This window comes from Camellia sinensis, chromosome 11, assembly GCF_055761805.1.
Source record: "Camellia sinensis isolate YWXY chromosome 11, ASM5576180v1, whole genome shotgun sequence".
NCBI classification, from domain to species: Eukaryota; Viridiplantae; Streptophyta; class Magnoliopsida; order Ericales; family Theaceae; genus Camellia; species Camellia sinensis.
In genome coordinates, this window is record NC_138971.1 from 47,978,080 (window position 1) to 48,050,168 (window position 72,089).

Consider the following 72,089-nt stretch of genomic DNA (forward strand, 5'->3'; position numbering starts at 1 on the left):
ATCACATGTATAACGGTAAGTCATGACACATTCGTCGTCGACATAATACCGTAAGGCAATTGTTGTCAAACGGAATAATCTCAATAGATTATATAAAATCTAAAGAGAATATTGCAAATCCGTTAACAAAAGGTTTGACAAAAGAGCTAGTGTATAGTTCATCGAAGGGGATGGGATTAAAGCCTATTACATAAGAGTCGTCATAATGGTAACCCTACTTATATGACTGGAGATCCCAAGAACTAAGTTCAAAGGGACAACTAAGTTATGTATGGCTCACCAGAAATCACCAAGGGATTAAAAATTCCCTACCCATTCCTATGGTGAGAGTGATATCTGCAACATATGTTGTATGCAGGGGTATAAGGATAAGCTTTGCTTTTAATGATTACTTATATCTTGATTAAGGTACAAAATCAAGACGAGTATAAGGAGATACTCACAATAAGAATCACCTATATGAGTGTTGAACTGGGGCCGGTTCTATGAGAATGAAAAGGCTAAATTCTCTAGAAACACTTATGAAAACCAGGCGCGTTCAAGGCCAAAATGAACACAACAGTGAGAACCACGATGTGTCAGAAGATATTTTGTGTGAAATCTATTGTCTTGGCTTACACAAACGGCTGAACAATTCAAGGTATCGCGTCCATTGGTTAGCCAGTAAGTCCAATAGATTATCACTATGGAAGGTTCAAGGCCGAAAACTACCTATCCTGATGCAAGATATTTTTGACTTATACTCTTTCGTTAAAGTCTGCATATTGTTGCATTTCCGTTGTCATCAAATTCCATTCATGTGGGGGATTGTTGGAAATGGTAGAAAAATTCTGGGTAAAACCAGAATTTTTTCTCAAGTTTGGTCTATTTTTTAGGTGGGCCCCGAGCGTCAATTTACTTGGGTCAAAGTGGTAACGCGTTCTATGCCGCGTTGTGATTCACGTGGTATATTTGGTTGCTCAAAATCATTACCGAGTGAATGGGAAATTGAAGCCAAAGTGTGCTCCATGGAAATGGAGTTTTGGTGGAAATTCCTTAAGGTTGTAATTTGGCTTGTCCCACATTGATTTGGTAGGAAGTTTTGAAAGGGTTTATAAGGCTTGGGTTAGATACTTGGGGTGTGCCCCAAGGGGTACCCAAGTGTTTTAAAGGGAGAGGTTATGGGCAAAATGGGCTAGACCCATTGGACCCAAAAATCACCACACACGCGCGCGCCGCCGCCGCCGTCCGTCCATCCGGTCGGGCGGGCTGGGCTGGGCTTGGCTTGGGCGCGGGTGTGTGGTTGGGTTGGGCTTCTAATCTTTTTGGGCCAAAAACATTTGAATTTAATTTTATTTTTTATTAAAATAAAATTCAGAATTCAAATTAAACTGGTTTGGATTTATTGTTCATCCAAACAGGGCCCTTCCCGTTTTCAAACAGAATTAAACTGGTTTGGATTTATAGCTCATCTAAACAGAGCCCTTCCCCTTTTTATCTGTTTGAATAATTAACCCAACAGATTCAAATCTGTTTAAATTTGAAACTAACAGGTTTCATACCTGTTCAATTCAAAACCAAGAGCCACCTTTACATCTATAAATAGACTAGACTCCCATTTGGATTTCACTCCAATTTTCGTACTCCATCCTCTGCTTTAAATCTCTGCATTTTGCTGCATTTTATTTCTAAGAGAAAGAGTGTAAACACTTAGTGTGTTCGTAAGGCAAACAATTTGTAGTGCTGCTATTGTTTATGGTAAGATCATTTCATCCTGGGAGATAGACGTCCAAATTCTGAAAGCACCGTGGAGAGGACGAATCTGTCTTAAGGACACAGTGTTAAACACTGGACTTGATCAGAAAAGTTATTCAAATAAATTAACCAAGTAAATTGTTTAATTTTATTCTGTTTTTTATTTGTTTACTTAATCAGATTTTATTTTTATTTTTGTAACAAAATAAAATCTGTGGTTTTATTTATTTATTTTTATTTCGAGTTTGATTTTTGTAATCAAACAAATTCTCTTCTTTTCTTTATTTCTTTATATTCTTGTTGTTGTTTTGTACATAACAGAATTTAATCTTTTTAAATACAGTGAAGATTGTCTAACAGTCATCGCCATCGTCCCTGCCTTCATTGCCTTCTGATACATCGATTAGCGCTGGAAATTGGAGTTAAAAACAAAAAAACGTCCACAGCAGTAAAAAAGAAGAATTAAAACGAGACCATTCTAGATGTTGAAAACTTAACAATTTATCCTAAAAATTTAGGGAGAAGCTGTTAAACCCGCTGCTGCTGATCAGCTTGGGTTAGTAAATACAATTGTATGGACCAAAAATGTTTCTTTGAAGAGCTGTTGAAATGTCGTTATCAAAGTTGAAGTCATGAATTTATTTCGGGGTGGCCGCGTGAGCCTCATGCTGGATGTCAAAATTAAAATCATGAATTGATGTTGGGGTGGCCGCGTGAGCCTGGTGCTAGTCGACAATATGGGTTTCATATTTTATAAATATTTTATCTTTTATTTATATGCGAGCAACACTTGTTGACCAGACCGCTGGTTATATTTTAGAATAAATTATACTGACACTTCCTGAAATTTATATTTATTATAATTTTTTTTTTATATTTAAAAAGTTATATTGATTCTTTTGTTAATTTAATTTTATGTATAATGATCATTACGGTGAAGAAAAACTGTTATGAAACTTTAAATCTCATGAAATAATTTGTAATGAAACTTTAAACTTCAAAAAAAATATATAATTTTTAAAAAATGAGTGAGAAAATTATAGTAAATATAAACCACAGGCGTGTCAATGTAATTTACCCTATATTTTATAGCTTGATGTTGTGTTTGGTTGAGGAATTTGGAAAGGGAAATGAAAAAACGCCTAAATTTCACATAGTTTCACACACCTTTTCCCTTTCCCTTTCCAAATCCCTCCCCAAATCCTCAACCAAACACACCATGAGTGCTTTGCTATTGAGAATTTGGGATCGATCAAGTGTCATTGCTGCTTCTCTCTCTCTCTCTCTCTCTCTCTCTCGATGGATTCTAAAGATGGTAAAGTAGAAATGTTCTTCTTGCCATGTATAACAGCCAGAGGGCACCTAATTCCAATGATGGACGCAGCGAGAGTGTTTGCAGCTCACGGAGCTAAAGTCACCATAATAATAACACCATATTACGCAAAACTCTACCAGAAAAGCATCGAGCAAGACCAATCATTAGGCCATGAAATCGACTTCCATACCTTCGAATTACCCACATCCGAGTTCGGCTTGCCGGAGGGATGTGAGAATCAACTCTCCATCTCCTTCGAAATGAGCCTAAAGCTTTTCAAGGCTATCGAGAAGCTCCAAGAACCTATCGAGCAACTCCTTCGAGAACGCTGCGCCGATTGCATCGTCAGCGACATGTTCTTCCCCTGGACTGCCATCTCCGCCGCTCGACTCGGCATTCCCAGGCTCCTGTTCCATGTCACAGGTTTTTATTTTTTATTTTTTCCCCAAGTTGAAATGTCAAATAAGACATAAAAATACAACACTTACTGTTGGTCTTATTAGGTAAATCTATTATCAAATAAGTCTTATAATAATTAATAATATTTTCATCAAATATTATTAAAACTATCATTAATTATTAATTTTCAACAATAATTTAAAAATTATTACAAAAAATATCACTAATTATAAATTTTAGTGATAATTTAAAAAAATCGTCACAAAAAGTCACTAATTTTTAATTTTCAGTGACAGTTTAAAATTTTCATTACTAAAAAATGTCATTAATTGATTTGTTTTGTGTTTCATTTATGCGCATTTCGTATGGTTGTTTGTATGTGTGAGAAGTCAAAATCTTTTTCTTAGACCTTTATTTGTAATAATGACAATTTAATTTATTTTATTTCATAAGTTTTTTAAAGATAAATTACATAATTGAATGAAGACAAAATAATTTTTTTTTTTTTTTTTTTGAAAGTATTGTCAAAGTAACATGTTATTGTAAACCAGAGTAACATATTACTGTAAGACAGAGTAATATGTTACTGTCACACAGAATAACATGCTATTATTACTGTTTACATCAATTTCGGCAGTAATAATAATTTTTTTTATTAAGAATTTCATAGTCAATATGGATTTTATTTGATAGATCTTCATGAGAAAATTCTAAAAATATTAATTTTATTAAAAACCGACATCTACATCAAAGTTATATAATTTTAAAGTTTAATAATTTTAAAATAGTGATATGTGTTTGACTTTTCAAGAAATTTTTTTTTCTGTGCTTGTCCTAATGCATTAAAATTTTATGGGTAAATTACACTCACCCCCCTAAGGTTTCTGACAAATACAGAGACCTCTCATGTGATTTCAATAATTACAGTTACCTCCCATACTTTACCTGACATTCTCCAAATTTTCCCATTCTGTCAAATTAGAATAAACGATGTTACTTGCATATAATAAATAACCTTATTACCCTTCATTTTGTTATTGTTTGGCTAATTAATTGTTTATACCATCTTACTGTAAATTGAAATTTTGATTGAAGTAATACTATAAAATAAGTAAATAAGAATAAATTTTAATAGGTGTGGATAACCTACATGTTGTTATGTTTTCAAATAAAAGGTTACAATTGTGAAAGGAAAAAAAAAATAGCACTGTTCCAGACGTTCGGTTGAGCATCTGGGTAGATGACCGACCAACATTTGATATTGGTATATATAGATGGGTTGAGAGCACTTGAGGACATTATGAGTATTTTAGTTCATGGCTTTGATGACATCAACAGGTTTTGTGAAGCAAGTAAATGGAAGTCAAAAAATAAAAGAATCTGGAGAATGTCAGGTAAAATAGGAGGAGTTACTGTAATTATTTAAATCACAAGGGAGGTTCATGTATTTGTCAAAAATATCAAGGGAAGTAAGTGTAATTTACCCAAATTTTATTATGAGAGAGTTTTGATAAAATCTCTCTATACGTGTTTGTACAAAACTCATGTACAGAAAAATACTAGAAAAAATAGTGTATGGTTCAAATTTTGTGTGGCTCACATTTACCGTTTGGGTTGAAGTTTTTTTTGGATAAAAAATAAATAAATTAATTAATTAATTAAAATACCTAATCATATTATTTTCTCTATTTTTTAACATATTCCTCTATAAAAAAAATATTTTAAAAAAAATGATTAGAATAGTCAACTCTCACACCACCTCAACCCCACAATGAATTTTGTGAATGTATTGATGTGCCCAAATTTTCTGTTACTATTTATGAGCGGAAGACACCAAGTTGATCATTTCGTTGCTACTGACCTTTTTATTTCTTTATTATTATTATTATTATTATTATTATTATTATTAAGTGATTTTTTTTTTCATTATTTTTTTAACAAAGACAAAGGAAAATGAGAAGAGTTTACTATAGATTAAAAGTTGCAAAAATAGTCTATAATTTTTCGAATACTTAACAATTAAAAAAACAAATCAAACAAGAGTAAAGTCTGATGCAGGTTTTTTTTTCAAACCATGGTTCCATGTTACAGGTTTGTTTCCACTTTGTTGTGACGATAGCCTTAAACGCCATGCACCGCATGAGAAGGTAAATTCTGATACAGAGACCTTTGTTTTGCCAGGTCTCCCCGACGACAACATCAAATTTTCGAAGCGTCAGCTCCCATTCTGGTATACAGCCAAAGCTGATTTGGAACATCTTCAGGACAACATGCAAGAGGTCGAGTCAAAGACCTATGGGGTTATAGTCAACAGCTTTTACGACTTGGAGCCAGCTTATGCCAAGTATTTCAAGAATGAAGTGGGCAAAAAGTTATGGCTCGCAGGACCTGTGTGTCTCTTTAACAAAGGAAATGAACAAAAGACCGAGAGGGGCAAAAAGAATTCCATTGATGGAGGTACAGTTTTGAACTGGCTCAACTCTAAAGAACCCAAGTTAGTACTTTATGTTAGTTTCGGGAGCCAAGTTCGTATGGCTCCCGAACAATTCCTCGAGATTGCTCACGGTCTCGAGATTTCTGGCGGCCCGTTCATTTGGGTGGCCAGAGATATGTTAGAATATGGGGATGATGAAAAAAATAACGAAGGGAGAGAGGGTCGCGGAGGTAAGAAGCTTCCGGATGGATTTGAGGAGAGGATGATGAAGTCTGGGAAAGGTTTGATTGTAAGGAGTTGGGCTCCACAATTGCTAATCTTAGAACATCAAGCCATTGGAGGGTTTTTGACTCATTGTGGATGGAACTCGGCCATCGAGGGGATAGGAGCGGGTGTTCCAATGATCACATGGCCAATCACAGCAGAGCATTTCTTCGTTGAAAGCCTTGTCACAGATGTGTTGAAAACTGGGATTCGAGTGGGGAACGAGGAGTGGATGTGGTTGTTTTGGGAACCAAAGGTGACAGTGACAAGAGATAAAGTGGAGGAGGCGGTAAAATGGCTAATGGGTGGTGGTGGTGGTGATGAAGCGGAGAAGATGAGAATCCGAGCAGAAGAGTTTGGAGAGAAGGCCAAGAAAGCTGTAGACTATGGTGGCTCATCTCATGCCGATGTCATTGCTTTGATCAATGACCTTAAATCTCGTCGGAGTGCTTGATTCTTGACTCATCACTCATCACCGCCGTTATAACTATTGTACGCCCCTTGTTATGTGTGACCTTAGTAGATGTATGATTCAATTCTTGAATGGTGAGCCTACATTCAAAATAAATCTCAACCTTCCATTGAATATTTTGGGTTTCTAGTACTCTTCATGCTAAGTAGGGCCGCAAATGAACCAAGCTGTTCATGAACAAGCTTGGCTCGGCTCGACTCGTTTAGTAAACGAGCCGAGCTCGAGCTCGCATAAGCTCGACTCATTTATCTTTATTTAAATTAATAAATATATTATTTATATATTAAATAATATATAAATACATTTTTTATATATTAAATAATATAAATAATATTAAAAAAATTATCGAGCCGAGCTCAAGCTCAATAAACGAGCTCAATAAGTAAACGAGCCAAGCTCAGCTCGAGCTCGGCTCGGTTCTTTTGCAGTTCTAATGCTAAGTGTTTGCTATTTATTTATTTATTTTCTTTCCCTAGTAATCTACTTGGATTTGCGTGACTAACCTTAGTAATATTATTGATAAAAAAAATAGAAAATAAAATGGTATTTACTTGAAATATTTAGCTCGAAATTGAGACGAAATGTGTAGTTTCGAAATTTTTATAATGTGAGTCAAATCCACCATATTGGTAGATGTATTGTTTTGTGTAATCCATTTGTCTCAAAATAATGGTTCTTTTTCGAGAATTCAATTTTTTTTTGGAAGTACAATTATTGCACTTTAAAAAAAATATTGATTTTTTAAAATTTTCCTTTGATAATACATTTTTTTGAGGAATATCAATGTCATAATTGTACTTTTTATGTTGTTAATGAATTTAAAAGAAGGGCATAATAGGAAATTTATATTATTTTTGTACTTAATTTTGAAAATAGACTAATATTTTGGAATAATGAAAAATGAAATAAAAGACTAATATATTGAGACGAGAGAGTCGTATTATTGAAATCCTTCGATAACAATTCTACCGAATTTTTTATTGTTGCCTTATCTTTATATATATATATATATATATTTGACTACATGCGTGCCAAAAAAAAATAGATTGATTTGATAATCATAACAATTTTATTTTATTATATCTATGTTTTGGGAGACAAACACAATAAAATAAAATTGTTACGATTATCGGAACAATCTATTTTTTTCAAGAACTTTACAAAAGAAAAGATTTGAATTATCGAAACGCAACTCATGGTGAGCCCCATGATCCCCTCAAATTCTCATGGTTGTCTGAATAACTTCAGTAATATTATTGCTGATCAAAAATAAAATGAAAAATGCTATTTACATGGAATATTTATTTGAAAAATTATTCCGAAAGTAAAGTATACATTCGAAATTTTTATGATGTAGACCAAACTATCATAAGAGTTAGGTGTATGGAATTAATGTTCTAGAGGAGTCTTTATCTAGTTTTGCATCAAAACTACACCGCAATTTCAAGGCATTTCCTCTAAAGTACATGGGTATGCCTTTGGAGGCTAATCCAAATAACAAGTCAACTTGGAAACCAGTTCTTGATAAAGTCATAAACAGACTAGCATGATGGAAAAGGAAGTTGCTTTCATTCTCAGGGAGACTCACTCTACTAAAGTCTGTAACCTCTGCCTTACCGTTGTTCTATTTATCTCTATTCAAAATGCCTGCAGGGGTATCAAAGGAATATGAGAAGCTGCAGGCTGCTTTTCTTTGGGGTGGGTCACAATCAAGAAAACCAATTCACCTGGTTAAATAGGATGACTTAGCAAAGAGTGTGAAGCAGGGAGGCCTAGGCCTTAGGAGAATCAGGTTGGTCAATGATTGTATGTTATTAAAATGGTGGTGGAGGTTTGGCAAAGAGAAAGATGCTTTGTAGAGAAAGATCATTTGCAGCAAGTACAATCTGGATGTTAAAAGATTGTGTCCCTCTTCTACTTCAAGCAATAGGCAGTCTTGTGTGTGGAAAGGCATAATCTCCATACTAGAAAGAAATAACAATCTGTCGATGTTCTATTATAACAATGTTCATATCAAGCTAGGGGATGGTATAAGAATCAACTTCTGGAAAGACTATTGGTGCAGCAATCACTGCTTCAAAGTTGAATTTCCTATTCTTTATAGATTGGCTCTAGATAAGGAGAAATCCCTGAGATCATTGTATGACAGAAGTGTTGCTTCAGGGAATTGGAACTTTCAACTTAAAAGAAGGTTGTACGAGTGGGAATGGAGGGATGTTAGCAGACTCAAAGTGCTTTTGCCATTTGTTTCTGGTTTATGTGATGATCTGGAAGACAAACTAGTCTGGTTGGCAGCAGATTCTGGTCTGTTTTCTGTCTCCTCTGCCTATAGAAGTGAAGTTGTCTCCCTTGGTCTGCCCCTTATTACTTGTAAGTTAATCTGGAATAGATTTGCACCTCTAAAAGTTCAATTTTTATGTTGGTTAGCCTGGAAAAATAGAGTCAAGTTAGCAAAATTTCTTTAGAAAATTGGAGTGATTCAAGCTAATGCTCCAGCACTCTGTGTTTTCTGTTAAATAGAGATTGAATCGATCTGTCATGTGCTGCTACATTGCCATTTTTAATGGAAGGAATGGGCTGCAATGTTGAATTGGTAGGAGATGCAAGGAGCTCTTCTAGATTCTATAGAAGCTGTACTTCAGTGGTGGGATTGTGATCAATTGAACAGAAAAGAAAAATTAATTTGGAAGGTTATCCACTTGGCAGTCTTGTGGTCATTGTGGAAACTTAGAAATAAGTGCATTTTTGAGTCTGCTACACCTAAGTTGGTGGAAGTTTGTGACTTGATTATGATTAGAGTTCCAATGTGGCTTAATCAAAGATTTAAGGATTATCACTTCACTATTCTGGACTTCTTGACCAATTTGAGCCAAATTAGATGCAGCTTGGGGAGTAAAATTGTTTTGGGCTGCTGATATAGTTCTCCCTTGTGCTTTGAGTTAGTGTCTTACCAACTTTGGGTGGGTGGTGATTTTTATTTCTTTGTTTGTTTCTCGGTGCCAACTTAGTTGGGCTCGAGCTTTCTTTTTATTGATAATTGTCTATGTATTTGCTTGATCATTATCAATAAATTTTCCTTTTCGCTGTTTCAAAAAAAAAAAATCTAGAATATCGATTGATATACTTTTCTATATGGAGTATTATTAAAATCCTTAAATAGTAGCTTTACTGAAAATTTTTGTGTAACTAAAATTCTTTTATCCCCGTAGGCCATCGGAATTTCTTTTCGGCATGCAAGTAAATCGTTTTTTGTGTATCGAGGCACACACTTAGGCTATATTATATGTTCTAAACCTCACGGGCAATTGGTCAAAGGAGGGACAGGAAGGGGGAGGGATGAATCAAAGCGACACAGGATTGAATCTCAGTGGATCGTGTCGGCAAGGCCACTCTACCACTTACAATACCCCGTCATGTATTAAAGTTATCTGTAAAGGATTCTACCCGCTACTCGAGATAGGAATTGTACTTTAAGGGGGCCTGCATAACTCATCTGCTCCACCAGCTTTACCAACAACACGTGCCTTTAGGGACGGACGACCCCTATTGTGAGTCGGCAAGTGGGCGGCGGGCACAAGCGTCGCTTTTAGCCCGAATTCTAACTTAAAGGCATTCAGTCATAATCCATCGCACGGTAGCTTCACGCCACTAGCTTTTTAACCAATCGCGATGACTAATTATGTGAATCAACAGTTCCTTTCGTACTAGGTTGAATTACTATTACGACGCTGCCATTAGTAGGGTAAAACAAACCTGTCTCATGATGGTCTAAACCCAACTCACATTTCCTATTAGTGGGTGAACAATCCAACACTTGGTGAATTCTGCTTAACAATGATAGGAAAAGCCGACATCGAAGGATCAAAAAGCAACATCACTATGAACGCTTGGTTACCACAAGCCAGTTATCTAACTTCAAATTCTGAAGGTCTAAAGGATCGTTAGGCCACGCTTTCAGGGTTTCATATTCGTACTGGAAATCAAAATCAAACGAGCTTTTACCCTTCTGTTCTACTCGAGATTTCTATTCTCGTTGAGCTTATCTCAGGACACCCGCCTTATCTTTTAATAGATGCACCGCCCCCAGCCAAACTCTCCACCTGACAATGTCGTCCCCCCATGGCGGGACTTGGGTCCAAAAAAAGGAGCAGTGCCCTCCCTCCGATTCATGGAATAAGTAAAATAATGTTAAAAGTAATGGTATTTCACTTTTTCCATTTCTAGCTCCCACTTATCCTACACCTCGCAAGTCATTTCACAAAGTCGGACTAGATTCAAACAAAGGCTCCCCGAGGTGTTTCAACCTTAGTTTCTCCGTTAATCAACTTAGTTCAATTAGTTTAACTCCATTATATGCAAGTATAATTCAAATCTACCATATAATGAGTTTGAGTTATTCGTCATGTTTCATTCAAAAGCATCGCCAAGTTAGTTCAACTCTATTATATGCAAGTATAATTCAACTCTGCCATATGATAAGTCTAAGTTATTCGTCATGTTTCATTCGAAAGCATTACCAACTTAGTTCAACTCTATTATATGCAAGTATAATTCAACTCTTCCATATAATAAGTCTAAGTTATTTGTCACGTTTCATTCAAAAACATCGCCGCAGGACTGGTTAGTCCTATCACACAAATTTAAAATTCATAAAAATCAAACTAAAATTTTATTATTACTTCGGCTAATGACATAAACTTCGAAAAACAAAAAATTTAATGATAGAAAAACTTCAAGTTGCAAGTGTTCTAGGGTCTTGGCAACTCTTTGCCATCACTGTTCTCAAACCGATATGCTCCATTGCTGGTGACCGAGATGATTCTATAAGGCCCCTCCCAATTTAGGCCTAGCTTGCCCTCCCTAAGATCCTTCTTGTTGTCGACTACTTTTCTCAGCACAAGGTCCCCAACTTTGAACTCTCTTGGGTTGACCTTCTTGTTGTAAGCCCTAACAAGTTGTTGCTGGTATGCCCCCAGCTGAATTGTTGCTCTCTCTCTGTTTTCTCCTCCAGTAGGTCTAGATCTCAGGCTAAAAATGCCTCATTAGTACCATTTTCCACTCCCTGCATTCTGATCCCTAGAATGCCGACTTCTAGTGGGATAACTGCTTCAGTGCCATAAGCCATGGCAAATAGAGACTCCCCAGTTAATCTTCTCGGCATAGTCCGATATGCCCAGAGTACATTGGGCAACTCTTCCACCCATTTTCCCTTTGATGCTTCTAGCCTCTTTTTGATCACATCCAAGATAGCCTTATTGGATGCTTCTGCCTGACCATTACTCTGAGGGAAACTTGGAGTAGAGTAGTAGCTCTTGATTTTGTACTTTGTACAAAAGCTTTTTATTAACTTACTGTCAAACTATGTGTCATTGTCTACTATTATTGCCCTTGGAATCCCAAACCTGGTGATGATATTCTTCCATATGAAGTTCTTATATCAATATCTCGAATCTTCGCAAGCGATTCAACTTCTACCCACTTTGTGAAGTAATCAGTTGCTACTAGCATAAACTACCTTTGCCCAGTTGCTTCGGGCAGTTGTCCAACAAGATCCATGCCCCACTAGGCAAATGACCAAGGGCTGGACACTGGGTTCAAGTCTGCTGCTGGTTGATGTATTAAAGGTGCAAACCTCTAACACTTTTCGCACTTTCTGACATAGGCTTCAGCATCCTTCTACATGTAGGGCCACCAGTACGCCTGAGTAATGGCCCTATGAGGAAGTGATCTGCCCCGAGCATGACTGCCACATACCCTTTCATGTATTTTATACAAGAAATCTTCAACTTGGGAGCGATGCACACACCTCAAAAGGGGACTAGTAAAAGACCTTCTGTAGAGATGTCCTTCTGTTGTTAGGCTAAACCTTGCCGACTTCAGTCTGGTTTTATGCGCCACTTTGTGATCATCAGGTAGCTTGTCGTCCCTAAGAAACATCACTATTGCTTCCATCCAACTTGGACCTATTTCCACACACATTGCTTCATACTCTGTGCTTAGTGGTTCCACACTTGGGCCTGACAAATAATCAACCATTATTGTCCTTGCCTCCCTTGACTTCATTACACTAGCCAGGTTAACCAACGCATCGGCATGGTTGTTGTCATCTCGGCTAACGTGTTGTAGTCGGCAATCCTGAAACAAGGCTAGCAGTCCAACAACTTCCTTGACATAGGCTATCATTCTTTCATCTCAGGTTGCATACTCGCCTGTTGTCTGGTTCACAATAAGTTGGGAGTCATAGAAGACTACCACCTCATCGGCTTCTATTGCTGCTGCTAACTTTAACCCTGCGATTAGTGCCTTATGTTCTACTTCATTGTTTGAGGCTTTGAACCCCAAACGGATAGACTTTTCCAGCATTCGCCCATCTGGTGATACCAACACTATTCCTGCCCCCGCTCCTTGACGATTTGAACTCCAATCAACAAACAGACGGAAGGAGTCACCGATGTAGATATCACAGGGCTTGGGTTTTTCTTCTTTCTTCTGCTCTGCTATGGGGCTTTTCATTCCCAGCTGGGTCTCCTCTTGCCCTTTGTTCCCTTTTCTCTTCTCTGATTATCACTGCCCTCACTGCGTGCTCTAAAATGGCCAAGTATAAGAATAGCTCCTTTTCAAGTACTGGATTTGACAGAATTGGAGCTATTGTCAGGTACTTTTTTAAGTCGGCCAAGGTGACTACGCATTCCTCTATCCACAAGAAATCTATGGCCTTTTTCAACAAACTGAAAAATGGTTTATACTTATCTAAACTCCTGCTTAAAAATTTGTTCAAGGCTGCGGCCCTTCCAGTCAACATTTGCACCTGTTTTGCCAATGTTGGGCTTTTCAAGTACAGGATAGCCTTGATTTGATTTAGGTTTGCCTCAATACCCCTTCTGGTAACCAAGTATCCCAGGAACTTACCAGACCCAACTCCAAATGCGCATTTCAAAGTATTGAGTCGGAGCCGATATGTTCTAAGGATATCAAAAACTGCTTTTAAGTTGGCCAAGTGATTCTCGGGTTCTTTTGTCTTCACGACCATGTCATCAATGTACACTTTCACTATTTTGCCAATCAGATGTCTGAACATCTTGGTTACTAATCTCTGGTAGGTTGCTCCTGCATTTTTCAACCCGAAAGACATCACTCTGTAACAATGCAGCCCTTTTGGGGTGATAAATGCAGTCTTCTTCTCGTCGGGCAGATACATTGCTATCTAATGGTACCCCTTGTAAGCATCAAGGAAGCTCATCCTTCCATGCCCTGAAGGAGTAGCCACTAATTGATCGATCTTGGGGAGTGGGAAACTGTCTTTGGGACAAACCTCATTCAGGCTGGTAGAGTCCACGCAGACCCTCCATTTCCCATTCTTCTTTTTCACAACAACTATGTTTGATAACCAAGTTGGGTAGTTTACCTCCCGAATGGCTTTGGCCTCCAACAATTTGTCCACTTCCTCCTCTACTACCTCCACATGAACCAATGTCGGCCTCTGTAACATGCCTGGGAGATACCCGTGCGCGTTAAACAATTCGGACGCTCAGTCTCTTTGATCTACTCTCATTAGTGCAATGTGAAACATAGATGAGAATCCATATTTGGCAACTTTTAGAAAATCCATTTTATTGCAAAACATTTTGCTAGAAATGGACTGCGTCATCAGATCTCAGAGTCGCCACCTAATATTTTTGGAAAATTAGGAAACCCATGACTCGTGCCATGGCCACTGTTCGCCATAACCAAAGGTCTCTCAGTTCGGAACCTTAGGTATGATAGGAGAAGGTCATTAATTGAGCACCCCCACTCATCCGATCAAAAGATTGGCCTTTACTAAACCATGATATGAATTTTATTTATTTTATATGTTCATATTTCGATTATTTAATAAATCTTAAAAATTATTATCTGAAGCATACAAGTATAGACCATGTCATTTATTTTGAAATAATTTGATTTCATGCAGTTTTGAAAAAGTTTTGGAGATTTACAACCCAAATAAATTGAGTTTACAAACATGAAAATCAACACTATTCCAAATTAAGGGACACAACCTCCATCCACTGGCATTCATACAGTTATATCAAGTAAACAAGTAGCCACATGGTAGGATGCTTAAACATAATAACAAAAACGCACACAAACGGGATACTAAAGCACAAAAATTTACATATTTATCGACGTCCTTCAAACAGTTACAAAACAAAGTTAGTAAAACATGCATGATCTTATATACAAAATCCTAATGCCATTCACTTATGAGATGCAACTAAAGATTCGGCTTTTAAGATATGACATGTGAATCATCTCAAGAACATGAGATAGTGCACATAATCACATAGGAATTGATTAAATTCACAAATGCAAACTTAGCCAAATCAAGATGCATGGAACATAGATGCAAAACATGGATATAACGACAAAAAATAAAATAAAATAAACGTGATGCATATTCACAAATAAGAAAAGCAAGTAAAAGAACAAGATAGAATGAAGTGGGGCGGAAAATTATAACAACATTTTGAATAAATTATTACAAACCAAATTAGAGGGAGTGAGGAAAATATTACAACAAAATAAAAACCTCACAATACACTCGAAATAAAATAAACAAAATAAAAAAAAAGTTTTATATGCCTTGGAAACCACCGGAAGTTGGTTAATATCGAAAGACAACGCCGTCTTGTTCAAAATAAGATAATTGGCTGGCCAAATAGGCCGGCTGGCCAACTAGGCCTAGCAAAACCTATCGTATTGCAAAACCAAGAAAAAGAACAAACAAGAAATATGTAAGTGGCTCAACTAACCACTACCGATTAGATTAAACACAAGAAAATAAATATAAAATGAAAAAAAAATGCAAACTTACAACAAAACTAACATGAATCTAAAATAAGAAAACAAATATAAGGTAGATCATGTAAGATTACAACAAAATTAATATGAGACAAATACAAGAAAAATATAAGTTAAGAAATGCAAGATTATAACATAATTACTATAAAACTAAAACAAGAAAACAAATATAAGATAGAACATGCAAGATTACAACAAAACTAACATGAACCTAAAATAAAAAAAGTAAATATGAGGTAGAACATGCAAGATTACAACAAAACTAATATGAGAATAATACAAGAAAAATATAAGCTAGGAAATGCAAAATTATAACACAATTACTATGAAACTAAAACAAGAAAGAAAATATAAGATAGAACATGCAAGATTACAACATGAACTTAAAACAAGAAAGCAAATACGAGGTAGAACATGCAAGATTACAACAAAACTAATATGAAATTAAAGTAAGTGAATAAAAATAAATAAATAAATAATTATGAGTTAAACAAACCACTTAGATTACAACAACACATTATGAAATATAAAGTAAGAAAACAAATATGAGATATACAAACCACTTGGATTATAACAAAACACTATGAAATAAGAAGTAAGAAAATAAATATGAGATATAAAATATAAAAAAAAAATGAAAGACTAGAAATTCACCTCCAAAAAAAGATTGAACTTCTTGATTCCCAAACTTCCTCATGATCACCCTCAAGTTTAGGAAGTGTGTTCTCAATCCTCAATTTGAAACTAGAATGGAACTTTGGATATGTATGGTAGAAAAGTGGCTAACTCTCTTATTTTTTCTCACTTTCAACAACACTCACTCTTTCCTTTGATCAATCACTACTGAAATTTAGCTATTTCAAAATTTCTGAAGGAGTTTTGGGTGTAGGAAAAATGGAATTTCAGTTTGTATGGAAGATATGGGGTGTATATGGAAGATAGGAGTTTTTTTTTTTGCTCAAAAACTCAAATTTTCTCTCTTTTTTCACCCTTTTCTCCCTCTTTTCTCTTCAATTTCGTGGTCCTCTCTCTTTCTTACATTATGATCATTCTATATAGGCAATGAGGGAGAGTAAAGGTCAAAAAGAAGGTGGGAGACAAGAATGTGATACGAGGACAAATTTTCAAGGTGGTTGCATGGGATACTCCTTTTATGGATGCAAACAAAACCTCTTTTTGGCAATAGGGGATGATTAGGTATAATGAGGGGTGTACTTGAATGGATCAGAAAATAGGTAAATGGGGTGTCCCAACCAAATCAAAACCAAGAAAAACAGGGCTACTGCTATTTAGGGTCGAGTCAAAAAAATTTGCTATTAAGCCCAACGTCAAACGGGTATATCTCCCTTATCTAGACTTGGGTTTAGGTGCTTCTTGGGTCTAAATTGAAGCCCGAAAGTCTACTTTTCAATGGTGGTGGCCTCAAATTAAAATTCCAAATGTACAAAGAGATATGCCTACTTTAGTGAACACTGTTTATTTCCTTCTTAACAATTTGATGCTCATCTTTTCTCTAAACCAGTTTTCTTCCATCCCTTTCTGTTTCTTTCAAATCCAAACCTATCCAAACCTATAAAGAAGATTTTTTTTAAAGAGTTCACATTCCTTCCACTTATCTCTATTTTGTCCTTACTCAATTTACTAAAAAGTGCAATATTTTAATTAAAATGGGAGCCTCGGAACATCGTAGAAACATTTGAAAAAATATTTTGAAAAGAGTGTTTTAAGGTTTAAAATAGTTTGGCCAAAAATGTGTGAAGGTTGGGATTAAATCTCAAATTCCATTTTTCTTGTTGAGGACTACTAGGGAACACATTCTAATTGTCATCATTGGGTTATCAATAGAAAGCGCCTAAGTTTTAGGGCTGGTCAAAATGGGGTGTCTACAGCCTCCTTGCTCGCTGAATGACAGGTTTAGTCGACCTGTCTACATTTAGTCTATGGCAAGTGACCTCGGGATCAATGCCAAGCATCTCGTATGGCGTCTAGGCAAACACCTCTATGTTTGCTTGCACGAATGACTCTAACTCCTTCTCCTCCTCCACAGCCAATCCTGAGCCAAGAAGGAAGAAGCGATCTTCATCCCCTTGTTGGACCAGGATCTTCTTTAAGGCTTTCTCACTTTTGTCGACTGACTCTTTGCCGACGTCATCTAGGACCTCCATATCCTCGTCCTCAATCTCTACTGTTTCTAGCACATTGCAGGTGAATTTCATTATTCCTATGGAGCAATTTTTTGCCTGCACCTGATTCCCCCTAACTTCCTCAATTCCATGCTCCGTTAGGAACCACAATAGCTGGTGTAGTGTTGAGGGAATAGCCCTTACTACGTGCAACTATGGCCTTCCTAAGATAACGTTGTAAGGGGAGGGGGTGTCAATTATTGTGAACTCTGTGTTTACCGTCTTGGTGTCTGCTTGCACCTCCAAATTTATTACTTCCAGGGGCCATGTCGGCGTTCTATTGAACTCGACCATTGGGTTGTTGGACTGCTCAAAATCATCTCGATGAAGGGCGAGCTCCTTGTAACATATGACATACATGATGTCACAAGATCTTCCTTGGTCAATCAGAATGCGCCTTACTTCGCATTTTCTAATCCGGAGGGATACTACTAGAGCATCGTTGTGTAGATGCTGCACCATGTCTAGGTTGGCTTTAGTAAAGGACACCATTAGTCCCTGGTACTCGTCTGTCCTAGGCCTCTTTTGCTGGAACTGATACACATGTTGTAAGTGCTTCACCCTCTGAGTCTCCCCACGTATCTCGTTCTCATTGACCCTCGAGTGAATCACGTTGATCACTCGAGCTTCGTCTACTTGCGGTTGTGGTGCTGGTGAAGGTGGTCCTGCTGGTGCCTGGGACAGCCTTGCCTGCTCTTCCCTCGTTCGGGACTCATTTACTAGGTCTTTTAAGTGATCTTATCTGACCAGATCTTCCAAATGCACCTTTAGGGCTCTACAACCCTGCGTCAGGTGTCCATCGTCATTGTGGTAGGCACAGTGCTTCCCCAGACTTCTCCCCATAAATTCGCCAGGGATCCTCTTTGGCGCTCGGTAATACGACTAGTTCCTGATCCTTTCTAAAACATTATAAACCGGGATCCGGAACACAGCGGTGACTGCCTGTGCAGGCCTCAGTCCTATTTCTGGCCTGTTATATCTAATATTACCTCGGCCTCACTTTGGCGAACCGTTTCTCTTCTCCTACTTTGTTTGTTCCTGGTGTATCCTCTTCTGCTCTGGCATATTTCTCAATCCTTACCATGAGCTCCTCCATGCTTTTTGGCAGAGTCTTTGCAGTAACTTCCGAAGCATGCAATCATCCTCTAGGCCGTTCTTAAAAAGATATGAACGCCAACTCCTGGTTGCATCCTGGTATTCGGTTGAACACCTCATAATATCTTTTGGCATAAGCCCTAAGGCTTTCACCCTCGCCAATTTTCAAAGCCATCAAGGAGTCTACCCTCAACGGCTTCAATTTGTTTATAATAACCTGGCCACAAACATCTCGGCCAAGCCTTCCCAACTTTTCAAAGTTCCTTTCGGCAACTTGTGAAACCAATCTGATAAGATTTCCCCAAAAGATAGGAGGAACACCTTGCAGAGCAGCAGTTCGTTCTCGGTATATAGTGCCATTGAATTCAAATATAGGCCGACATGAAAGTTTGAATCAGACTTACCGTCATATATTTGGAACCTTGGCATATGAAACCTTTTTGGGGCCTCAAACTTATCCAACTCTGCTGAGAAAAGTGTTCCCGGCTTGACTGGGGATGTAACCTCGACATTCTGCCGCTTCCTCTGGAGGTAGTCCCTCAAATCCTTCTTAGTCCGACCAGGAGCTCAGCGGTCAATGGATTTCAGCCTTTTTGGTGCGTTGCTCCCAGTGTTGTTATGAGTCCTTTTGGACTTCTCTTCATTCACCATATCAAAACAAAGTTCATTCTCTTGAACATGCCAATGTTCCTTGACATACGTTCCTTTTGTATGAAACGTCCTCTGAGACTCTCCCCTCATTGACTCTGCTCGCTTGGCATCCCGTGAAGGACAATGTGAGCGTTCCTTTACCTTGTCATGCTGAGGGACTGCTAGGATGGCTTTCTGCTCTGTTTTCTGGGCATTGTTCTTGGTCAACTGAATCAACGTGTCCTTTAATAGAAACGGTGGCTGCATGACGTTGTTCTACATCATGAAGTTGAGAATCGATTGTAGGTCTGCCAACTTGTTTGTCATTCCCTTCATCTCGCCGTCACTCCTCAAGCATCTGTCTTTCCATACCTGGAAGTCGTTTTCGTTGTAATACTCATCTCGGCCTGCTTTCTTCAGTGGGTCTCCCCCTTGGCCAACGTCCTTCTCCCCTGCATTCTGATCCCGAGGTTCTTCATTACAGTTTTCCTTCTCTACATTAGCATCGACATGCTTACTACTCCCGCTAGGGATGTCATCCTCGACATTTTCTTTCTGTCCATTGCTGGCTATTTATTCTCCTTACGTTCCCACAGACGGCGCCAAATTGTGTGTGTTGATTTTTGACCACAGAGCCCAACAAGAAAACTCAGTAGGAGAGCACCGACATAATAGATTAAGTCCGAACAATCTGTCACAGAAAGATAAGAATTCGGTGGTGGTTCGTCCACCCAGGGGAACCCCGACAATCAAGTTAGTAATTGTCTCTCAAAGATAGCCAATTGTGCTTAACTCACAAGAAAGAACTTACAGCTTCCAATATATCACCCATAAAACCATACCTTAGACCCACGAGAATCTCACTTTTATAATGATCAGTGTCCAGCTTCCCCTAAAAGTTTTACTTCATGGGACTCTATCCTTTATAAGGATAACATCTATCACAACTCACACTATTCAGATTAAGATAAAATTCCTCAAGAGTCTCATCTCTATCCAAATAGGTAGCTTGATGTCATCTAAGACTCTTGTCCTTTATCCGTTCATCCCGGATTCCGATATCTCCACAGATAACCTCGGCCTAGCCGAGATCACCTCAACGTCAGAACTAGACCACGTGGTATCTCAGCTGACACTCCGGCGTCACCTTGGCCATGTGTTATCCCTAAAAAAATACGTCCTCACAAATGTCACGTGTATATATGAGACCTACCATATTAAAAAAAAAATGATAGAACTCATCATGCCACATAAGAAGTTACATGAAAAGTGAAAAGTTTTGATAAAATATTTAAGTAATATATAAAAATCCTATTAAATTTGATATTAATTATTTATAACTTCTTTGATTTGGTTAGTAAGAGTAATTTTTTCAGAAAAAAATATAATTTTTTTAGAAAAATTATAAAGTAATTATATTAAAATAAAAATTAACATCATAAAAACTACTAAAAAGAAAAATAAGAGCAAATTCCCAACGGGCCAAACAAGAACCCCTACTCAAACTAGAAACAACAATCTATAAAATTTGTTAAAAAATCAATTGCGATCTAGAAAAACTTCAAATTTCTCATTAAAAAAAAAACTACACAAAAATAAAATCCAACTCCGCCGTTGTCGTTGTCATCGCCATCGTCCCTGCCTTCATTGCCTTCTGATACATTGATTAGCGCTGGAAATTGGAGTTAAAAGAAAAAAAACGTCCACAGCAGTAAAAAAGAAGAATTATAAAGAGACCATTCTAGATGTTGAAAACTCAACAATTTATCCTAAAAATTTAGGGAGAAGTTGTTAAACCCGCTGCTGTTGATCAGCTTGGGTTAGTAAATACAATTGTATGGACCACAAATGTTTCTTTGAAGAGCTGTTGAAATGTCGTTATCAAAATTGAAGTCATGAATTTATTTCGGGGTGGCCGCGTGAGCCTCATGCTGGATGTCAAAATTAAAATCATGAATTGATGTTGGGGTGGCCGCGTGAGCCTCATGCTAGTCGACAATATGGGTTTCATATTTTATAAATATTTTATCTTTTATTTATATGCGAGCAACACTTGTTGACCAGGCCGCTGGTTATATTTTAGAATAAATTACACTTACACTTTCTGAAATTTATATTTATTATAGTTTTTTTTTCATATTTAAAAAATTATATTGATTCTTCTATTAATTTAATTTTATATATAATGATCATTGCGGTGAAAGGAAACTATTATGAAACTTTAAATCTCATGAGATAATTTATAATGAAACTTTAAATTTCAAAAAAAAAATATAATTTTTAAAAGATGAGTGAGAAAATTATAATAAATATAAACCTCAGGCATGTCAATGTAATTTACCCTATATTTTATAGCTTGAGTACTTTGCTATTGAGAATTTGGGATCGATCAAGTGTCATTGCTGCTTCTCTCTCTCTCTCTCTCTCTCTCTCGATGGATTCTAAAGATGGTAAAGTAGAAATGTTCTTCTTGCCATGTATAACAGCCAGAGGGCACCTAATTCCAATGATGGACGCAGCGAGAGTGTTTGCAGCTCACAGAGCTAAAGTCACCATAATAATAACACCATATTACGCAAAACTCTACCAGAAAAGCTAATGAAAGAATTAGCGGCCTAAGCTAATTAGTTCCAAGAACCAAATGGAAAAGGATGGAGAAGGACGGAGAAAAAGAGAAACATTTTGCTTTAGAGCTAGAAGAGAAAGTTGGAGAAAAGAAAGGGATTTTAGAAAGATAATCAAAGGGCATTCAAATTCATCGTTTTGGACTTGAGAATTGAACACTTCAGTGATTTTGAAAACCTTAAATGAGGTGCCTAAGTTAAACTAATATCGTTATGCTACAATTACTCAGAAAATTCTCTTTCTTAGAGGCTAAGCAAGGTTAATTTGAGTTAACACATGGCCACTAAAGCTAATGAAACAATTAGTGACCTATGCTAATTAGTTCGTAGAATAAAACAGAAAAGATGAGGAAGCACGGAGAAACTTAGGGAGAAACGTTCTTCTTGAGATGTTGAAGAGAAAGTTAGAGAAAAGGAAGAGAAATATAGGAAGAAAATCGAAGAGAAAGCAAATCCATCCATTTGGACTTGAGAATTGAACACGTAGGAGACTTAGAAAACCTTAAATAGGGTGCTTAAATTAAACTAATATGGTTAAGCTACAATTACTCATAAAATTCTCTTTCTTAGACGACATGCATGGTTAGTTTGAGTGAAACCTGGCCACTTAAGCTAATGAAACAATTGTTGGCCAAAGCTAATTAATTCGTAGGACAAAATCGAGAAGGATGGAGAAAGTTTTGGAGAAACATTCTTCTTGACAGGTAGATGAGAAGTTGGAGAAAAGAAAGAGAAATAGGAAGAAAATCAAAGGGATTTTAAAATTGCGAATTGAACACGTAGGTAATTTGGAAATCCTTAAATGAGGTTCTTAACTTAAACTAACATCGTTAAACTAAAATTACTTAGAAAATTCTTTTTCTTATAAGCTAAGCAAGGATAGTTTCAGTTAAACCTGGCCGCTTAAGCTAATGAAACAATTAGTGGGCTAAGCTAATTAGTTCGTAGAACAAAACAGAGGAAGACGGAGAAAGACGGAGAAAAAAATATAAAGTAATTATATTAAAATAAAAATTAACATCATACAAACTACTAAAAAGAAAAATAATAACAAATTCCCAACGGGCCAAACAAGAACCCCTACTCAAACTAGAAACAACAATCTATAAAATTTGTTAAAAAATCAATTGCGATCTAGAAAAACTTCAAATTTCTCATTAAAAAAAAAAACTACACAAAAATAAAATCCAACTCCGCCGTTGTCGTTGTCATCGCCATCGTCCCTGCCTTCAATGCCTCTGATACATCGATTAGCGCTGGAAATTGGAGTTAAAAGAAAAAAAACGTCCACAGCAGTAAAAAAGAAGAATTAAAACGAGACCATTCTAGATGTTGAAAACTCAACAATTTATCCTAAAAATTTAGGGAGAAGCTGTTAAACCCGCTGCTGCTTATCAGCTTGGGTTAGTAAATACAATTGTATGAACCACAAATGTTTCTTTGAAGAGCTGTTGAAATGTCGTTATCAAAATTGAAGTCATGAATTTATTTCGGGATGGCCGCGTGAGCCTCATGCTGGATGTCAAAATTAAAATCATGAATTTATGTTGGGGTGGCCTAAGGGTTTCATATTTTATAGCTTGACTGCTTTGCTATTGAGAATTTGGGATCGATCAAGTGTCATTGCTGCTTCTCTCTCTCTCTCTCTCTCTCTCGATGGATTCTAAAGATGGTAAAGTAGAAATGTTCTTCTTGCCATGTATAACAGCCAGAGGGCTCCTAATTCCAATGATGGACGCAGCGAGAGTGTTTGCAGCTCACGGAGCTAAAGTCACCATAATAATAACACCATATTACGCAAAACTCTACCAGAAAAGCATCGAGCAAGACCAATCATTAGGTCATGAAATCGACTTCCATACCTTCGAATTACCCACATCCGAGTTCGGCTTGCCGGAGGGATGTGAGAATCAACTCTCCATCTCCTTCGAAATGAGCCTAAAGCTTTTCAAGGCTATCGAGAAGCTCCAAGAACCTATCGAGCAACTCCTTCGAGAACGATGCGCCGATTGCATCGTCAGCGACATGTTCTTCCCCTGGACTGCCATCTCCGCCGCTCGACTCGGCATTCCCAGTCTCCTGTTCCATGTCACAGGTTTTTATTTTTTATTTTTTCCCCAAGTTGAAATGTCAAATAAAACATAAAAATACAACACATACTGTTGGTCTTATTGGGTAAATCTATTATCAAATAAGCCTTATAATAATTAATAATATTTTCATCAAATATTATTAAAACTATCATTAATTATTAATTTTCAACAATAATTTAAAAATTATTACAAAAAATATCACTAATTATAAATTTTAGTGATAATTTAAAAAAATCGTCACAAAAACTCACTAATTTTTAATTTTCAGTGACAGTTTAAAATTCTCATTACTAAAAAATGTCATTAATTGTAAGTTTTCGCGACAATTTATAAAATCGTGACAAAAAAAATCATTAATTGTTAATTTCTAGCGACGTATGTACAAAAATGTCACAAAAAATTATTTTTAGCGACAATTTTCATAAGCCTTATGTTTAATAGAATTTGATAAAAAAATTAATTTCAAATATTATAACCTATTGATAGTTTATTCATAAAAAATGTAATGAGGTTGAAGTTTATCACAACCCTGGTGTGGATTGTACTTAAAAAAAAAATCCCAATCACGCAATTAATTAATTAATTCATTTGTTTTGTGTTTCATTTATGTGCATTTCGTATGGTTGTTTGTATGTATGAGAAGGCAAAATCTTTTTCTTAGACCTTCATTTGTAATAATGACAATTTAATTTATTTTATTTCATAAGTTTTTTAAAGATAAATTACATAATTGAATAAAGACAAAATAAATTTTTTTTTTTTTTATAGTATTGTCAAAGTAACATGTTATTGTAAACCAGAGTAACATATTACTGTAAGACAGAGTAATATGTTACTGTCACACAGAATAACATGCTATTATTACTGTTTACATCAATTTCGGCAGTAATAATAATTTTTTTTTATTAAGAATTTCATAGTCAATATGGATTTTATTTGATAGATCTTCATGAGAAAATTCTAAAAATATTAATTTTATTAAAAACCCACATCTACATCAAAGTTATATAATTTTAAAGTTTAATAATTTTAAAATAGTGATATGTGTTTGACTTTTCAAGAAATTTTTTTTCCTGTGCTTGTCCTTAATGCATTAAAATTTTATGGGTAAATTACACTCACCTCCCTAAGGTTTCTGACAAATACAGAGAGCTCTCATGTGATTTCAATAATTACAGTTACCTCCCATACTTTACCTGACATTCTCCAAATTCTCCCATTCTGTCAAATTAGAATAAACGATGTTACTTGCATATAATAAATAACCTTATTACCCTTCATTTTGTTATTGTTTGGCTAATTAATTGTTTATACCATCTTACTGTAAATTGAAATTTTGATTGAAGTAATACTATAAAATAAGTAAATAAGAATAAATTTTAATAGGTGTGGATAACCTACATGTTCTTATGTTTTCAAATAAAAGGTTGCAATTGTGAAAGGAAAAAAAAAAAAAAGCACTGTTCCAGATGTTCGGTTGAACATCTTGGTGGATGACCGACCAACATTTGATATTGGTATATATAGATGGGTTGAGAGCACTTGAGGACATTATGAGTATTTTAGTTCATGGCTTTGATGACATCAACAGGTTTTGTGAAGCAAGTAAATGGAAGTCAAAAAATAAAAGAATCCGGAGAATGTCAGGTAAAATAGGAGAGGTTACTGTAATTATTTAAATCACAAGGGAGGTTCCTGTATTTGTCAAACTCTACTATTAGAACCTATTGATAGTTTATCCATTAAAAAATGTAATTTGGTTGAAATTTATCCCAACCCTGGTGTGGATTGTACTTAAAAAAAAAAAAATCCCAATCACGCAATTAATTAATTAATTCATTTGTTTTGTGTTTCATTTATGTGCATTTCGTATGGTTGTTTGTATGTATGAGAAGTCAAAATCTTTTTCTTAGACCTTTATTTGTAATAATGACAATTTAATTTATTTTATGTCATAAGTTTTTTAAAGATAAAATACATAATTGAATACAGATAAAATAAATTTTTTTTTTTTTGGATAGTATTGTCAAAGTAACATGTTATTGTAAACCAGAGTAACATATTACTGTAAGACAGAGTAATATGTTACTGTCACACAGAATAACATGTTATTATTACTGTTTACATCAATTTCGGCAGTAATAATAATTTTTTTTATTAAGAATTTCATAGTCAATATGGTTTTTATTTGATAGATCTTTATGAGAAAATTCTAAAAATATTAATTTTATTAAAAACCGACATCTACATCCAAGTTATATAATTTTAAAGTTTAATATTTTTAAAATAGTGATATGTGTTTGACTTTTTAAGAAATTTTTTTTTCTGTACTTGTGCTTAATGCATTAAAATTTTATGGGTAAATTACACTCATCTCCCCTAAGGTTTCTGACAAATACAGAGACCTCTCATGTGATTTCAATAATTACAGTTACCTCCCATACTTTACCTGACATTCTCCAAATTCTCCCATTCTGTCAAATTAGAATAAACGATGTTACTTGTATATAATAAATAACCTTATTACCCTTCATTTTGAGCACAAAAAGATGATACTACCCTTGTCCACTATGTTGACGTCATACAGTAATCAACTCAAACACGGCCTACCAACTAATCAAACACAACGTATGATTTTTTTATTTTTATTTTTTTGGATTTATTTTTTAAAAATATTAAAAAAATGTTTAATTTTTTATTTTGAATATATAATTTTTATTTAAATATTCATAAATATTTTATTTTATTTTGTAAATATTTTAATTTTTTAATTTTAATATTTTAAATTCAAAACACAGCTCCATACTCAAATCCTAACCAAACACATAACTGAAAACTGAATTCAAAAATTATTTTCAAACCTTATAAACAAACAAATAACTTAAAACTCTACACTATTTTCAAAACTCTATACCCAAATCGTAATTAAACACATAATAAAAAAATTAAAATATTTCAAAATATATATATATAAAATAAAATATTTAAAATAAAAATATATATTTATATATTTTAAATTTTTTAATATTTCACAAATATATTTAAAATATTTAAAAACATACAGTACATAAATGTATGAAACGTAGTGTACATTAAAATAAATAAATAAATATTTAAAATATAAAATATTTACCCTAAAAAATTAAATCCAAAAAATTTCAAAATACAACTCAAAACTTTTTTTCGAAACTTATAATCAAATAAATTTTTTCTTTTGAAAACTCAATTCAAAACTCATAAGTCAAAATACGACTCTATACTTAAATAATGATTCTAAAAATAATTTTAAAAAATAAAATAAAAAAAAAAATTTAAATTTTTTTTTCTTTTAAAATAGATTTTTGAAAAAAGTTTGGTTTTGAGTTTTGAAAAAAGTTTGCTTTTGAGTTTTAAAAAGAGTTTTGAATTGAGTTTTGAGTTGCGCATTTGGTTATGAGTTTTGAAATTTTTTTTGAAAATTTCTAATTGGAATTGTGATTTTAAAAGAGAACCAAATATGTTTTTTTTGTTATTGTTTGGCTAATTAATTGTTTATACCATCTTACTGTAAATTGAAATTTTGATTGAAGTAATACTATAAAATAAGTAAATAAGAATAAATTTTAATAGGTGTGGATAACCTACATGTTATGTTTTTAAATAAAAGGTTGCAATTGTGAAAGGAAAAAAAAAAAAAAAAGCACTGTTCGAGACGTTCGGTTGAACATCTTGGTGGATGACCGACCAACATTTGATATTGGTATATATAGATGGGTTGAGAGCACTTGAGGACATTATGGGTATTTTAGTTCATGGCTTTGATGACATCAACAGGTTTTGTGAAGCAAGTAAATGGAAGTCAAAAAATAAAAGAATCTGGAGAATGTCAGGTAAAATAGGAGGGGTAACTGTAATTATTTAAATCACAATGGAGGTTCCTGTATTTGTCAAAAATATCAAGGGAAGTAAGTGTAATTTACCCAAATTTTATTATGAGGGAGTTTCGACAAAATCTCTCTATACGTGTTTGTACAGAACTCATGTACAGAAAAATACTAGAAAAAATAGTGTATGGTTCAAATTTTGTGTGGCTCACATTTACCGTTTGGGTTGAAGTTTTTTTTGGATAAAAAATTAATTAATTAATTAATTAATTAAAATACCTAATCATATTATTTTCTCTATTTTTTAACATATTCCTCTATAAAAAAATATTTAAAAAAAAATGATTAGAATAGTCAACTCTCACACCACCTCAACCCCACAATGAATTTTGTGAATGTATTGATGTGCCCAAATTTTCTGTTACTATTTATGAACGGAAGACACCAAGTTGATCATTTCGTTGCTACTGACCTTTTTATTTCTTTATTATTATTAATAGCAGTATTATTATTATTATTATTATTATTATTATTATTATTATTATTATTAAGTGATTTTTTTTTTTTTCATTATTTTTTTAACAAAGACAAAGGAAAATGAGAAGAGTTTACTATAGATTAAAAGTTGCAAAAATAGTCTATAATTTTTCGAAAACTTAACAATTAAAAAAACAAATCAAACAAGAGTAAAGTCTGATACAGGTTTTTTTTTCAAACCATGGTTCCATGTTACAGGTTTGTTTCCACTTTGTTGTGACGATAGCCTCAAACGCCATGCACCGCATGAGAAGGTAAATTCTGATACAGAGACCTTTGTTTTGCCGGGTCTCCCCGACGACAACATCAAATTTTCGAAGCGTCAGCTCCCATTCTGGTATACAGCCAAAGCTAATTTGGAACATCTTCAGGACAACATGCAAGAGGCCGAGTCAAAGACCTATGGGGTTATAGTCAACAGCTTTTACGACTTGGAGCCAGCTTATGCCAAGTATTTCAAGAATGAAGTGGGCAAAAAGTTATGGCTCGCAGGACCTGTGTGTCTCTTTAACAAAGGAAATGAACAAAAGACCGAGAGGGGCGAAAAGAATTCCATTGATGGAGGTACAGTTTTGAACTGGCTCAACTCTAAAGAACCCAAGTCAGTACTTTATGTTAGTTTCGGGAGCCAAGTTCGTATGGCTCCCGAACAATTCCTCGAGATTGCTCACGGTCTCGAGATTTCTGGCTGCCCGTTCATTTGGGTGGCCAGAGATATGTTAGAATATGGGGATGATGAAAAAAATAACGAAGGGAGAGAGGGTCGCGGAGGTAAGAAGCTTCCGGATGGATTTGAGGAGAGGATGATGAAGTCCGGGAAAGGTTTGATTGTAAGGAGTTGGGCTCCACAATTGCTAATCTTAGAACATCAAGCCATTGGAGGGTTTTTGACTCATTGTGGATGGAACTCGGCCATCGAGGGGATAGGAGCGGGTGTTCCGATGATCACATGGCCAATCACAGCAGAGCATTTCTTCGTTGAAAGCCTTGTCACAGATGTGTTGAAAACTGGGATTCGAGTGGGGAACGAGGAGTGGATGTGGTTGTTTTGGGAACCAAAGGTGACAGTGACAAGAGATAAAGTGGAGGAGGCGGTAAAATGGCTAATGGGTGGTGGTGGTGGTGATGAAGCGGAGAAGATGAGAATCCGAGCAAAAGAGTTTGGAGAGAAGGCCAAGAAAGCTGTAGACTATGGTGGCTCATCTCATGCCGATGTCATTGCTTTGATCAATGACCTTAAATCTCGTCGGAGTGCTTGATTCTTGACTCATCACTCATCACCGCCGTTATAACTATTGTAAGCCCCTTGTTATGTGTGACCTTAGTAGATGTATGATTCAATTCTTGAATGGTGAGCCTATATTCAAAATAAATCTCAACCTTCCATTGAATATTTTGGGTTTCTAGTACTCTTCATGCTAAGTAGGGCCGCAAATGAACTGAGCTGTTCATGAACAAGCTTGGCTCGGCTCGATTCGTTTAGTAAACGAGCCGAGCTCGAGCTCGCATAAGCTCGACTCGTTTATCTTTATTTAAATTAATAAATATATTATTTATATATTAAATAATATATAAATATATATAAATACATTTTTTATATGTTAAATAATATAAATAATATTAAAAAAATTATCGAGCCGAGCTCGAGCTCAATAAACGAGCTCAATAAGTAAACGAGCCAAGCTCAGCTCGAGCTCGGCTTGGTTCTTTTGCAGCCCTAATGCTAAGTGTTTGCTATTTATTTATTTATTTTCTTTCCCCAGTAATCTACTTGGATTTGCCTGACTAACCTTAGTAATATTATTGATTAAAAAAAAATAGAAAATAAAATGTATTTACTTGAAATATTTAGCTCGAAATTGAGACGAGGTGTGTAGTTTCAAAATTTTTATAATGTGAGTCAAATCCACCATATTGGTAGATGTATTGTTTTGTGTAATCCATTTGTCTCAAAATAATGGTTCTTTTTGGAGAATTCAATTTTTTTTTGGAAGTACAATTATTGCACTTTAAAAAAAATTGATTTTTTAAAATTTTCCTTTGATAATACATTTTTTTGGGGAATATCAATGTCATAATTGTACTTTTTATGTTGTTAATGAATTTAAAAGAAGGGCATAATAGGAAATTTATATTATTTTTGTACTTAATTTTAAAAATAGGCTAATATTTTGAGATAATGAAAAATGAAATAAAAGACTAATATATTGAGACGAGAGAGTAGTATTATTGAAATCCTTCGATAACAATTCTACCGAATTTTTTATTGTTGCCTTATCTTTATATATATATATATATATATATATATATATATTTGACTACATGCGTGCCACAAGCCAAAATGGATAAGCACATAGAAATTAAACAAAAAAAATAAATATATTGAGAGAACTTGAGTGGTATGTGGAGGTCACAACGTATCTCGTTTTGATCTAAAAAAATAGATTGATTTGATAATCATAACAATTTTATTTTATTATATCTATGTTTTGGGAGACAAACACAATAAAATAAAATGGTTACGATTATCGGAACAATCTATTTTTTTCAAGAACTTTACAAAAGAAAAGATTTTAATTATCGAAACGCAACTCATGGTGAGCCCCATGATCCCCTCAAATTCTCATGGTTGTCTGAATAACTTCAGTAATATTATTGCTGATCAAAAATAAAATGAAAAATGCTATTTACATGGAATATTTATTTGAAAAATTATTCCGAAAGTAAAGTATACATTCGAAATTTGTATGATGTAGACCAAACTATCATAAGAGTCAGGTGTATGGAATTAATGTTCTAGAGGAGTCTTTATCCAGTTTTGCATCAAAACTACACTGCAATTTCAAGGCATTTCCTCTAAAGTACATGGGTATGCCTTTGGTGGCTAATCCAAATAACAAGTCAACTTGGAAACCAGTTCTTGATAAAGTCATAAACAGACTAGCATGATGGAAAAGGAAGTTTCTTTCATTCTCAAGGAGACTCACTCTACTAAAGTCTGTAACCTCTGCCTTATCGTTGTTCTATTTATCTCTATTCAAAATGCCTGCAGGGGTATCAAAGGAATATGAGAAGCTGCAGGCTGCTTTTCTTTGGGGTGGGTCACAATCAAGAAAACCAATTCACCTGGTTAAATGGGATGACTTAGCAAAGAGTGTGAAGCAGGGAGGCCTAGGCATTAGGAGAATCAGGTTGGTCAATGATTGTATGTTATTAAAATGGTGGTGGAGGTTTGGCAAAGAGAAAGATGCTTTGTAGAGAAAGATCATATGCAGCAAGTACAATCTGGATGTCAAAAGATTGTGTCCCTCTTCTACTTCAAGCAGTAGGCAGTCTTGTGTGTGGAAAGTCATAATCTCCATACTAGAAAGAAATAACAATCTGTCGATGTTCTATTATAACAATGTTCATATCAAGCTAGGGGATGGTATAAGAACCAACTTCTGGAAAGACTATTGGTGCAGCAATCACTACTTCAAATTTGAATTTCCTATTCTTTATAGATTGGTGCTAGATAAGGAGAAATCCCTAAGATCATTGTATGACAGAAGTGTTGCTTCAGGGAATTGGAACTTTCAATTTAGAAGAAGGTTGTGCGAGTGGGAAGAGAGGGAAATTAGCAGACTCAAAGTGCTTCTGCCATTTGTTTCGGGTTTATGTGATGATCTGGAAGACAAACTAGTCTGGTTGGCAGCAGATTCTGGTCTGTTTTCTGTCTCCTCTGCCTATAGAAGTGAAGTTGTCTCCCTTGGTCTGCCCCTTAATACTTGTAAGTTAATCTGGAATAGATTTGCACCTCTAAAAGTTCAATTTTTATGTTGGTTAGCCTGGAAAAACAGAGTCAAGTTAGCAAAATTTCTTTAGAAAATTGGAGTGATTCAAGCTAATGCTCCAGCACTCTGTGTTTTCTCTAAAATAGAGATTGAATCGATCTGTCATGTGCTGCTGCATTGCCATTTTTCATGGAAGGAATGGGCTGCAATGTTGAATTGGTGGGAGATGCAAGGAGCTCTTCCAGATTCTATAGAAGTTGTGCTTCAGTGGTGGGATTGTGATCAATTGAACAGAAAAGAAAAATTAATTTGGAAGGTCATCCACTTGGCAGTCTTGTGGTCATTGTGGAAACTTAGAAATAAGTGCATTTTTGAGTCTACTACACCTAAGTTGGTGGAAGTTTGTGATTTGATTAAGATTAGAGTTCCAATGTCGCTTAATCAAAGATTTAAGGATTATCACTTCACTATTCTGGACTTCTTGACCAATCTGAGCCAAATCAGATGCAGCTTGGGGAGTAAAATTGTTTTGGGCTGCTGATATAGTTCTCCCTTGTGCTTTGAGTTAGTGTCTTACCAACTTTGGGTGGGTGGTGATTTTTATTTCTTTGTTTGTTTCTCGGTGCCAACTTAGTTGGGCTCGGACTTTCTTTTTATTGATAATTGTCTATGTATTTGCTTGATCATTATCAATAAATTTTCCTTTTGGCTGTTTCAAAAAAAAAAAAAAAAAAATCTAGAATATTGATTAATATACTTTTCTATATGGAGTATTATTGAAATCCTTAAATAGTAGCTTTACTGAAAATTTTTGTGTAACTAACATTCTTTTAAACCTTTGAATACATGAATGCCACAAGCCGCACATAGAAATCAAACACATAAATGTATATAGAATTTACATGGACAATTAATTTCTCTAAATGCAGTTTCCACTAACAAAACCATGTAAAGTTTTGTTCAACTATTTGAATTATATGTCTAGTTTTTTATATCACTATAAGAAATTTCACTTTTGGCGATTAAAATTTAGTCGCCAACTACTTTTGGCGACTAATATATTTGGTCGCTAGTTTGGTTGCCAATAGTTCGTCGGGGAAGATAATCGGTGACTAAAATTTTTTTCGTAGCCAAAAGTGACCTATCGGCGACTAAAATTTTAGTCGCCATATATTTTTTAAATATAATTAAATATATATATTTTTTGCTTATAGCGACTAAATTAATTAGTAGCCAATTGAGCATGTATGTTTGGCGACTAACTATTTGGTAGGCAAAAGTTTCACTTTTTTAGAATTGGCAACTAAAAATTTAGTACCCAAAAGTTTCTTTTTTACAATTGGCGACTAAAATTTTAGTAGCCAAAAGGTTCACTTTTTGACAATTGGTGACTAAAATTTTAGTAGCCAAAAGCCAACCTGTGATATTTGTTTAGTCGCCAATAAGTCTCATTTAGTTTTTATAATTTGTTCTGTAATATTTTTTACGCCACCTGTAACCTGTGCATATACAAAATTATTTATCCATCCATTCATCCATTCAATTCTCAACCATTCAATAACCAAATTCAAGCCTACCCAAAGAATAAGATACCAGAATACTGCATTTGAGAAATTATTAGGAATAATAGGGACAACGTGCTGCTTTTGGCACAAGAAATCGTAGTCTTTAATATTTTTGCACGTAACATAGAAAAATAACTATTTGTAGCTCAAACCCACAAGCTGAATTTGTTGGAGATCTATCCAGGTTGTATAGGGTATGTATCTGTATAAAAAAAAATAACAATTATCTACTCATGCTTCTTTCCTTTATCATGCTTTCTTTTGGGAATTTTGCTGAGGACACCGGCATCTAGCTTTCGATATGGGTGCTAAAGCTGGTCGAGTACACCGTATACAAAGCCGTCGACTTGGTTTTCATGCCTCTCATACAGAACTGGCAGTGTGTGAAATACAACAAAACCTAACAAGCCAAAAATAGAATAAATTAATAAATAAATAAACCATAATAGTTAAGGCTATGTTTGGTACTACATAATAGTTCAATGGTAGTTAAATAATAACATCTAAGAAATGTGATACCCAAGACAACAAAAGAAAAATGCAGAAAAACGAGCAAGGTTTTAGACTATAATCTCCTATTGTTATCATGAAAACAAAACAACTTAAAGGACCATCACTAAATTTGACCCATTGTTCATCTAAGGTTCTATAATAATGAATCACAACGTAACACATGTGTAGACACCTCATTTTTTACGGCCATTATGACTTGGACACCATTGCATGCACACTCGATGATGATTCTATATGCTCGCCAAGTGCTCGAAGTCCTCAGCAGAATGCCACGACTTTGAGCCTTGCAAACCCTGCACCCTTGTTGCCTCATTCTTGGACCAAGCCTTGGTCTTTCAAGCCTGTAACCTTCAGTGGCTTGCCGGCCACCCTTATGGGCTGTCGACCATCACTTTTTGGCTACCGGCCACTTATGTGGCTTGCCGGCCACCAGTGATGGTTGGTCAGCCACCAGTTTCTTTTGCAAATATTTTGTAACAGTTGTGCCAGCTATTTACACAGATGCATGCATCTGCACCCACGTGTAGGGTTGGATATCCTTGATGAGAATTCATGTTTTCTATATATAGGAGAACCCTCTCTTATGTTTTGGGGTTAGAAAATTTTGAGATCAAAATATTTCCTCTCTCTACAATTCTCTCTCTCTCGCTAGCAAATTTCTACACTTTAGCCTATACACTCTCAACCTTTGCCTATACACCCTTAACCAAATCTCTCCATATTTGAGTTGAGGTATCTTTGAGGCTTGTTAGAGCTCTTGAGGGTGTTGTTTGCTTGGTTTTGTAGCTTGGACTCCATTTCCTCTTCAAGAGGAATAAGGCTTTGCCTCTTCACTTGTTTTTTCTACTATTGTACTTGCTGTTTTCCAACTGTTTTGGGGCTGTAAAACTTCTATATTTTTTATCTGAAACTCGGGTTTTAAGGCCATTAAAGGTTGAGGGGTGTTCCACCCTTCTTTGTACCTTGTTTTGAAGGCCTTTGCCATTGTGTTTCTCATCCCTTTTACTATCTGTTTTTGAGCTTTTAAACACTGATTTTCAGAGTTATTTCAGTGGTCAAAATCATGTTTTGAAGTCTAAAATTTGAGGGGTTAGCCTCCCATCCTTATGTCTTGCTTACTAGCCTAGTTTGTGCCTTGTTTTAGCATATTAATCTAGACTTTTTTAGCTTAATTCCAACATATTTTAGGACTTGCTTTAGACTGTTTTAGCACTATTTTAGGCTGTTAGTTGCATTTGAGCTTTGTTTTGCATGCTTATAGTGTAATTATCCTCATGAGCTTAGTGCTCTAGGCATTAGACACCATCTTATTTGAGTTAATAGCATTTATTTATGCTTTTCTCACTTGTTTTCAGCACTAATGATCTCTGCAACCTCCCTCATTTCTTGACTTTTTGTTTTGCTTTGAAAGTGCTTCAAACTACTTGTTTGTTTAAAGCATGAGATTGATGTGCCATGCTTAATGGTTTAATCCATTAGGGGGTTCATTACCAATAGTATGATGTCTCTTTCACGCCTAAGACAACTCTTGGTTTGAGCCTTCTTTCCATTAGAGGACTTAAACTCACCCTTTGGACTGAATTGACTAAAGAATTGTTGGAAACCTAAAATGGAGTAATTAAAATTGAGGCTAAAATGGTGAAAGATAATAATTTGGTTGTGTTCAATCGGACGTTAATTGAACACGTGGAACTTGGGCCATTCATACTCATTAGTGATGAAATGATTCAAGTTTCCAAGGTCACTACTGCCCTTGATCTTCCATGATAGGAAGGTGGTTTTGAGAGTCTCATTTTGTTGCATTTATTGAACTTGCACACTTTCGTTCACAAGCCATCATGTAATGAAATTGCTTAAGTTGGTAGTTTGTGGCTTAAGTTCACTTCTCTTTTGATTTGTTCATGAAAATGAGTGGTGAGTTGTGCAAACAAACCCTTGAAATACCCTATATATGCTCTGTTTGTCCTCTGTTGCAACAAGGAGAACTAAGCAGTAATGGCTGGCAGGCCACTTTCCATGGTCGGCAGGTGGCCAGCAAACCACCTTTGATGGACGGCCAGCTATCACTGGTGGCCTACAACCTTCATCTCTGGCCGGTCGGCCACTAATGCAAAATTTGGCAGTATGTTTGTAAGGCAAAGTAGAGTTATTCTGGAAGTGGGGAACAGTGTTGGTGTTCTGTTGTGCAACAGAGGCTCTCCAGAAGCAAAACAGTGGCTTTTCGGGTGGAAACCGAGCACGTGCATCAACATCCCTCGCATTTCGAGCTTATTTAAAGTTTAAATATTAAGATTAAATATTTTTTGTAATTAATTAGTTTTAGCTAATTAATTTTGTAAAGTGTTGTATTTAATTAGTTAGTTTAACTAGTTATTCAATTTTGTTTTGTAATTAGTTAATTAACTAGAATAGTTAGTTGATTTATTGTGTTGTAATAATTAGTTAAGTACTTTAACTAATTTCATTTGTTTTATAGTAAGTAGCTTAGCTTTAATTAGTTAATTAGTTAACTAGTTTGTTCATTCGGACTCTCTTTCGAGAAAGCGCAATGTAATAATGTGTATGCCTTCTAACCCCACGTCTTTCTCCCTTTTATTTAACTGCTTATGATGGTTAGTTTAGGGACATCACATTTCATTTAGCATACTTCATGTTTGCATCCATTTGTATTGCATGCACCAAGGCTCGATTCATCATTCTAACTGCATTGTTAGTTTAATACATTCTTTGAATACGTGCTTAGACCGCATGTTATTTAATTGATCCATATGTCATGTTAAGTAGCCAAGCTTATTTAGATTGCATATCGCATGTATCGCATTAGTCATATCACATAAGTTAGGATCATGCGCTTTTCTAACTCATCTTTCTTTTGGCTTGGAGTAATAGGTGAGTCTTTACTCACTTTAGCATATCGCATGCGTGTGATTGTTGCCATGTTCAACATGCTTGCTATGAGGCTAATTACTTAAGTGATAAACTGCTTGGATGCCTATGGATGAAGGCTTGTTGCTTGAATTAGAACAATTTGAGTAATGTTTATATGTGATCAATTTTCAAGTGGTACATATTTCGAAACAATTTTCAAAAACAAACATGAATCGAAATGTTCCAATTCTCGTAAAGTTAGTCTATACTTGTGTGTGTGTGTGTATCACCTAGTGATGCTACCTCAATAAACAGAACAAGAGCACATAATGTTCATAAAATTCATATCATGATTAGTAGATGCTGATCTTTAATCGGGCGAGCGAGGGTGCTCAAATTCATTCATGATCTTCCCCTTTCATACCTAAGTTCCTGAGCCAAGACAATCTTGGTGATAACGGACACGTGGCTTTTGGCACGAGTCATGGGTTTCCTAAATTTTTCCAAAATAAAATATTTAGGTGGTGACGCTGTATCTGGCAAAGCAATCCATTTTTGGCAATTTGATTCAAAATCGATTTTCCAAAAGATTTGCTGGATTTTGACTCTTTGGTGTTTATCAATTTCACATTGCACTTGTGAGATTAGATTCAGAACCACGGGAGTCCGAACTGTAGGGCTTATAGTCGAACATCCGAAAGGCAGCGCGAAAAAGTCAAGCTACAACATGAAAGTTTACGAGTAAACTTGAACAAGGTTCAAACCATTTTAATTCCATAAATTCAATTTAGGCAATGAATAAAGTTTGACTTTTTCCAGTGAAGAGGTTGAGTATTGATCAAGGTTTTTAAGTAACGGGAAGCCAAATCTCTCTTCCACATGGGATAGGAAAATCGAAGCTAGCACTCTATCAGAGAGCATACCCAGATGCCTAACATCCTACTGAACTAATTCAATCTATTCTATTATAACCTATCATAATGTATTCTTACCTTCAACTAGAGCATAACGGTGGCAATGATGCAGTTATGGGGTGTAACAGCTGTAACATAATGGTGGTGGCAACCAGAGCTGTTAAATTTTTATTTCTTCACACTAATATGAGAAAACTTACCAAGACATGTTTTTATTTCAGAATCATATTTAGTAGGGTTCAAAATGATTTTTTTTAGTGAATTTTCTTCAGTTTTTAAACATGATACAATATATGTACTGTTTTTTTTTTTTTTTTTTTTTGGTGGTTGCACACGACGTAAATTGCTATGAAGATTTTTCATTTTTTTAAATGTATTTAAATTTTTTTTTTTACTTTAACAAATTTTACTTATGGAAGTTTCCTCTTTCTATGAAAAAAATAAAATAAAATCATGAAGGTAATGTTAAAAATTATATCCAATTATTGATGAAGCTTGCTGAATTATTTAAACACAAATTTTCCCTAATTTGATCCCATCCCCCATAACATATACAAAATATTCTGAGGGTTTCACCAACTGATTGCAAGTTCTTAAGCATGCCATCAAGTGCACATCCAGTAACCAGTCTAGAGCTTAAGCATGCTATCGAGTGCACATGCAGTAACCAATCTAGAGCTTATTTCATAACAAACTAATTTCACAGAAAACAACACGATGTCTCACCAATATATAGGACAGTCAAAAAGTTGCACCAGTTTCCAATCACAGCAGCAGCCCACAAGCTTGCTAAAACCTTGAGGGATTTCCTAGGGTCAATTCAGTTATTTAAAGATGATGCTTTTAATTATAAACATAACATTAATATCTTAACATCATGAAAGCACTACAAGTTTGGTAAAGAAACTTTAAGCTGAGATAAATATTTTAAAGCAAATAAATTTTCATGATTAGTATTAAATTTTGGAAATGAAAGAAGACAAATCTACCAAACAACATAAACAGTGCTTTCTAGACTACATATACAGTTGTAAGAAGTTGAGAAGAGACTAGATTTGAAGAATAAACTATTATAGTAAAGGGTAAAATAGATGGTAAATAATTCCATGTTTTAACCAAGCATCCTCATGTGTAGTGTTCCCAAATTTGGAGTAGAAAATTTCAACAATATCCAAATTGGTTAGACGTCAAATCAAACGGCTTGCAAGCATATGCATGACAAGGAAAAGCGAAGGTGCATTTTGTTTTAGTGACTTAACCTACCTATTTTGTGGTTAGATGCACAGATTGCATTATGCAAATCTTCCAATTCAATTTGGGGATGGAAACAAAGCAAAAACAGTTTCTTCACAAAGACAAAGTAGAAGCAGAAGCTAAGAATAGAGAACTTACCTTGTCTACAATGAAAATCTCTTATCCATTGAACAAAAATTAAACTGTTTGAACATTAAACAAAAACCAATGATGGACTACCAGATTGAACATTCATTAAGTATTTTTAATTTGGTTCAAGTGTAGTGGCCATCTAGAAAATTAAAACCAAAGAAAAAAGAGTTTGATTAGACAGAACTTTTAAATCCTATTTTCTAAAATTTCTATATTCTTGTTGTTTTGGTTTGTTGAATTCAAGCTGCCCTTGGCTCGGTCTCATAATATGAGATGGGTGATGACCTTTTTCACTTGTTGACTTCATATTATTTATTTGGAAATTTGACATATATGTAACCATTTCAATAGAAAGATTTGAGTTCCTATTATCTTTTGTATTTTTGGCATGTATCAGCATTTGTTTGACCTCTTCGTATCAACATTTGTTTGACATTTGTATGTATTATTGAAAGATGCACTTCTCACATGAAAGTGCAGTTAAGCCATTATGGAAAGAATTCAAATGGCCCATGGAATAAAGATGGTATATGGTTTTGCTGGTGAAGTTTGCTGCTGGAAGTATGACAGCCTAAAAAATTTGGTATTGTTATTCAAAATCACAAAGCATTCCCAAAAATATTTAGGTGACGACTCTATATCTGGCAAAGCAGTCCATTTTTGGCATTTTGATTCAAAATCAATTTTCCAAAAGATTTGCCGGATTTGGACTCTTTGGTATTTATCTATTTCACATTGCACTTGTGAGATCAGATTCAGAACCGTGGGAGTCCGAACTATAGGGCTAGTCGTCTTCGAATGGAGCACGAAAAGTCGAGCTAGAGTTTCTGGCAACTCTGCTGGGGACATTAGAAAACTTGACTTGAAATTCATGATGTGAAATTTTATCTACACTTATATGTTATTTGCATTGCATTTGCATTGGTGCGCTTAAGTCACTGTGTTTGACATCTGCTATTCCTGGACGGTTTGCCGGAGGCTTACCCCAAAGCTTGCCAAAAGGCTGACTGGTTGTGGGCTCCGCCATGATGGGAACACAACCCTTGGATCTGGACTACTGCTGTACCATTTGATCCTCCTTTCACTTCTCGGTGTTAGGTGTGTGAGGTATATTAGGTAGTCTTGCTGAGGTAATCTTTTGACCATTCGGCCTAGCTACACATAGTAAAGCCTTAGTGACTGTTCCAAACTAGGATAGGATGCTCACCCAAAATGTAGGATTGTGTGAAACCACTTTGTTTGAAATAGTGAAACCTAGTTCATGTCAAAACTAGGACAGGGTAACCCTACCCCCTCATAGGGGTTCTTTGGCTTTCTCTTAACTGGTAAATGCTTTATAGTGAAACTGCACAAGAATGTGCATAGCAGTTGGAAATTTGGTATCTATTTTGGGGTAAGAATTCAGTGTGGGGTACAGTCCTATAGCTTTGATCATGTCTATGTTGATAACATCTTAGCTGAGGTGCTGTGCGGTTTCTAATTACTGTTCTTTTTGCTTTATTTCTTTTGCTAGGTAGTTTAAAACCATAGCTTCAGAAAGCTCGAATATCCCCCAAGTACTTTGGACCTGAGTCAGAAGACTTTGTAAAGTTGGGGATCTTGTTTGAGGACAACCCGTATTTACCTCCCTCCCATCAGTTACAAGACGGAGGACAATCAGGCAAAATTCACCAGTTCAGTTTTCACAGCAATCACCCCTTGGCTCACCTGTGTCCAGCCTGGTTCAGGAAAAATCATCTACTTCTAGCCCAACACGAGATCACTCGTCTATTCCAATGGCACAGTATCCCCCAGTCAATATGGAAGAATTGATACATCATATGCAGCAAACAGTTGAGACCCTACAACAAGATGCTGCCCGCCAGGCCGAGGTTATAACCAAGCTACAACAACAACAACCCCAGCCGACTGCGGTCTCTGCATCCTATGCACCTACCATGGGTATCCCAGCACCTGGAGCCACCGCTCATACTGCCAATGTCCAAGAAAACCAGGTGTAGACACCCCATTTTTGACCATCCTCAAGACTTGGACGTCATCGTCTGAACACTCGATGATCATCCATGCTCGTGTTCGTTTTGAGTTTCCGGAGGTCTCGGCTGCACGCCTTGCCTCAAGATCTCTCAACTTGTCTGTTTTGTGCTTGGTTGTGGACCAAGGACTTGTGTTTTTTATTCTGAGGGAAAAGGGTGGCTTGTTGGCCATCCCCTCAGCCCATCGGCCAAGGCATGAAGCCATCGGCCCCTTGTTTTTGCCACCGACCAAGGACTTGTGTGTTTTATTCTGAGGGAAAAGGGTGGCTTGTTGGCCATCCCCTCAGCCCATCGGCCAAGGCATGAAGCCATCGGCCCCTTGTTTTTGCCACCGACCAAAAGTGTTGGCCGATCGGCACTATATTTGTTCGGTCGGCCACCTTTGTTAGTCAATCGGCCATTTTTGCTAGCCGAACCCTTTTCCTCTGCTTTATGCAGATATTTAGTGCCAGTTGGCACAGCTGGCATCCATAATTCACCCCTTCCATACACGTGTATGGAGGGATTTGAGCCTTGCTTAGCTTCTCCAAGAAGCTTTGCAAATTGGATTTCTATAAGAGGGGAGGCCCTCCTCCTTTCTCAGGGGTACTAGAAATCTAATATACAAGTTAGATATATCTCTCTCTATATATCTCCCCCTCTCTAGATTTGTGTGTGTGTTTGAGCTCAAAAGTGTGTTTTATTCTTACTATTGCACACAAACACCTAGCTTTACACTATCCTTGGTTGCTGAGGCACTAGAAGGTTGATCTTAGAGTTCTTGAGGTGGTTTTGATCAGAGAAAAGTGCTAGAGCCTTGTTCTTGAAGGTGTTCTTCATGGGTGAGTATTCTTACTTTAGATCCCCCTTTCTTGCTTAAGCTTTTGCACCTACTTGCATATTGTTTTAAGCTTAGCTATAAACTGTAAAAATTTCATATTTTGTATGCTTAAGATGATTGTTTAAGGTCACTTTTTGGTTGGGGGTTGTTTACCCCCTCTTAGGCCTTGTTTGGCCTTGTTTTGTGCCTTTACTTTTGAGCTTTGGAACCATCTTATTTTGGCCTTCTCGCCACTAAAATCCAATGGATTTTCAGTGGTGGAGAAGTGGTTTTGAGGTCTTGAATAGGAGAGGGACACCCCCCCTCCCCTTATGTCTCATATGCTTGTGTTAATGGCTCTTAATGTTAGCATGTTTGCTTAGGATGTCTTGGTTCGATTTCAGCACTTTTTAGTGACTTTTAGGACCTGCCTTAACTCTATTCCATGTTGGTTTGATAGCATCTTGCATGCTTCACATAATTGTAGAGTAATCTTGCATGTTTGCATAACATGCATCTTGTGTTTGGACCATCATGCTTGCATATTTTGGCTCAATTTCATGAAGCTTTTAGCCTTGTTTTACCATGCTAGAGCTCTATTTTGTCTTGTCTTGGTCACGCTTGCATTGTTTTGTATAGCTACCATGCAATCTAGCTTGTTTGCTTTGGATGTCCAAGTCTCTAGCATGCTTTACTTGGGTCATTTCAGTGATTTGGCATCACTTGTTATGTTATTTCAGTCCATATAGTATGCTCATATACTTACATTTGTCACTCCTTTAATGTTTTAAAGAGTTGATGTTTTATGCCTCATGAATGTGTCATTGTGTATGCCATCATGCTTAGGCCTTTGGGATGCCATCTAAGTGGGTTTTTGGTCTCATTCTAACATGCCATAACTCTAATTTTAGTTGCTTAAGTCATGCCATGTTCGGTTTGGATAGGTGTAGTGTAACACCTCTTTTGTGGCTTTGCATGCCTCATGTTTTTGGTTTTGTTTTCTAGCATCTTTTGGCCTCATTCCTTGCATGTTTTAGACTCACTTTGACCTGTCTTGGGACTATTTTGAGTGCCCTTAGCCCTTTGGGGCTTGCCTTGCATAGCCTTGGTTTGAACCCTTTGGCTAGCTTTAAGCTTTAAGCTTTCTTGCATGTTTTGCTTGTGTACTTTGGTTGGTTTGGCACCTTCCCTTGCATGATTTCAGAGTTTAACATGTCCGTCACATGTTCATATTTGTCTCTTTTAAGTGTGCTTAAGAGTTGCCCTTTATGCCTTAATCCTTAGGCTAATTAGCATGCATGTTTGTATGCGTATTTCATGCCTTTGTTTTATCACTTTGGCCACTGATTTGGGCCTATTTGAGAGCTGTCCATTTTGGTTTAAGTCCATCCTTTGCATGTTGTTGCATGCTCGCCTCGCATGTTGTTGCATACTTGGCCTATCGCATGTTGTTGCATGCTTGAGTTATATTGCATTTGGCATGCTTTTTGTTAAGTTGCTTTGCATATTTGCATGTTAGTCCCATTGCATGTTGTTGCATGTTTATCATTGATATCGTTGTTGCATGCCTATTACATTGCAATGCGTACATGATTATGCTACTTTGTTAAGTTCATCATGCATGTATTACATTGGTCTAAATATACTTGTCCCTTTTACATGTTGTCACATGTTTGCATCACATGTTGTTGCATGTTTGTCATTGGCATTGTTGTTACATGCCTTGCATGTTTACTTGTCTAGATTGTATGCCTATTGCACATTGCTTGTTTGCATGCTCATGTTGCATTAGCTTGCTTGCATACCTAGGTTGCATAGCATTAAGCATGCATCCCTTGCCTCTTGATCAAGCATGATAGAGGTTGGGGCCCCTTGTGTGTTTTTGTGCATTTCATTCCATATTGAAGTGCACACTTGGCTCCTTTGGCCATCATGCATCGAGATGCGTGATTGATGGCCCGAGGGTCGAGGACTACACTCTTTTGAGTCTCAAACATGATAAGGAGGATGGTCGTGCAAACATTGCCTTGTAAATGTATTGTCATGCTATGTTTGTCCTCTGCTGAGCAAAATAGCATTCTATAGGAAGAAATGGCCGGTCAGCCATCTTCAGTGCCGGTTGGCTACAAACATCTTGTCGAGAGCCATACTTTTGGTCGATTACCTGTTTATCTTGGCCGATAGTGTCCTATATTTTGGCCGATGACCTCCCACAACACTCAGGGAGTGGTTCAGAAGCATCCTTGAGACTTGTGCAGTTTTCAGAGATGCAGAGCAGTGTAAACAGAGGCAGCATGAGCATGGCGATAGATTTCTGAGCGAAGCTGAGCATGCATGCATTTGTCCCTCTTCCCAAGGCCTCTTTACTGCTTTAGTAGCTTAATTAATTTCTTTAATTAGTTAAGTGTTGTGTAATAATTAATTAGCTAGTTAGTTGGTTAATTAGTCAATTTATATTATTTATTAAGACCCTCCGTCGAGAGGGAAAATTTTGTAATAAGTGTGTGTAAGTGTGTGAATGTCTTCCAACCCCACGTCTTTCTCCCTTTTACTTACCTGCTTTTGATGGTTTGTTCTAGGGCATGTTTCAATTAGCATACTTATGCTTGCATGTTTGCATCATTCATCTGTCTTGCATGCACCGGGCTCGGCGCATCATACTAACTGCATAGTATTTCAATTGTCTATCGAGTTGTCACATTTCATATGCCATTTTAGAATAGCCGAGCCTATTTCTAGTTGTATTTTGCATGCGTTGCATTAGCCATTTTAACATGAACTAGGATCATGCATTGATTACTAACTAGTTTCTTGTTTTGGCTCGGAGTACACTGTAAGTGTTTATGCTTTAGCATCTTGCATGTATGTGAGTGTTAACATGAAAGCATGCTTGCCATAAAGCTATTTGCTTATGTGATATAACTGCCTGAATGCCTGTGGGTGAAGGTTGGATTACTTGAATTGGACCAATTCATTGAAATTCGTGTTTTAGCCTACTTGCGAGTAGCAAACCTCAAACCATTTTCCAAACAAATGGATATGCGATGCTTTGTTCCAAATTAGGCGATCTAGTCTATACTTGTGTGCTCTGCGCATCACATAGTAATTCTAGGCTAATAACTGGAATAAGAACACATGTGTTTTCAAAAATAAAATATCATGCTTAGTACAGGCTGATCTTTGATCGGGCGAGCGGGGGTGCTCATAGATGACCTTCCCCAATCGTACCCAAGTTCCCGAGCTGAGACAACTTTGGTGATGACGGACACGTGGCCTTAGGCAACGAGTCAGGGTTTCCTAAATTCCCCCAAAATTAAATATGTAGGTGGCGACTTTGTATCTGGCAAAGCAGTCCATGTTTGGCACTTCTTTCTTAAAAATCAGTTTTTCAAAACGATTTGCCGGATTTGGACTCTTTGGTGATTTATCAATCTCACATTGCACATTGTGAGATTAGATTAAGAACCGCGACATTTGAGTCCAAACTGTAGCATGGGGCCCTCAGGGCGCGTCTACACCAGGGCAATCCAACAGAGCTAATCCCAACACAAGCCTCTAAAACCCCTATTTATCAAACCGAGGCTCCGTTTGAGTTCGAGGTTGTCCCAACTGTACTCAAGGTCAATAAATTGGAAAAGGTGTTTAAGAGAGCACAAGGGGTTAACTCCATCCCAAACATAAAGGACGGGTACACCGATTCTGCAATGACATTACCAGCTCAGTTTAAAATGCCGCACATTGATCGTTTTGATGGTTCCGGAGATCCAATGGTCCACTTGCATCTGTTTTCAGATATCTTGTGGCCAATGGGTTTAACTAGATTACAAAAGCTGTCTCTCTTTGGTCGCACCATGTCGGGTATAGCGGCCATTTGGTGTGCTAAGTTGGAAGATTCTGTCAAACAGAATTGGGAAAAGATGGCTGAGGCCTTTGTTGCGCAGTATTCTTACAACACATAGATTGAGGTCACAACTTGTAATCTTGAGGAAACACGCCAAGAGCCGAAGGAGGGTTTCTTTGAATTTGTGACAAGATGGAGAGCTAAAGCCTCGATAATGACCACAAGGCCTTCCGAGAAGGATCAGATCAAGATAGTTGTACAGAATCTACATGGCAACTTATTGCAAAACATGATTGTCCTATCTCTGTTCACATTTACAAAACTCCATGAAATGGGAGTACAAATTGAAAACGCTATGAAACATGGGCTTATTACAGATGAGAAGGAGCCGGAAAAAAGGCCATTTCTTCACAGTTTCAATGCTGCCAGTGGTAGCACAGCTGCGAGGCCGTCAGATGTAAGTGTTGTCACCACAACTAAGACTACTGACCCCTTTGCCAACTCAAGCTCACAAACACCGTCCAACCCTACCCGATCCTAGAGAACTTTCAACCAACTGTACATGACTCTCTCTCAAGCCATGAAGGTGCTAGTCAATAAAGGGCACCTCAAACCTTTAGAACCTTGCACACTTCCTGATGCTTTCCTACCCAAACACAAGCCGCAAAATATTGTGTATCTCACCAAAAGCATGGTTATGATACCGACCAGTGCTTTCGATTGTGTCATAAGATTCAGGATCTCATTGATAACAAGGTGATCACTCTACCTCAGAAACCAAACTTACAAATCCACTCCCAGCCCAAGTCCCCCCACCTCGAAATCTCAACCTGATCCATACACTAGCCACCTCTTACAACCCCAGCGTATATATTACTCTCTCCTACCTACCAAAACCGACGTTGTTCATTTCAGAAAGCGTAGATTTGTGCATGATGGACACATCCAACCCTCCACCCAACCCTGTGATGATGAGACTTATAGTGGACAGGGAGTCGACCTTAGAGGAAGGTACAAGTCCATTGCCAGAGTGTCCTGAGCACTTACCTGATAAGGTGTATGATCCAAGTTGCTACATTGTGTCAGCAGGTCAAATCAAGCCTGAATTGGTGCTGTTAACCTTGGTAGACGTCAATGTGGTCAAGGAAGATGGCCCGAGCCAGGGGTTGGATGATTTGGCAAATCTCGAAGAGGATCTGGATAATCTGCAGTTCTTTGATTAGCAGGATCAAGGGAATGTACAAATCGGGTGGTTTGACCTAAACGGATCAACTGACAACACTGGATGGTTGAGTGATAAGCCAGACAAGGAAGAAGAAATTGGGATGAAACCAGAAGGAAAAGAAGCAGAGATAGCTATAGTAGCCGGAAGGGCTGATGAGAAAGGGAAGCTGCCGGAAGGCGCTAGTATGGAAAACCCAACCCCGAAAGTGGGCGCTGTGAACACTGTGGATATTGAACAGGAAGCTGGACTGAGGTAGTTTGAACGAGAAAGAATTGAGGACAACCAGGAAACTGTGACTTCACAACCCCTGTGGGGGATACTTATGATGTGAAGGTGATGTAAGCAGAGCCAGACAACTATTTGTCTGTCGCTAAGAGCAAATGGTGGGATGATAACGATCTGCATCTAGCCTATACTGATGAAGACTGGGGTGATTGCATTCCAGACAATACATGGTATGCCGCAGAAATAGGCCATCTGACGAGAAGTGGGCAGTATTTTAAGCTGTCGCACCTAGATCAAGCAGAGGAGTCTGGAAATGACAAAGCGGCCGAGAACCAGAAAGACAAATAACTAGAAAAAGAGGCAGTGTTGAAACAACTCAAGAAAATTCAAGCTGACATCTCCATTTGGGGTCTTCTCATGGCTTCACAAGTACACCGACAAGCGGTGTTATCGGCAATGGACAAGGCTAAATTGTCCATTGACACCACGCCCGAGCAGTTGGTGGGTTTGGTCTTTCCAAGTGGTGCTAGGCCAACACTTCCTTTCTCTGACAAAAAGTTGCTGCTAGAGGGCTCGGCTCACAACAAAACGTTGTACATATTTGTGGAATGTAAAAAGAAATGGGTGTCGGTGGTCTTGGTAGAAACCGGTTTGGCCATCAATGTCTATCCTTCCTATACCGCCTATGCAATTGGCCTCAAACCAGCAGACTTTGTTCCCAAGTAATTCGGGTATATGATAACACAAGTAGAGAGGTCATGCGCATAGTGCAAGTAAGAGTCTAGGTAGGCCCAACTGAGCAAGAGGTTGAGTTTCATGTCTTGAATGTGCCGGCTACCTTCAATTTGCTATTAGGGAGGCCCTGGTTACACCATGTGAAGGCTGTCTCCTCCACTCTCCACCAGATGTTAAAGTACCCTCATAGAGTAGGAATGGCAATTGTGTTTGGGAACTCATCCATCCATGTACCTTCGGAGCTGACTACGCCAGTACTAGAGATCAACCATGGCGAGGAGGATGTATTCCTCTCAGGATTCACTCAGGCTGAAACCTGGGTAGTGCAGACCATTCTGGCCGCAAACGAAGGCATGTACGTCAGCGCCCAGTCCATCTATTTCATGAACAAACTGAAGCACTGTAGACACCCCATTTTTTACCGTCCTCAAGACTTAGACGTCATCGTTTGAACACTCGATGATCTTATATATTTGTGTTTGTTTTGAGTGCCTGAAGTTCTTGACAGAGTGCTTTGCCTTTGAGCCTCTCAACTTGTCTATTTTGTGCTTGGTTGTGGACCAAGAGCTTTTTGCTTCAAGTCTGGAGGAGAGGGCGGCTTGTCGGCCATCCCTATAGTCCATCGGCCATGGCTTGTGCTTGTCGACCATCAGTGGTGGCCGGTTGGCCACATTGATGGTCGGTCGGCCACTGGTGATAACCGACGGCCATTTTTCTCCTTTTTCAGATATTTGTTTGCCAGCTGCGCCAGCTGTTGTTCACTGATGTGCATCTCCATACACGTATATGGAGAGATGAATACAAGCTCTAAGCTTGTTTTTTCTATATATAGGGGGGTCTCTCCCCCATTTTGAGAGGTTAGAGAATTTGGGACAAAATTCTCTCTCTCTATCTCTTCTTATTTTATGCTTTGTAGTTGGCCTTCTCTACACTTTTGCACATAGACCCTTGATCAATCTTGACTACCTTGGAGCTGAGGTTCTAAGAGGTCTTCTTGGAGCTTTAGAAAGGGTTTTGATCTTGAATTTGTGCCTGAAATTACCTTGTGCTTCAAGAGGTATAAGGCTTGCCTTTTAAACTTATCTTGCATAATTTGAATTACTATCTTTTTGTACTATTTTGACCTAGTTTTTCAACTTCAAAAAAACTCTATTTTTGAGGTTTGAAAATGGTAGTTTAAGCCTTGGTGAGTTAGGGGGTGGTCTTCCTCTTTTGTTCTTTGGCTTGTGAAGCCTTTTGGGCCATTTCTTACCATCTTTGTATCAAACCTTTTTTGCCCTTTTAACCACTGAAAATCAGAGTTATTTCAGTGGTAAAAATCAAATTTTGGAGTCCAAAATAGGAGGGGTTAGCCTCCTCTCCTTGTGTCTTGCTTCCATGCCTAGGTTGCTTCACATGTTAGCTTGATTTTTTAGCTTAACTTAGCTTAATTCAAGCATGTTTTAGGCTTTGTTTTGCCATGTTTGAGCTCTGTTTTGGGCTGGTTGGAGCACTTGAGGCTTGCTTTGTGTGCTTGCAATGCAATTGTGCTTGATAGTCTAGCTTGTACTATGTTTTGGTCTCTTGTTCTAGCTATTTTTAGCTTACTTCAAGCATGTTTTAGGACTCCTCTTAGACTGTTTTAGGACTATTTTGGAGTGTTTGTACCTTTGGAGCTTTGTATTGCATGCCTATAGTGTAGTGATCTTCACTAGTTTGGTGTTTTCGGCTTTTAAACATGATTGGCATGAGTTGCTTACATGTTGTATTGTCATTTTGCATGCAATTTCAGCACATATAATATCTGCAACCTCCCTCATTTCATCACTTTTTCATTTTCTTTAAGGGTTGGTTAGCCTTAGGGCTGTGTTTAAGCTTAAGCTTGAGATTGAGATTTGTGCTTAATGATTTTAATCCTCTTTTGAGGGTTTCTACAAACCAAAGGCATGACCTCTCTCTTGCCTTAAATCATCCCTTGGTTGACACCTCGCTAATTAGAGGACACTCACCTTTAGACTAACCAATTAAAGAATGGATTGATAATCTAAAATTGTTAAATAAAATGAACAAAGTAAAAGAGACAAGATAAGCATCTTGCGTTGCATTGCATGTGTTCAATCGGACGTTATATTGAACACAAGGAAGATTGGAGCATTTCATACTCAAAGTGATGAAATGAGCCAATCTCCTTAGTCTCCATTACCTTTGATCACACATGATAAGGTGATGGTCTTAAGTCTTGTTTTGCATATAATGAAGTTGTACTTCTTGGTTCTTTGGCCATCATGCATTGAAAATGCTTGGTTGGTGGTTTTGGAGCCAAGAATTACACTCCTTTGACCTTGTGCAATGATAAGGAGGGTAATAGTACACATACTCCTTGAGAATACATTGTTTTGCCTCTGTAGGCTCTCTGTTGCAGCAAAAGGGAGAAGTTCAAGAAAGGGGTGGTCAACCGGCCACCAGTAGTAGCCGACCGGCCACCAGTAGTAGCCGACCGGCCACCAGCAATGGCCGACAGCCACCAAATGTAGCCGACTGACCATCAATGAAAAGTTTGTTCAGTGTGTTCCTGAGGTGGAGCAGAGGTGTTCTGGAAGTTGGTGTAATTTTCAGTGGTCAAAACAAATGCAAACAAAGGTATCCGATGGCCAAGCGGTGGATTCTCAGGAGGAAGCCAATTGAGCATGCGCGTGCCCCTCGCCCTAGAGGCCTTTGATTGCTTTAATTAGCTTATAGTAGCTAGTTCAATTCAAGTGTTGTAAATAATTAGTTAGTGTAACTAGTTATTCAATTCAGTTTGTAATAATTAGTTAACTAGAATAGTTAATAAGTTTTGGTTTGTAATAGTTAGCTTAATTAGCGTAGCTAGTTAGCCTATTCATTTGGACCCTCCTTCGCGAGGGCACAATGTTGTATAAGTGTGCGTGTGTGTGTGCATGTCTTCCAACCCCACGTCTTTCTCCCTTTTATTTAATCGCTTTCGATGGTTAGATTAGGGACATTTTCAATTAGCATACCTTATGCTTGCATGTTTGCATCCATTCATTTGTCTTGCATGTACCGAGGCTCGGCGCATCATTCAAACTGCATTTTCAATTTCAATACACTTACTTGAATACGTGTTTCAAAGCATGCTATCAAAGTGTTGCAAATACCATGATTAAGTAGCCGAGCCAATTTGATTTCATGTTGTATGTGTTGCATTAGGTATCTTGTATAGTTAGGATCATGCATTGTTTCTAACTAGTTTTTGTTTTGGCTTGGAGTACTCGGTAAGTTTTATGTTTTAGCATACTTGCATGAGTGCGATTGCCATATTTCCATGATTCGCATGCTTGCCATGAGGCTATGTACTTAAATGCTAAACTACATGAATGCCTGTGGATGAAGGCTTTGTTGCTTGAATTGGAACAATTCATCAAATGTGTGTTTTAAAGCCCACTTTGCGAAGTGGCAAATCATGTTTTAAGCCCACTAAGTTTGGTGGAAAATCCGCGTTTCACTTGAGGGTGGCAAATTCAAACTATTTTCGAAAACAAACATGAGTTGATTTGTTTCAAGTCTTGCGACTCAGTCTATACTTGCTTATGTGCATCACATAGTAAAGTTAGCTAACAACGGGAATAAGAACACATAATGTTTATAAAACAACATATGATGATTAGTAGAGGCCGATCTTTGATCGGGCGAATGGGGGTGCTCATTTCATGACCTTCCCCCTTCGTACCTAAGTTCCCGAGCCGAAGCAACTTTGGTGATGACAGACACGTGGCCTTTGCCACGAGTCAAGGTTTCCTAAATTTTTCCAAAAATAAAATATTTAGGTGGCAACTCTGTAATCTAGCAAAGCAGTCCAGTCTTGGCATTATTTGATTTCAAATCGATTTTCCAAAATGATTTGCCGGATTAGACTCTTTGGTGTTTATCAGTTTCACATTGCACTTGTGAGACTAGATTCAGAACCACAGGTAGAGTCCGAACTGTGAGGCCTTCTTTTCAAACCCTTTTACGAAAGGCGGGGGTGCGAAAAAAGGTGAGCCCACAAGCACGTTCTAGGAATGGGGCTCGAAAGGAGTGGTCAGAAAGGTGTTGCAGCACTGACAGATGTGCCACACAATTCGCATGCCTTTAGACAGGGCTATGTGCCCACCAAAGAGGACTAGATTAGAAGGAGGGAAGAAATGAGAGGAAGAGCCAAGGCCAAGCAAGTCAGGAAACATTATGAACTCATCCATAGGCCAATCCAGGGGACACTGAATGGCCGTTTTGTTCAGGAATGAGAGGATTTCCCTTTTTGTGGCTTTCTCGAGCCTTAGGTAAATTCCTCAAAGCAATGTGTTCCCAGGTTCGAAATCTTCTTTAACCATCAACTGCAAGACAATGATGGTGAGGAAAAGGGCTGAACCAAGTATCAAAGTTGAATAGAACATGGAACGTGACTCAGATGGCAGTGAACTTAGAGTAGAGGTAGCATTGGCTTGTCTCCTGACAGATCCTGCGGCCGACCTAGAGAACTTGGGGGATAACTTTACTGTCTCCATGATCAGGGAAAAATCGGTTGTGAACCTAACCAGTGGCATTTTGGATGTATCAGGGGCACCATCTCTTACCTAGCAGCTGGAGGAAGGCTATCTGTCTAGTTCTGAATCGGGTGATGAGCTAGAATTTGATTCCACTAAGTCTGTGGGGTCGGGATTAGATTCAAGTTCTTTTGAGTCTGAGTCTGGTATTTCTGGGGGTGGTAACCCGGATACTAAAGTCCTGTCTAGGTCTTCATTTAACTTTTCTTTTGAGTTTGTAACCAAAGATCTAGACCTTTTGAATGAGAACTCTGCAGATTCTGTGTACTTTTCTGTGCTGTTGGTTTATTGTATTAACCAAGATTTTTAAAATTTTAACGAAAACGAAGGGGAATAAATTCCTTTGGCTTTGAAAAACTTGATTAATCGAGAGGAGAAGAAGTTTCCTAAACCCTGTGTTGATGAAATCATTGCCATTAATGTGGGTATTGAGAAGGATCCGCACCTGGTCCAGATCGAGTCCACGTTGTCATTGGAGAAGCAAGCGTTTAATCTCTTTACTAAAAGATTTCAAAGATGTTTTCGCATGGTCCTACGAAGACATGCTTGGAATCGATCCTGAGATTGTACAACACCGGATCCCTCTTGACCCCGAGGCCCGACTAGTCAAGCAGAAGCTGCGTAGAATTCGTCCAGATTGGGCGTTGAAAATCAATGAAGAAGTCACCAAGCAGATCGAGGTAGGGTTCTTGTTAGTATCTGAGTACCCGACTTGGTTGGCCAACATCGTCCCAATTCCAAAGAAGAATGATAGAATCCGGGTGTGTATAGACTTTTAGGAGTTGAAAAGAGCCAATCCGAATGATGACTTTTCTCTACCGCACATTGATGAATTAGTGGATTTCACTGCGGGCCATGCATTGCTATTGTTTATTGATGGGTTTTCTGGGTATAACCAGATTCTGATGGCACGTGAGGACAGAGAGAAGATCGCATTCACTATGTTATGGGGTACCTACTACTACCGGGTTATGTAGTTTGGGTTGAAAAATGCCGAAGCTACCTATCAGAGGGCTGCGACCACTATTCTACGTGACATGATCCACAAAGAGGTTGAGGTGTACGTGAACAACATGATTGTCAAGTCCAAACAGCGAGAGTACCACTACGCCACCCTAAAGAAATTCTTTCAAAGGATTAAGGAATACAGATTAAGGTTAAACCTGCAAAAGTGCACCCTTGGCATAATAGTAGGAAAAATGTTGCGCTTTCTGATCACATAGAGGGGAATTGAAATAGATCCTTCCAAAATCAAGGCCATCTTAGAAATGCCACCACCAAGGACTAAAAAGGAGGTGCGAGGATTTCTGGGTAAAGTGCAATTCATAAGGCGGTTTGTTTTCAAATTATCTTGTGAACCACTATTTGGTCTCCTAAAGAAAGGGAAGAAATTCTAATGGGATGATTGATGTTAGTTTGCCTTTGAACAAGTTAAGCAGTACCTCCAGAATTCGCCTGTGTTGTCGCCGCCGGGGCCAAGGAAACCTCTGATTCTATACTTGTCAGTAACAGAGACGACCATGGGATGCATGCTCACTCAGGAATCTGAAGATATGGTGGAGAAAGACATCTACTACTTGAGCAAGAAAATGCTAGACTACGAGACCTGGTACACTGTTTTGGAGAAAACTTGCCTAGCCTTAGTATGGGCTACCAGGAAGTTGAGGCACTACTTGTTAGCTCACTCTGTAATCCTGGTTTCGAGATTAGATCCCATCAAATATCTCTTTGAGAAACCAGCGCTTACGGATAGGCTTGCTTGTTGGTTGCTTCTTCTGTCTGAATTTGATCTAAAATATGTCACCCGCAAGTCGATCAAAGGAAGAGCTATAACAGAGTTCCTGGCAGACCACCCGGTAGGAGATGAGGTAGTGGAATACTTGTTCCCAGATAAAGACATTCTGCAAGTTGAAGAGGAAACTTGGACGATATACTTTGACGGAGTGCCGAATCAGTACAGTTATGGGATAAGTGTGTTGCTGATAGCACCCGATGACTCTCATATACCTTTAGCCTTCAAACTCCGATTCAAGATATCCAATAATGAAGTAGAATATGAAGCGTGTATTGTTGGTCTAGAAGCTGCCCTAGAACTAAGGGCAATAAGGTTGGATGTTGTCGGGGACTCGAACTTGGTTGTTTCTCAACCAAATGGAGACTGGAAAGTCAAAGAAAAGAAAATAAAGGTTTACCATCAGACCTTAGATATTCTGATTCCATGGTTTGAAAAGTTGACATTCACGCATCTACTGAGAGAGAACAACCGGTTCGCTGATGCTTTACAAACTCTATCTTCTATGGTAGACATCCCACTTGGAGTCAGGATGCGTTCGATTATCATCGAACTGAAATACACCCCGGCTTATAAAACTATTGCCACGATAGATGAAGTGCAAGACAAAAACCGCTAGTATTATGATATTTGGAACTTTTTGGAAAATGAGGCGTATCCACCAGGGGCAAATGCCAAGGACAAACAAGGAATACGACGTATGGCCGTCCAATTTATCATCTGAGGAGGTAAGCTGTATAAAATAGGTCATCTAGGAATGCATAAACTGTGTGTGGAGAAAGAAGAATCTAAGCGCCTTATGGAGGCTATCCATAGCGCAAAATGCGGAGCGCATATGAATGGTGTGATGTTAGACCGGAAGATCCTTAGATAAGGTTATTACTGGTCCACCATGGAAGAGGATTATATTGGTTTTGTACAGAAATGCCACAAATGTCAAATTCATGCCAATCACATGAATATTCCGCCGTCAAAGCTTTACAACATGACTTCACCATATGTAGACATCCTATTTTTTACCGCTCTTAAGACTTGGGCACCTCAGGTTGATCACTCGATGGTGAAAGTTATGTTGTACAAACGTTCAAATTCTTCAGCAAGAAGAGCTTCTAAAATCCCAACCTTACACCCCATTTTGACAAAAACTTTTTTTGACCAAAACAATTTTAGACCTTAAAACCTTCTCTTTCAAAATATTTTTGAAAATGTTTCTATAATGTTCCAAGGCTCGCATTTCGTTAAAAATTTCACTTTTTAGTAAACCAAGTAAGAACAAAGTGGAAATAAATAGAAGAGAGTTGAACTCTTTGAAAAATATTTAAAAACTTCTTAGTGATAGGTTTGGAGTTGAAGAAAATAGGAGAGGAGGGAAGAAAACTTGTTGGGGAAATGGTTGAGCTTGAAACCGTTAAGAGAAAATTGACCAGCCTTTACTAAATCAGGCATATCTCTTTGTACACTTAGACTTTAGTTGTGAGGCCACCACCATTGGAAAGTGGACTTTCGGGCCTTCAATTTAGACTCAAGAATCTCCTAAATCCGAGTCCGGATAAGGGAGATATGGCCGTTTGAATTTAGGCATCAATCTAGTTAAGAAAGAAATGAGCAACCTTCACTAAAATAGGCATATCTCTTTGCCTACTTATAATTTATATATGAGGCTGAAACCATTGGAAAGTATACTTCCAGGGCTTCAATTTACACTCAAGAATGACCTAAAACCGAGTTCGGATGAAGGAAATATGCCCATTCGAAGTCAGGCCTGGAAGTAGATTTTTGTGGCCGGCAATTCACACTTCTGACCTGCCGGCCACTGGTGAAAAACACAGATATTTTTGGCCATCTGTCCCCCAAAAGTTCAGTTGTTCTAGCCATGATATTTTCGACCTAAAGGGTTGTTTTTCTATATATACTAGGCTTTCTTTCTTAGTTTAAGGTTACAAAAATTTCCAAAAAGCCAAAACTTGAAATTTTTTCTCTATCTCTATCTTGCAACCTATACACCCTCTCTCTACACTTCGTAAACCAATATTGGAGCTCTCCTTGTTGAGATTGTCGAGTCCAAATTTCAGCCCTTGAGAGTGAGAACTTGTTGGTTTGTGAACAAAAGTGTCATTCCTCTTCAAGAGGTATAATTTTGAGTATCTTTGCACTACTTTTCTATCTTTTCTTACTAATTTTGAACTGTTTTCCAACTGTTTTTATGGGCTGAAGCTTGTGGTTTAAGGCTATTAAAGGTAGAGGGACTAACGACCCTTCTTTGAACCTTGTTCTCTAAGCCTTTACACTTGTGTTTCCTATCTCTTCATCAAATTTTTTTGATCTTTTTACCACTAAATTTCAGAGTTTTTCAAAGGATAAAAATCATGTTTTGAAGTTCCAAAAATGGAGGGGTTAGCCACCCCTCACTTAGCTTGTTTACTAGCTTAAATTTCCCATTATTTTAGCATTTACTCTTTTAGCTGTTTTTACTTCATTTCTAGCACTATTTTAGTGTATATTAAGATTTTTTTTATGTGTTAGTTTCATTTATGTTTTGTGTAGCATGCTTGTAGTGTAATGGTCCTCATAGATTTGGTGGTTTAGGCCTTAGCCACCAACCTATTTGAGTTGATAGTATTTATTTCAAGCTTTCCGTATTTGTGATCACCTCTATAACCTCCCTCCTTTCTTGGCTTTTACTTTGTTTTGAAAGTTGTTTCAAGCCACTTGTTTGTTTAAGCATGAGATTGAGGTATTGTGTTTAATGGTTTAATCCCTTTGGGGTTCATTACCAACGGCATGACATTTCTCAAATGCCCAAAACAACATTTGGTTTGATGTTTCTTTCAATTAGAGGAATTAAAGATCACTTTTGGACTCAATTGGTTAAAGAATGGTTGGTAATTAAAATGAAGTAATAACACTTGAACTAAAAATGGAACAAGATAATAACTTGCTTTGGGTTCAATTGGATATTAATTGAACTCTTGAGTCTTGTATCGTTTCATACTTGTTTGTGATGAAAATGGTTCAAGAGTCATTGTCAACCACTTCCCTTGATCAATCCATGATAGGGAGGGGGTTTGAGAGTCTTTATTTGTTGCATTTATTGAACTTGCACACTTTGGTTCATAGGCCATCATGCAATGAAATTGCATCAGTTTACTGTTTGTGAATCAAGTTTACTACTCCTTTGAGCCATTTGATGATAAGGAGGGGTAAGTTGTGCATAGAACCCTTGAGAATACTCTGTGCTTGCTCTATTTGCTCTCTATTGCAGCACGAAGAACCAGGCATCAGTGGCAGGCAGGCTATTATTTGGGGATGGCAGGCCATCATTTGTGGCCAGTAGGCCACCACTTCTAGCTTGTCGGCCACCTTTTCAAAATCCAGCAGTGACTTGTTGAAACAGAACAAAGTTGGTTCTGAGGTGAAAATCAGTACAAGTGTTTTACTGTGCAACAGAGGCATCTGGCAGCAGAAACAGCGGCTTTTTCAAGTGGAAATACACACATGCATGAGTATTCTTCGCTTTCCGAGGTAGAGTACTTAGAGTAGTTAGCTTAATACTTCTCTCATATTGTATTCATATTGTAATTAGTTAATTTGTAATTCATTAGTTAGATCTAATTTGTGATTAGTTAATTTGTAATTCATTACTTTTGGCTCTGAGCACTCCTGTCTCTGCCTCGACCTTGGCACTCATCTTGGCCGCATACTGGGGCCTATCTGCCTTTCCTCCCTATCGCTGGAGGAGGTGCCGCTGCTGCTGGTGTCCTCAGTATAGATGGGATCTGGAAAACAAGTGTCGACATATCAGATACTGTGTATGTATGCGAAATGAGTGCAAAGGGTACAGAATGGGTACAATGTATGAGTACAATGTGTCAGTGCAGTGTGGAGTGGTGTGAATGTTTTAGTATGCGTGTCAGTGTACTAGTGGAAATGTGATAGTGTGGTGTACAACAATTTAAGGTATCATTGAAATGTATGTCGAAAATAGAAAAAAATACCTGGATACCGTAAAGATCAAGCAATGTCTCACTCCTCTGCACCATGCTAATCAGAGAAGCAACCAGCTGGAGCAGACCCTCTATGTACTCGGTCGGTGCCTGCAAGTGCATCTGAATGATTAGTATTTGGAATAATTAATATCTGGAAAGGGAGAATGCAGTTACAAGCTGTAAAGTGTGGTCCATACCTGAGATGAGCCACGGGCTCTGACATACCCATGCCCAACCTCAGGTGGCTCTATCAGGATCTAATAGGCTGACTCGGTCGGCCGCCAACATGTGAGCGTAGTGGGAATCACAGGCCAACCAGCCACCTACGTAACGGGAGGGGCCTCTCCAAAACTGGCCTCGGTCTCCTAGGCAGCCTCACCTGTCGAGGAAGCACCTGTATCATCGCCCGCGCGAATGCCCATCAGAGGCGACATGAGATGAGTCAAGATGAAAGTCGCATAATCGCCCTCCGCTCTGTAGTAATCGGCATCCGGACTCGCCATGAACTGGATAACAGCCCCAGCCGGGGAGGCTATCGACTGTCGTCATGAATGCCAAAGGTGGCATAGGAATGACTGGTATGGGTGAGCCCAGAGTCTGGCGTATGAAATGCTCACCCAAGAACCAGGCTCAGCAAACTGGGCCCTCTAGCAAAATCCAAAATCAGGATGTGGCCCAAGCCCCAACGTTCTAGTCCCTCATTCCAGCCAGCATCGTTGCCCAAGGCTACCATGTAATCTGCAAACAGAGAATATATAGATTGTTAGTTGTCGTCTGTTGTCAAAGTATGGATCAAAACAGTAATAAAGCAAAAATAACTGAGTTTCGAACTACCTTGTCAGCAACCACCGTATCAAAGTATCTGTGATAGAAGGCGAAGGTCATATCATCATGGCTCCGGCGTCGGCATCGACTGTTGTATTGCCGTAAGTAAGGTGCGACGTGAGGAATCTTCTCTACAAGCTCTGGAGCCAGGGCCAACAAATAGGCATAAACCCATAATTACAAGAAAAGGGCAGCAGTGTTATCAACAATGATGAACAGATACAGAATAGAAAGTGCAAAGCAAAAAGCACAAGTTGTGAATAGATATAAAACAAAAAGTGCAAAATAGAAAGCAAGATGCATGAACAGATGTTGAACAGAAAGTACAAAAGCTGAAAGGAGTGGTGCATACCTCCCAGGCTCTCTAGGAGCCTCCGACCAGCTCTCCCCTCATGCGGGAAGTGGAGCTCATGTAGCCATATAGTGTGGCGAGGCCAACTCTACCCTAGTCGTAGAACCAAACTCGAGGCAATGTCACGAGGGCGCTCAATAAGTACAAGCCTACAGTGTTCCACCTGTTCGCAAACAAGGTGGTACCAAGTAGGAACATCAGGAAGCCCCGAGCATACTGCTCTACCTCCTCCGGTGTCTCGGGCTCGCTCCCGCGAAAGTGCTCGGCGAACCAGCTGTACCTCACCATCGTCGACCTATACAGAGGTGGGCACGCTCCCAGTAGGTGGATCCAAGCTGCCTCCCACTCGCCCATGTCCATTTCAAAGGGGATCAGATCACCCCTTACTTCTAAGCCTGTGATCATGGCGAAGTCATATGGAGTTATCGTCATCTCCCCAGCAGAAGAGAGGTGGAAAGAGTTAGTGGTATCCCACCACCTCTCTGCCAAGTCTCCGAGAAGAGCCCAACTCGCCAGGTGTCGCGAGAGTCCGGTGCAGAATAGACAAAAGCCAGCCTTGTCAACAAGGTCACGGACCTCTGACGGGAGCTCATAATACCAATCTCTCGCTATCACAGCCCCATACCCCCTGTGAGAGCGGGAGTCCCCCTGTGGCAAAGAAAGGTTGAATCAGATGAAAAACAGTGATAAAGTACAGTTAGATGCAAGGCAGTGTAAGACGGGAATGTATACAAAATAAAGTTTGTACCTCAAAAGTGCCATAGGAAATGTGGGAATGAGGCTCCCTCAACAGAAGATCCTCCGGCGCGCCACCAATGAAATCATCAAAGAACCTGATGCCTCCAGACGGTATCATCTGTGTGTGGGGGTGATAAGTCATGGGGTCAAAGGGTCGTACCATCAGTGGTAGTGGTTCAAGCTTGAGCTCTGGAGCGAACTCCGCTTCAAGGTTAGCCACAATACCCTCCGCCACCTTGCCAGCCTCGGCATTCACCGGCTCCTCGACCTCGATATGGGGTGATAGTGGGGGTGAAACCTCAAGAGGAGCACGATGATCTGGAATATCATCCGCCATCTGGAGAGTGGGTGAAAAGTGAGTGAAAAATGAAGAATAATGGAAAAAAAATAGGGAAAACTTGGAAAAAGTCAACCCTAGGAGAGAGAAAATGGGAAAAAAAGTCAAAACTCGGGAAAGTTCGCGAAACCTGAGAGAAATTCGAGGGAAACAAGCCCAAAAGTGGTGAAAATGTGAAAAGATCAACAAAAAAACAAAATCTGATCGATTCAAAGTGTAGAGAATCAAGGAGGGTTTACAAAAAAAGTTTGTGTGGGGCATTGAAAAACGCATATAAAGCATAAATCTAGAGAGAGAAAGCACATAGAGAGAGAGAGAGAGTGTTTTCAGACTTGGGTGAGTGAGGAAATGAAGTGGGGTGATGTGTATATAAAGACCTAAGGCAAATGTCCATTTTGCCCCGATTTTTACATTAGTGGTCGGCAACCCACTAATGGTGGCCGGCAGACCACATTAGTGGCCAGCTAACTTCATTGGTGGTCGGTAGGTGGCCGGCAGTCCTCATTTGTGGCCCAATACTATTTGGTTCCTCCTTTGCCCTAGAAGTGTATGGGAGGTTCTCTTTTGGGTTCAGATTGGTTCCTGAGGAGCTCGAAACGGCGTTCCAGTGCGAGAACATTCTCTATTTGCCAATATGAACAAGGTGTATCCTTTATGAGCATGTTGCAAAGCTTCCGAGGGGTAAATCGGAGGTAGTCGCCGAATATCATTTTTATTCGTTTTGTCAAGGTACATATTTGTTCTCTTCTATTGCATAAAATTTGCGTTTTCACATATACTTATATTGCACGCGTGTCTTGCATCATTCATGATTCATGCATAGAGTATGCTTTTAGTTTTGCATAGAACATGCATCTGGTTTCTTGCATAGAACATGCTTCAAATTAACATCATACGTCAGTTATCTATCTTGCATGTAACATGCATTGTCACTATATTGATTTGTAATCTGGTTCACTTTGTGTATTTGTCGCACTTGTTCACTTTATGCATCTATCGCACTTGTTCACTTTGTGCATCTATCACACACTTTCACCACATTGTGTTTATTATACGGTCTCGTACCTTTTCTCTATATCTCAGGACGCGTGAAATGTGGCCTTAAGCCGGTTTTATCTCAAGACGCGTGAAATGCGACCCCGAGCGGTTTTTCTCCTCTTCTCACGATTTCAGTGTGATTAGAGTATCTCAGGACACGTGAAACGCGGCCTTGGGATGGTTTTATCTCGGGACGCGTGAAATGTTACCTCGAGCAGTTTTTCTCATTTTCTCACGATTTCAACATGATTAGAGTATCTCAGGATGCGTGAAATGCGACCTTGAGCGGATTTTTCTCTTATCTTGGGACGCGTGAAACACAACCCTGAGCGGTTTTGCTTTTATCTTAGGACGCGTGAAACGCAACCTTGAGCAATTTTTCTCTCCTCTTCTCATGCCCTTGGCATGGTTAGAGTGTGCGTTTTTGGTTTTTCCCGCATGGAACCTATTCATATGTTGTTTTCATATTATTGCTTATTGCATCTGCTATTGTTTATTGCATCATCTTGTATGATCATGAGTGTTCAAATAGCCAATTTCGTGCAGAGCGTGTGAGTCCAACTTTCAAATATTTTTCATGCATATCATTTGCATCCTGTCTCAAAACTACGCTGGTTTGATTCCTTGCAAAGGGATATGTAGGCAGCTTGCGAGCTCAACCAATTTTATTTATGTCTTGATTGTTTGCCCAAGTCATATGGCCTTGTCAAAATAGGTTGTCTTCAGGTTTTGACATTCACTCACGTCAAGTCATGCCTTTGAGTTCTATCAAAGAGGGGCAACTGTAGACACTCCATTTTTGACCGTCCTTACGACTTGGGCACCACCGATTGCGCACCCAATGATGAATTTGTATATGCTTGTCAAATGCTCGAAGTCCTTAGTAGAATGCCTCAACTTTGAGCCTCAAAACCTTATGAATCTCTTGCCTTGTTTTTGGACCAAAATAGCATTTTTTTCAAGTCTAAACATCCTAGGACCTGCAGGCCCACTGGTGTGGACTGCTGGCCACAATTGTGGACTACCGGCCAGTAATGTGACATGTCGTCCACTATTAGTGGCCTGTAATGTTTTTTCGGATATTTTTTCCAGTTGTGACAGCTGTTTCCACAGATGCATGCACCAGCCCACACGTGTCTATATAGATATTTCTGAGGAAGTCTGATGTTTTTCTATATATAGAAGACCTCCCCTCTTGTTTTAAAGGTTAGAAAATTTTGGAACAAAAATTTTTCTCTCTCTACGATTCTCTCTCTCTCTCTCTCTCTCTCTCTCTCTCTCTCTTGCAAGTTCTTCACTCTTTGCCTATACACTCTAAACCAAACCTTGTGGCATTTGGGCAGAGGTGTTTTTGAGCTTGCATTTAGCTCTTGAGGGTGTGTATTTGTTGGTTTGCAACTCAAAAAGGATATCCCTCTTCAAGAGTATAATTCTTAGCTTGTTTCCCTTCTTTATTTGCCATCTTTTCTATTATTTTTGGACTGTTTTTACACTGAATTTCTGGGCTGAAACTTCTGGTTTACGGCCATTAAGGGGGAGGGGTAGATCACCCTTCTTTGCACCTAACTTCTTAGGCCTTTGCCCTTGTGTTTTCCACCTTTCTATTATCTTTTTTTGAGCTTTTTACTACTGAATCTCAGATTTTTTTCAGAGGTTAAAATCATGTTTTGAAGTTCCAAAAAATAGAGGGGGTAGCCTCCCCTCCTTGTGCTTGCTTACTAGCTTAACTTGCTTCATGTTGTAACTTATTGTTTTAGCTATTTTGTCTTAAGTCCAGCACTATTTTTGACTATTTTAGGACTGTTTTTAGTTGTTCATTATATTTGAGCTTTGTATAGCATGCTTGTAGTATAATGATCCTCATAGGTTTGGTTGTTTAGGCCTTAGCCACCAACCTATTTGAGTTGATAGTGTTTATTTCTTGTTTTCCATACTTGTTTTCATCTCTAATCACCTCTACAACCTCCCTCCTTTCTTGGCTTTTTCTTTGCTTTGAAAGTTGTTTTCAACTACTTGCTTATTTGAGCTTGAGATAGAGGTATTATGCTTAATGGTTTATTCCCTTTGGGGATTCATTACCAACGGCATGACACTTCTCTCATGCCTAAAACAACATTTAGTTTGGTACTTCTCTCCATTAGAGGACTTAATCTTCACTTGAGTTCAATCAGACGTTAATTAAACCCATTGAGTCTTGAGTTGTTTCATACTTGTTAGTGTTGTAAACGGTTCAAGAATCAATGTCAACCCCTTCCCTTGATCAATCCATGAGAGGGAGGAGGTTTTGTTGGTCTTTCATTATGCATTTATTGAAATTATGTCTCTTGATTTACAAGTCATCATGCAATGAAATTATGTCGATTGATGATTTGAGAATCAAGCCCACGCCTCCTTTGACCTGTTTGTTGATAAAGAGAGGCAGGGTGGATAAACATCCCTTGAGAATACTCTGGTTTGTGCTCTGTTTGTCCTCTATTGCTGCAGGAAAGAACTAACATCAGTGGCCGGCAGGTCACTTTTTCTGGACAGCAACCCACTATTAGTGTTCTGCCGGCCACTACTTTTGGGTTGCCGGCCACTTTTCCAAGGCATGCAGTGCCCTTTTTCCAGTAGAGCAGAGTAGAAGCTGAGGTGAAAAACATTGCATTTTTCCAACTGTGACTGTGCAACAGAGGCATTCTGGTATCAAAACGAAGAGCATTATCGGATGGAAATCCACATCCATGCATGAGTTGTCCCTCGATTCTTAGGATCCGTGAAGTGATATTGTAATAGTATTAGTGTTGTTCTTAGAATAGCTAGTTAATTATGTGTTGTATTTATTTAATTAGCTAGAATAGTTAGTTAAATTTGTTGTTGTAATAATTAGTTAATAAGCTAGCATAGTTAGTTTGTTGATTCGGTTTGTAATAGTTAGTTAATCAGGTAATTAGCTTTGCTAGGACATTTATTCAGACCCTCCTGTACGAGAGCAACAATGTAATAATGTGTATATCTTCTAACCCCACGTCTTTCTCCTTTTTATTTACTTGCTTATGATGGGTAGTTTAGAACATCATGTTTCTTTTGGCATACTCCATGATTTGCATCCACCTACCTTGCATGCATCGAGGCTCGGTTTATCATTCTAACAAAGCATTGTAGTTTACATACTTTGTTGAATACGTGTTGAAATTGCATGCTATCAAATTGATTCACATGTCATAATTAGTAGCTGAGCCTATTAGTTGCATATCGCATGTGTTGCATTAGTCATGTTGCATTAGTTAGGAGCATGGATGTTTTCTAACTCTTTTGTTTCTTCTAACTTACCTCGGAGTACTAGGTGAGCACTTTTTTTGCTTTAGCATATTGCACGAATGTGATTGCTGTCATGTCTAACATGCTTGCCATGAGGCTAATTGCTTAAGTGTTATATCTGCTTGAATGCCTATGGATGAAGGCTAATTGCTTGAATTGGAATAAATTGAGTAATGTTCATATGCGATCACTTTTTCAAGTGGTACATATTCAAACACTTTTCAAAATAAACATGAATCAAAGTGTTCCGATTTTTTCAAATTAGTCTATACTTGTGTGCGCATCACATAGTAAGTTAGTCTAATAATCGAAACAAGAGCATATAATATAAATAAGATTCATATCATGATTAGTAGAGGCCGATCTTTGATCAGGCGAGCGGGGGTGCTCAATTCATAACCTTCCCTTCTCGTACCTAAGTTCCCAAGCTGAGACAATCTTCGTGATGACAGACATGTGGCCTTTGGTGCGAGTCATAGGTTTCCTAAATTTCTCAAAAATATTTAGGTGGCGACTCTTTATCTAGCAAAGCAGTCCATTTTTGGCATTTTAATTCAAAATTGACTTTCCAAAAGATTTGTCGGATTTGGACTCTTTAGTGTTTATCTATTTCACAATGCAGTTGTGAGATTAGATTCAGAACCGTGGGAGTCTGAACTGTAGGTCTAGTCGTCTCTGAAAGGAGCACGAAAAGTCAAGCTACAATTTCTAGCAACTCTGCTGGGAAAATTAAAGAACTTGACTTGAAATTCAAGATGTGAAATTTTATCTACATTTATATGTTCTTTGCATTGTATTTGCTTTGGTGCGCTTAAGTCACTGTGTTTGCCATCTGCTATTCCTGGACGATTTGTCGGAGGCTTGCCCAAAAGCTTGCCAAAACGATTACAAGACGGAGGAGAATTAGGCAGAATTAACCAGTTCAATTTTTACAGCAATCACCCCTCGGCTCACCTGTGTCCAGCCCGGTTCAAGAATAGTCATCTACTTCTAGCCCAGCATGAGATCACTCACCTATTCCAATGGCACAGTATCCCCCAGTCAGCATGGAAGAATTGATACATCATCTGCAGTAGACAGTTGAGACCCTACAGTAAGATGGTGTCCGCCAGGCCAAGGTTATAACCAGGCTACAATAACAGCAACCCTAGCCGACTGCGGCCTCTACATCCCATGCACCTACCACGGGTATCCCAGCACCCAGAGCCACCGACACCACCGCGGGGCGCCACTCGACACATCCCATGCTTGACTATAGAGTTTCAATGCCACAAGCCAAGCAATGACATATGCCAGGCACACGCCCTAGCATGGGCGTGGCCTGTGGCCTCGCCATGCTGTGCAGCCTAAAGGGAGGTGCCCCCACCTTATAGTAGCCTGTTAAGCCCTTTTCTATCTGTTAGGAGGAAACATCACATATGCTCGAGGAGTCATAATACGATTTTTTTAAAAAGTATCATTTTCTTTCACGAATATTCAATCATAACTCGAAGAAAATATATTAAGACACCATTAAAAAAAACATTAAAAAAAATTTGGCCTCTGGAATATTTTATTTTAATCTATATCTATTTTAATATTTAAAAAAGAATAAAAATTAGAAAAAATAGTGAAAAAATTGTAGAAGTGATTCCAATAATTAAAGGATGAGGCACTTGTAATTAAAATAATTTTTTTAATTTTTATTTATTTTGTTTTAAATTTTATAAATAAATAAATATTTAAAAAAATTCAAAAAATTCAAGAAAAATAGCAAAAAAAAATAGGAAATGACATTTAAAATTAATACTAGTGCATTATTTAATTATATTGCATGGTTTAGGTAAGAATATAAAAGAATCATGTTCAAAACAAGCGGTAAAAATGTACGAAATATGACACATTGTCGGACAAAACAATAAAATACACAATAAGTGATACAAAACAACCGGTGCAATACGACGTGCAATAATTTTCATTTGAATGATGATGATGCCACGAAAAGTAATTGCGGCTCGATTTGTGGCGGCCTGGGCTGTAGCCTTTGTCGCTGCCTTGGCTACTACCAATGTCGCTGCCTTGTGTAGACACCTCATTTTTTTACTACCCTTACAACTTGAGTGTCACTGATTGATCACCCAATGATGAATTTATACTCTTGTCTAAATGCTCGAATTTCTCAGCAGGAAACCTCAGTTTTAGACCTCAAAAACCTATAAATCTTGTGCTTTGTTTTTGGACCAAAACAGCAGTTTTTCAAGCCTGATCATCTAGGGGCCTGCAGACCCACAAGTGGCCTGCCGCCCACGATTTGTGGCCTACTGGCCACTTGTCTAAAAATTCAGATCTTTTGCCAACTGTACCAGTTGTTTCCACAAATGCATGCACTGCACCAGCTGTGTTTGTATGGATATTTCTGAGATATTCTCATATATTTCTATATATAGATGACTCCCTCTCATAATTTAGGGTTAGAAAAATTTGTGGAGAAAAAAATCTTGGACAATATTTCTCTTCTCTACATCTCTCTCTCTCCTTGGCAACTTCTATACCTTTTGCCTAGACACTCTAAACCAAACCTTGAGAGTTATTCGCTAAAGTGTTTGAGCTTGCATTTTAGCACTTGAGGGTGTAGAATTGGTGGTTTGTAATTCAAAAGGATCATTTATCTTCAAGAGGTATACATCCTAGCTCTTTTGTTCTATTTCGTTCTTATCTTTTCTTACTATTTTTGGGCTGTTTTCCACCTGTATTTATGGGCTGAAACTTTTGGTTTAAGGCCATTAAAGGTAGAGGGGTTGACCACCCATCTTTGAACCTTGTCTTCTAAGCTTTTACCCTTGTGTTTCCCACCTTTTCATTATCTTTTTTTGAGCTTTTTACCACTGATTTTCAGAGGTTTTTTAGAGGCTAAAATGTGGATTTGAAGTCTCAAAAGTAGAGGGGTTAGCCTTCCCTCCTTTGGCTTATTTACTAGCTTAATTTCCTCAAGATTATAGCTTACTTTTTCAAGTCCTTCCATGTGAATTTCAATGCTATTTTAGCCTATCTTAAGACTATTTTAGGTTGCTCATGTCATTTATGCTTTGTATTGCATGCTTGTAGTGTAACGGTACTCATAGGTTTGGTGTTTTAGGCATTAGACACCAACCTATTTGAGTTGATAGCATTTATTTCATGTTTTTCATACTTGTATTCGTTTCTAATCATCTCTGTACTTCTCTCATTTCTTGGCTTCTTCCTTGCTTTGAGAGTTGTTTCAAACTGATTGTTTGTTTAAAGCTTGAGATAGAGATCGTTGTGCTTAATGGTATAATCTCTTAGGAGATTCATTACCAACGACATGACATCTCTCTCATGCCTAAAACAACCCTTGATCTGACACTTCCCTCCTTTACTGGACTTAATGCTCATTATTGAACTTAATCGATTAATGAATGGAAAGGTAATGAAATGGAGTAATAAAATTGGGAATAAAATAGAGCAAGATAATAAAATGGTTTGGGTTCAATCGGACATTAATTGAACCCATTGAGTCTTGAGTCGTTTCATACTTGTTAGAGATGAAAATGGTTCAAGAGTCAATGTCAAACCACTTCCCTTGATCAATTCCATGATAGGGAGAAGGTTTTGTTCGTCTTTCCTTACCATTTGTTAAAATTATATCCCTTGGTTCTTAGACCATCATGCAATGAGTTTGCATTGATTGATAGTTTGCGAATCGAGCCTACCCCTCCTTTGATCTGTCTAATGATAAGGAGCGGCAAGGTGGATAAACATCCCTTGAGAATGCTCTGTTTGTTATCTATTGCAGCAGGAGAAACCCAACATTAGTGGCCGGCAGGCCACCTTTACTGTACGACAAGCCACTATTAGTGGGCGGCCGGCCACCACTTTTGGCATGTCGGCCACCTTTTTCAACTAGGTAGCACTACTTTCTTCATAGAGCAGAGTAGAAGCTGAGGTGCAAAACAGAACAGAGGCGTTCTTAGAAGAGAAATTCATGTGCATGCATAAGCCATTCCCTCGTTTCTCGGGGCCCGTTAACTTATTGACTTGTAATATTTAATTACTTAGTTGTAATAGCTGGTTCACTTGGTGTTGTAATTAATTAGAATTAATTAATTTTGTGTTATAATTATTTAATTAGCTAGAATGGTTATTTAAATCCGTCGTTGTAATAATTAGTTAAGTAGTTGTGCTAATTCATTTATTCGGACCCTTTTGTGCAAAGGCTGATTTGTAATAATTAGCTAGTGTCGTTAATTTATTTCATTTTGTTTGTAATAGTTAGTTAATTCGTAGTAATTAGCTAGGACATTTATTCAGACCCTCTTGTGCTAGGGCCAATATGCAATAATGCTTGTATGTCTTCTAACCTCACGTCTTTCTCCCGCTTATGATGGATAGTTTAGAGCATCACGTTTCATTTAGCATTTCCCATGATTTGCATCCGTGTGTCTTGCATGCATAAGGTTTGGCTCCTCATTCTAGCAAGCATTGTCGTTTAAATACTTCTTTGACAACGTGTTTAAAATTGCATGCAATCAAATTGATTCATATGCTATGCTAGTAGCCGGTATACCTAATCCATATACTGACCGCTGCGTATGACCCCAGCATATACATTACTCCCTCCCACCTACCGAAACTGACGCTGTTCATTCCTAAGGGCATGAACTTATGCATGATGGACACGTCTAATCTACAACCTGAGCTTTCTAGATCAGTGGTGACAACGCCCATCGTAAAAGAGGTTTTGACCTTGGAGTGTCTCGGGGACTATGAAAGGGGGTATGATCCGAGTTGCTACATCATGCCAACCATTCAATTCAAGCCCACAGTGGTGTTACTGACCTCGGTAAAGATTAATGTGGTCAAGGTGGATGGCCTAAATCAGGGGTTAGACAATCTTGCAGATCTTAAAAAAGATCTAAACAACCTGTTGTTCTTTAATGAACATGATCAGAGAGATGTACAGATCAGGTGGTTTAACCTGAACAGATCAACTGATAACACTGGATGGCTGAGTGATGAGCCAGACAAGGAAGAAGAGACTGGGATAAAACCAGAGTGAAAGAAAGTGGAGGCAGCTGCAGTGGCCAGAAAGGATGATGAGAAAGAAAAGTTACCAGAGGACACTAGTGCGGGAAACCCAACCCAAGAAATCGGTGTTGTGAACACTATAGTTATTGAACATGAAGCTCAACTGAGGTAGTTTAAAAGAGAAAGAATTGAAGACAGCTACAAAATTGCAATTGCGTATCACCTTACGAGGGGAGGGGGGAGGGGCTTGTGCTGTAAAGATGCCTCAAGTGAAGCCTGACAACTGCTTATCGGCAGCTGATGGCGAGTGGTGGGCTGACAATGATTTGTGTCGGGCCCATACTGATGAAGATTGGGGGGACTACATTCTAGATAATACATGGTATGCTGAGGAGATAGACCATCTTACCCGCAGTGGGCGGTATTTTAAACCACCACACTTGGATCAGGCAGAGCCATCAGGAAAGGACAAGGAGGTCAAGAAGTAGAAGGAGAAGCAACTAGAAGAAGAGTCAGTACTAAAACAGCTCAAGAAAATCCAAGCTGACATCTCTATCTAGGATCTTTTCATGGCTTCACAGGTACACCGACAAGTAGTATTGTCGGTAATGGACAAGGTTAAATTGTCCATTGATACAACGCTTGAGCAACTTGTGAGCCTGGTCTTTCCCGGTGGTGCCAAGCCAACGCTCACTTTCTCTGACGAAGAGCTGCCGCCAGAAGGATCCGTTCACAACAAGCTGTTATACATTTCTGTGGAATGCAAGGAGAAGTGGGTGCCAGTGGTATTGGTAGATACTGGTTCTACCATCAATGTCTTTCCGTCTCATACTGCCTACGCAGTTGGTCTCAAACTGGCAAACTTTATTCCCACAGCCCAGGTTCTACGAGCATATGACAATACAAGTCGAGAGGTCATGGGCACAGTGAAGGTGAGAGTTCAGGTTGGCTGTTAGAATAAGGGATTGAGTTTCACGTCCTGGATGTACTAGTTACCTTTAACCTGCTGCTAGGGAGGCCTTGGCTACATCACATGAAGGCTGTCTCCTCCACCCTTTATTAGATGTTGAAGTTTCCTCATGAGAGAGGGGCAGCTATTGTTTTTGGGAACTCATCCATCCATCCACCTCCGGAGGTGACCACGCTAGTGCTAGAGATCAATCATGGCGACAAAGATGTGTTCCTCTTGGGATTCACTCTGGCCGAGGCCCGGGTAGTACAAACCATTTTGGCTGCAGACGAAGGCATGTACGTCAATGCCTAGTCATCTACTTCATGAACAAACTACGGCACGTTCCAGGAATGGGGCTTGGAAAGAGTGGTCGGAAAGGTGTTACAGCACTGGCAGATGTGCCACACAACCCACATGCCTTTGGACTGGGCTATGTGCCTACCGGAGAGGACTGGATCAAAAAGGGAAAAGAAATGAGAGGCAGAGCCAAAGCCAAGAGAGCTAGAAAGCATAATGAGCTTGTCCACAGGCTAATCCAAGAGATGCTGAATGGTCATTTCATTCAAGAGGGAGAGGATTTTCTTTTTTGCGGCTTTCCTGAGCCCTGGGTAAATTCCTCGAAAAAAACGCGTTCCTGGGTTCGAGATCTTCTTTGATCTACAGCTGTGGGACAATGATGAGAAAAGGGCTGAACCAGGCATCATAGCTAGCTAGAGCATGGAAGATCACTTAAACAACAGCGAGGCTGAAGTAGGGGCACCACTGGCCAATCTCCTGACAGTAAAGTTATCCCCCAAGTTCTGCAAGTTGGTCACAGGATT

General features: G+C 38.1%; 2 protein-coding genes and 1 pseudogene across 2 annotated transcripts; 2 read left to right on the forward strand and 1 right to left on the reverse strand.

Moving 5' to 3' along the window:
• Positions 1–2,865: 2,865 nt before the first annotated feature.
• Positions 2,866–6,727, forward strand: LOC145801932 (abscisate beta-glucosyltransferase-like). Its single transcript, XM_082893852.1, has 2 exons — positions 2,866–3,472; positions 5,540–6,727. The coding sequence occupies exons 1-2, from the start codon at positions 3,034–3,036 to the stop codon at positions 6,598–6,600; spliced, it is 1,500 nt and encodes a 499-aa protein (XP_082749978.1). The 5' UTR covers positions 2,866–3,033; the 3' UTR covers positions 6,601–6,727.
• Positions 6,728–9,956: 3,229 nt separating this feature from the next.
• Positions 9,957–10,915, reverse strand: LOC145803370 (25S ribosomal RNA; annotated as a pseudogene).
• Positions 10,916–23,560: 12,645 nt separating this feature from the next.
• LOC114274749 (abscisate beta-glucosyltransferase) lies at positions 23,561–29,877 on the forward strand. The gene is made up of 2 exons (XM_082893853.1): positions 23,561–24,086; positions 28,683–29,877. The coding sequence occupies exons 1-2, from the start codon at positions 23,648–23,650 to the stop codon at positions 29,741–29,743; spliced, it is 1,500 nt and encodes a 499-aa protein (XP_082749979.1). The 5' UTR covers positions 23,561–23,647; the 3' UTR covers positions 29,744–29,877.
• The last annotated feature ends 42,212 nt before the right edge of the window (positions 29,878–72,089 follow it).

Excerpts from the sequence above, each read along its gene's own strand:
- LOC145801932 (XM_082893852.1), top strand. The coding sequence starts at position 3,034 with ATGGATTCTAAAGATGGTAAAGTAGAAATGTTCTTCTTGCCATGTATA. Across the intron at positions 3,473-5,539 it reads GCTCCTGTTCCATGTCACAG|GTTTGTTTCCACTTTGTTGT; the intron begins GTTTTTATTTTT and ends TCCATGTTACAG.
- LOC114274749 (XM_082893853.1), top strand. The coding sequence starts at position 23,648 with ATGGATTCTAAAGATGGTAAAGTAGAAATGTTCTTCTTGCCATGTATA. Across the intron at positions 24,087-28,682 it reads TCTCCTGTTCCATGTCACAG|GTTTGTTTCCACTTTGTTGT; the intron begins GTTTTTATTTTT and ends TCCATGTTACAG.